A 70663-nucleotide genomic window follows, 5' to 3' on the forward strand; every position below is an offset into this window, starting at 1 on the left:
TTGTAACTTTATTTTTAAGAATTTTATTTTATTTATAATATTGAGTTCTAAAATAGAACGTTTTAAAAATAAATTTATTTTCTTACTTAAGATTAATAAAATTAAATTATTTCAACTATCTTCTTAAATAATGTAAAAGTAATTATTTTTAGTTATATATGACTTAAATTCATATGAAATCTTTGATGCTCGAAAACAAAGGTGATGGTAGAATTCAAAATTTCACCTAGCCTTTTTTTAGGTCCATGACTCCTGCACAAATTTTCAGTATACACAATAGAAATGAAACGTCCACTATTTGCATGTTTCAATTTTCATCACTTTCTTTTTAAACGTTCTCTTAAAAATTGGCAAACAATACTATTTCTTCAATAAACTAAACCAATCATAGTAAATCAAACTTAGCTTACTGCAACAATTCCTATTAAAAAATTTTACAATTGTGATTTTTACGAGTCTTTAAACAAAGAAAACATATCTAACTTAACCTACCCAACGTAGCAAAATTATACAGGTTACAGGGGGTAAACACTACATCAAAACTGCAGAAACATGGCTGCAACACTGAACGCTTCAAATAATACCAAAAATACAAGTAAATCTCACAAAGAACTAAACAGAGAGGCAACATCTAACTTAACATATACATGATAAGCAACAAACACTTGATCAAGCAGCTGGTACCTGGTCCCTTCCCCGGCCACGGCCTCGGCCTCTTCCCCTTCCACGGCCACGGCCTGAAAAATCAACAAACAAAAAATATACTAAGATGTCCACACCATCAAATAAAAATTATATGAACATGTCCGCTCAGGTAGTCTAGGATGAGAACTCTAAAAGGCTGAAGCAAGAAGGAACAAAAGAGAACAGAGGAAATTAAAAAGACCAGAAAAAACTATGAATTCTAATTTTCTTCTGTTTCTTATGTACCCTGATTTAATAGGAAGCCCCATGTAATGCAAATAGCACAGCAAAATATAGGACTTAAAATCACAAATTCAGTCGATATGCTCGAATAACTTGTATTACTCAAAATGTTATCAGGAAAAACAAAAGTTATAATTTAAGCACTAACAATTTATCTTCATCATCATGAAATCTAAATTTTGTAGACTTGCATGCTTACCACGTGGTGGAGGTGGAGCATCATATTCACCATAGTCATAGTAACCAACTGGCTGCACACCATAGCCTCGTCCTCGTCCTCGTCCCCGAAAAGCATGCCCCCTTGCACGACCACGCCCTCTTCCACCATAGCCACGTCCACCATCCCAACCATCACCATATTCCATACCCCCATTGTAAAATCCTAAGAACAGATTTTGTTCTCATAAGCAGCTTTTACATTTTAAAGAAACCACAACAACAACAACAAAAACAAAAGAGTCCAAGAAAGCATTTATGAAAATTCGAAAACTACGATACAGGCATCTACAGTGAATGAGTGAAACAAAGTACTTAGCAATACCTCTACCCCTGCCCCTTCCACGACCACGCCCTCTTCCTCGTATCCTTGGTGAGCCTTCTACATCAGATCAAATTACAGTCAACATGCTACAAAAACCACACAAGACATTCACTCTTGTGAAGTATTAAAAGAAAAACTTATCAACTCACCTCCTTCCTCATCATATTCATTTAAAGGTTTTACTTGATCAACTGGAAGAGGAGGTTGGTATCTGCATGAGAAAAGAAAAATTAAAATCTTGAAACCAGTGAACATAATTAAAAAGAACTCGATCAATCTCAACGGTGGATCTCCCCACTCCCCCCAGGACTAATATCCCAGTTTCACTCCATGTATAAAATACAGGTCTGATTGTCTGCTTAGATAATGTAACAAACTAACTGAAACACAAGAAAAATTATCTTTTGCCAATTTTAACTAGTGATTTAGCTGCTTGTCTCATACATAAATAGGCCAGTTAAAATACAAGTCATCAAACAACTACATGCAGAGATACAGATGTCATACAATATCACACATATTCTTACCCTGTGGATGACATATCCAATTCTTTCTTTGACAAGGTAATTGTGATCATTGAAACATGGCGAGTAGTCTCCAAACTGGGCAAGTACAACACAAAACCAAAACAATCACTCCCAAACACAGAAATTTAGTATTTGATAAGGTTGCATAGAAGAAACAAAAATCCATACGGAAGAAGGCCTTCTTCTAGTGGTTCCCATGTGTCAGTTATATCAGTTGATCCAATTTGGGTGTTTTGATGCAGACCAACAATCCTTCTCTGAAACAAGGAACAGAACCATCACAACACATGAACATAAGATGAACAAATGCAGGCCAACATATTCCATAAAGATATTGATCCTCCCACCTTGATCAGTTCAGCAATCATTACAGTCTTATTTATTGCACGTCCCATTGCTTTGAGAACAATTTCACTAGATCCTTTCTCCTGTAGAGCAAGATAAAATGTTAAAAAATAGTAAAATATCAGTTGATTCTAGATAAATTGATACTTGAATGGATGGATCATACTAAAAACAAAAGGGAGAAATCCTACCACCAGCAGAAAATCAATGTAAATGATGAAGTACACAAAGAATATAAATATAGAGATAGGCCAAAGCAACAATAAGGAATGAAGATGATTACCCTGACAATATGATAACTTACAGAATATAATTTCTTTTTTCAGAGTCTATGTGAAATGAAAAGTTATCAAGCATCACAAACAAAGTAAAGGATTATCATATTGAGGATTAGTTTGGTATAATCTTAAAAACAGGTGAAAATATTTCTACAGAGATTTGTACATAGCTCTTTTGTTTTATCTCTTACACATCATTCAACGTTCCTGGTGGGTAGTTGGTTTATTTTGGTCACGTTATTATCCTTCTTGGTGGGTACAGTATATAACATTTATAGACGTTGAGTTTGTTTGGGCTGGTTATTTCTTATTTTTGACAAAGGTAGTAAAAAATAAGCTCTAACCAATCCATTAGCTACAACAGGGGTGAGTTCTCTCTTTATCTTCTGTTGTTGTTCCTTCTCAACTGTTGTTACTGTAGGTATCATCTCTTGTACCTTTTATTTTATATATATATATATATATATTGTTTTTCAGACCAAAAAAAAATATACCAGAAAATTTCCTTCACTGATTTTGCAAATTCTTGGTTTTAGTCGTGGTTTTCTACAATTGGTTTGATTGCCATTTGCCAAAAGTTCAACCCCCACCCCTTCTGTTATCATCAGATTCTTTACCTGATAATTGATTGCCAATTCACTGCCGTTTTGGTTTATGATTTTCTCATATTTTCTTATAATCACGTTTCAATTACCTTGTTTCAGATACACATTTGAGTGATCTAGCCACTCCATTCTGTGACACGTGTGTGTGAGAGAAGAGAGAGAGAGAGAAGAGAGAGAGATTTTATTTGTGAACCAAGCGCATCTAATACTAAGGGTTCATTAAAACTTAAATGTTAAAAATCACTGCTCGTTACAATTAATATTCCAAATAAATTTTCAATCCACTAACACACAGCATTAATCCGATTGGACCTACCCTAAGAAAAACGTATCGACATGGAGGCAATAAAATAAACGGCGAGTTTTGGGTTAGACAAAAACATGAAGAGTTATTATTATGTGAAAAAAATGCACGGTAACCTGAAGGAGAGTGGTGGCGTAGGTGATGTAATTCCTCGTCCTTCCTTGAGAAGTAACGCGTATCTCGTTCTCGTTTATAGGGCTCTCTGCCTTGGGCTTCTCTACCCTCTGATACCTATCCATCTAAAATAAAACACAAATTTCAGAAACAGAGAAAAATGAAATCCGAGTATGCTAGGGTTTAGAGAATAATCTCATCTCACATACAACAGTTGTTTTGTCTGGATAAGATGTGATATGATATGGTATGAGCCACTCTCACAGATGACAGAGGCAGGTTTTGGGGATATGGGTGGGAGAGAGAAAGAGGGCGTAACTGCTGTGTTTGTTTTTGCACTCTCTGTGTGGAATAGTATATCTTCATGTTGCGCTCGTATCGCCAAATTAAACCTTCTTCTTTCCCAAAACACAATGGGCTTTTTCCCTTGGGCCTGCCTTTCAATTTGTAACTTACTCTTCAAATTATAATTATGGTATTAGTCTTGGTGGCCTGCACCTAAAGACACTAGCTAATTTCAATAACTTAAGAATCAAATATTAAATTACGTATTTCTAACTCCTAATATAAAAAAAAGCTAACAAAAAAAATCTTTTATTTCCTCAATCAATATCCAATAGGAACTTATTAGTATTTTTAGTCATCCACTGATTAGTATTTGTTTCATGTTATTTAATTACGTAGTCAGTTAACTACATTAAAGATTTTTACAAAAAAAATCGTTTTCTCAAAAAACACAATGAAAATGACAATGACTACTTTATAAATACCTTTACACTTTCGTGCTACCTGAAAGCTATTTTTTTTTTCCTGTATATGAACTAGAAAAATGACAGCATACAGTTGACTGCTAACTCAGATCAAATTTGATTTCTCATGCATCTGTATCTCGAACAAAATCATTTTTTTATACCATTTGTCTTTTAGATGGAAACCACTCCATCCTCAACATCCTTGTTCATATTTAATCTTTCCAGGATCTTTTCAATCATTAAATAATGTTTTAAAACTCAAACCGATAATTAATTAATAAAAGTACTGTTTCACAGATTATTAGTTTAACTACAGTTGAAGCATAGTCATGCTAGTAATAGTTAAATTTATGGTTTTAATGTTATACGCATATTTTAATTGATAAAATCATAAAAAAAATTATGTAAAAAATGCAACGAATTAGAATTTTTATCAATTTTCATCAATTTTAACCGATTCTAGATTAATTCAACATGCTCTTTAACAATTCTCACCAGTTCCGAAATGAGCAATTTTTTCAAAATTAACTGACCGGTTTAACCAGCCAGTCAAATTTGGTTTTTAAAACTATACCAAACACAGTTAATAGCTGAATTCGTATCGTACAGTTCGCTATACTACTTACATTCCCCAGCACAGTTTAGAGTTCATCAGTCCAACAATAGCACTCACCAAGAAATGAACAAGATAAAAAGAGGAGGCACTATGGTAAAATAAAATCATTGAGATGGGAAATAATTACTGATCATGAATATCACACCACCTGGATAGTAAAATTTCGGTAAGCATACATCTAATAATCAAAATTTATAAACTAAACTCAATTTCTGAAACTAATGTGAGAAAAATAAGTAGATTGTCTTCTCTGACATAAACACTTCTTCAAGTGTCACATTTTGTTGGAAATAATTTAAGTTCCACATCGGTTAAAAATAATCCTACATTAGAATATACAAATAAGGGGTAACCCCCCTCATCCCTTAGCTAACTTTTGGAGTTGAGTTAAGTTTCTCACATTATTCATTCTCATATGATATCAAAACTAGTTTTGATCTTAATTAAACTTGTAAATTAATAAGTGAACACACGCTGTCTGTGATTTAAAATATTTTGCGTAGCGTACATATTTATAAACCCAAGTAATATATATATATATTTAACCATTTAAAATATTTACTTGTAAATTAGAAAATATTAGTTTGACTATAGTTTATAAGTAATGTTAATTGAAGAAATTCAAGTATTGATTTAAAATATTAAACAATCAATTAGATAACTTATTTAATATAAAAATATTATGTTAATTTATTATCAAAATTCAAAAATATATGTACCATAATAAAAGTTTGTATGAAAAATAAAATACAAACATAAATTTTTCTTTACATATTAGGATTTTTTACTATTTCATGTTAATAATAACATCCCAGCCAATTTGAACATATATGCATTATATTGGTACTTGATAGTTCTTCTGTCAGCCAGAGGTTGGGACTTGAGTGGAAAGGACATGTAGAACAAAACCAAGGGTATACTGGGTTACAAGTTTACAACTACAGCGTTACAAGGTATATCACTCTCTCATTTGAACATCGAACACTGTAAAGAACTTAATATTGAACAACAAATTTCTGTATAAAAATACATATTCCATTACAAGGAGGTTTAGACTGTAATATTTTCCAACACCCGCATGATCCGCAGGAATAATCCCTTATCCAATTCTGTTCAAAGAGACTCTTTCATTCGGTCGAGTGTCCCTTTCCACTGGAGATATCAACTGTGGCATAGTCATTCCTCCGGAAACAATGATTTCTGCATCAGCATCAAAAGACATGTACACCATAAAATTAGAAGAAATGAAAATAATATTTTAAGAATTTCAACATGCAGAAGCCAAACGACAAAGTTCTAATTTGCATTCATTGAGGATAAACGAATATCATATAGATACAATATCTCTCCATATACATTGTTAACGAGCATAATAGGAGATACATAAACAAGGTACTTGGCAATGAATCAACCGAAAGAGAACCTACCAATGCCTTCTCGAATGGAAAGATTTGGTCTTATAATATCTTTGGAATTAACCAAAAATATATCACCAATATATAGATGATTCGTAGGGACAAAAACACTACAAAGCTCTTCATCTTCATTATCTTTCTGAAATGGAGGAAAAAAGATATAATCAATGGTTAAATATATCAAACAAAGAAGAGAAATTAGTAGTTACTCAGTAGGAGGGGAAAAAAACAACAAAATTCAATGGAGGATACACAATATATTGCGAGATTATACACTAAGTTGCATTGAGATGAACATGAGACAAAATGACAAATAAAAGTCCCCTAATGTTTTACAATAAATTAACTATAAAAAAACACTTCAGTAAAACCATCATTAACAAGGGATGTACTATATGAACTCAATGCAAAACTTGTTAGACTTATACGCTGCTTCAAATCTCAGAGACATAAATAAAAGCATGGGGCATAGAGTAGATACTTGTGTGTTTGGGTAGGAAGTATGGATATCAAATATTAGAACCATATTTTACAGAACTATATTCCCCTCTCTTCAAATGTTACTTTTATGATTACTTAACAGTGATCTAATGAAGGCGAATTAATGTCAAAATGGCAGACATCATAATGTATGTGATATTGATATATGCGTGCATTCCAATTTCCAACTCCATAGATATATTACATTTCATGGCAGTTAATGTGTTATAAATAATAGAAATAGAATCTGATGAACTTTGTCTTATCAAAATAAAGAGAACTGTTGGAATATAAGTGTGAGGTGAAGTCTCATGTTGAATAGGAATAGAAAGGTTGAGCATCATATATGTGAAGATAAGACCCATAAACCTGAACCTTAAGGTTTTAGAATAAAGTGTGATGTCAAGTTCTCTTATGTGGTTGCTCATCACACATATTTAATCAATATAAATAAGAGGTTGGTAAACAAATTTATAGTGACACTACACAGTACCTGTAGAATAACAGTTGATGTAATAAAGCCAAATGCATATTCACCAACACGCGGGTGACGGATAATTGCTACCTCTTTAAAGGCAGTGGTATTTTGATCTGAAAAGGAGATTGTAAAAAAATCATGACAAATGGTTACATCCTTGGTACCAATATTTGAAAATCGTCAATCTATCAAGTATCAACAATAACTCACTGATTGGCAAGACACTCTGGCTTAAAAACAAGGCTGACAGGTAAAATTATGAGGAAAAACAATTTGAAGCATGCCTTCAATCTATATATGAATAGCCTAATCAACCTTATTCAGACCAAATGAGTAACATGACAAAGCTAATGAGTAATAACTAAATTCAATTTATGTACCCAATTCAGTTTAGTGAATTTGCATCAACATATTATCAATACTACCAATTTTTCTACAATCACCATCACCAATTCACCTTAACATTATCACATAACTATTACAAATTCCCAACCAGTACAACACACTCATGATGCCATCATTGCCACAACTATCATCCTTTTAACCTCATTGGCTATAAAACTGGAGAATGCCATAACTGACCTGGGTTTGTTAATTCTTATAGTACATGCTATTTTCCATCATCATAATCATATATTGCTTAAACTGAACAATAAACAGAGGACATTCCGCACTTTGCCATAATTTCATTGGATGCCCCTGAAGGGACCACTTTGCCATAAAAGCTACTTGAAAAGAAGTTATTTTTCCTATTGTTACATCACTATCTACCCAACCTACATGTGGCTTACTGCTCATCCATATGAATTCAGAACCCACCATCAAACTCTTTTATGGCTAAATTCTAATTGGACTATGCAGTTATGTAGAGCATACCTGGAGATATTGCAGCACTGATCTGCTTGGATGCAGAGTATATATGCCTAACAAGGGGCATTCGCTTTATGAACCATTCTCCAATCCAGAAAACAGTGGCTCCCATCCACGACGAAACAAAAACACCAATAAGAAATACAAAAGCTAATGATGTAATAAAACCAAGTCCTGCACCAAAAACGAAGAGCCTTCTCATTTTATACATCACATTCAAAAGAAAGAGTAAGGTCAAGTACCAAGATCCAGATCATCCATTGGAGAGATTAAAATATAAAAGAAGGAAGGAATATAGAAGAGGTTTAGCACCACCAATACTATTTGTGTGTGTTGATAGGGAAAAAAAATAAAGAAAGCAGAGAAGTACAAGAATGAGGGCAATAAGATATCTTCTAAACCATTTAGAGCATAATTGAAATGAGTCCTTCCAGATTAGCCACTAAATTCTGATAACAATAATGCCTTCCTGCTTAATTGGTAAAACCATAGAGTAGTCTATAATCTTTGAACTCTCAAGTTTATGCACTATACAGTAGAACAAAAAAAAAAATCCCTATTTGTAACTTTTGAGGAGGGAAAATATAATTATCAAAGCTGTGTTAATTAAAGGCAAATTAAATTACTCACCAAATACATCTATCCCGAGCCTGGAGTATATTGGACTAAAGAAACCATCAACAAACTGAATAAACCACCATGTAATGAAGAAGGTAACAGCAACTGGAAAAAGAACTACGCTGCAGATTCAAAACTAAATGAATAAGCACACCAACAATGATGATAAAATTTAATCATCTCAATAAGTAGTTTTGTTCATTACCATCCAGTCATAAATTTCTTAGAGACCCAACTCTGGAGAACAAAGCAGCAAGCCTGAAACAAGTGCACAGAATGAGTTAATAGCAAGACAAAAATAGATTTTCTCTTGAAAAAATATGAAACTTTGTAATCTATATATATCACACCAAACAGAAGCACATTAGGAAATCATTGAATTATTGTAAACTTTGACTTCATCATTTAGAACTCCTTATCATAAAAAGGAAGGTTATCATTTTTGTTTGCAAAAAGGCTCACACTAAATCGGACTAGAATTCCAACATCCAGCAGTCATGTGTTCTTTACTCCTTTTCAGGAGGCATCTATAACGCAGGGAAGTGTTATGATCACGTTTCAATTTTTATTTATTTTTTACTTCATATTATAGGTAAGGACATTTTAGGACAACAAAGCAAGGAGCAAATCTTGCCCCTCAGGGCAAATAGCAAGCAAAACCCGCAACACCTTACCAAATAAATTAGAAAATCAACTTCAAGACCCTTATCAGTTAGAACTTTACAGAGACTATTGTTACTGTATTGGTCTCATTCAATTTTGTAAAATAAAAAAAGAAATCAACTTCACGAGAGGTAATGCAAAACAAAATAAAAATTGGACCAAACTCTCCTGCTTAATATTGCTGGAAATTTCTCAAAGCTAAAATTTAAACAAAATCCATTGCTCGTCAAGAGCTGCAAATGCAGATCCCTCGCGTAGTCAACATGATTAATTACAAAACATAAGATTCTTGGTTCAAACGGTTTTTCTACTTTCATTAAGATTACGAGCAAAATGGTCTCAACCCATCATAGCCGTAAAAAACAACAATTTCTCAGCCCATAAAAATATGTTTCTTTCGGAGTTCAATTGACGAGGCTCTTGGTTGACTAGTCGTCTATCGATGTCCACCGAAAACCGAATAAATATATAAAGAAAAAATAAAACGATACCAAGAAGCAAGATCCAACAACCTAGCCCTAATTTAAAGGGGGGGAAAACAATGTAGGAGTTTTGAAAATAAAAAAAAGATAGAAATTAAGTGAAAAAGAAAATGAATTGGACCTTGCGAGTGGAGGAGTTGGGCGAGCTTGGTGGAGACTTGGCTGGGTCTTCGGGATCGTCGCGAGATGCATTTTCCCCTTGACTAAGAGGAATTGACGTTGATTCTTTTTCTTCGGCCATCTTCACTCTTCACACTTTCAGATTCTAACGATAACGATAAAAAAAAATAGTATCAAAAACTTGGCAGATAAAATAGAATAGAATGAGACTGTATTGTCTTGGATACTAAGCAACACTCACTTGCACTGGATAAGTCATAATAAATTGATAAATCTCATTACCTACCAGGTGACGTGGTTTTCGAGGACGTGTCCCTTTTCTCTACGGTTTATTATTATTTTCCTTAATATTTTTTTTTTAATTTTCTAGTCTACATGTAGGCTTTTACTTCCTGTACCCCCTTAAAGACCCTAGTGGACACAAACACCGACCATAACCCCTGCACCACCACTACTGCAACCTTTCTTTTCCCTTCCTCACACCCTCACAAAACAATCCTTTGGAACTAATGATTCTATTCCCAAGCTTAGAAGATAATTTGAAGAAAGAAAGGAAAACCAACAATAGGAAAGATAAAACTGAGTTAATGATTCAATCGTAAGTAAAGTCTCACCTAGTGCCTGCCACATGAGATTTAAATTTAATTTGAACTAAAAAAACCCCACAAAATGCAAAGAGTACCGAAGAAGTTAACACCAGAAAAGAAAAGTGCCTAAGAAGGCTTATCTAACAGCCGTCCAAATATTAAAGTCCATCCATCCAACGATCGTAGCGAACCCAAGCCGCGCCAAGACAGAGATGGCGCCTAGTTTCGCACGTATTAGCATTTGGATCGTTAATTTAAAGTTTAAACACCAAGAGTTAATTGTTATTGTCACGACAGGTTTGATACTTCAATTTTTTAATTAAGATTTAGGATTTAATTCTCGTCTTAAACATTTGCAACTTAAAAATATTATTTTACTCTAAAATAAATTGATTGAATAAAAAATATTAATTGAGTGTCACATAAAAAAAATCTAAATATCTCTTGTTAAAAAAAAATTACGAACCATAATATATAGCAGTGGGTCCCACAGCCAGCTCCTCTCTCAATTACCCGCCACCCAGTTCACAAGTCGCAACCTGTTTGAAATAAATAGAGGGAAATATTCAAAATCAAACCCTAATTTGAAACCCCCTTTCCATCCGCTATATATTGACGCCATTGTCCCTTATCTTACACGCGCCAAACCTGTCTGTTTCACTTCCCATTTCAAAACCCACCAATCCATCACCAGATAACACACAAAAAAAAAAAAAAATGTACGTGGTAAAGAGGGACGGGCGGCAAGAGGCGGTTCACTTCGACAAAATAACCGCGCGCCTCAAGAAGCTTAGTTATGGCCTCAGCGCAGATCACTGCGACGCCGTTTTGGTCTCCCAGAAAGTCTGCGCCGGCGTCTACAAAGGCGTCACCACCAGCCAACTCGACGAGTTGGCCGCCGAAACCGCCGCCGCCATGACCACCAACCATCCCGACTACGCTTGCGTTAGTTCCCTCAAATTTCTATTCCATTTGATGAAATTGTGTGTCTTGGATGGATGGATTATTGTAAGTGATTTTGTTTGTTGTTGCAGTTGGCTGCTAGGATTGCCGTTTCGAATCTGCACAAGAACACCAAGAAATCCTTCTCCGAGACGTGAGTGTGAATGGAAATGATAATTGCGTTTTCTTAATTTGTTTTTGTTAGCGTTGTTTTGTGAGGCTTAAACTTGAAATTGTGGTGGATTCAGGATCAAGATCATGTACTATCATTTTAGTGAGAGATCTGGGCTGAAGGCTCCTCTGATCGCCGATGATGTTTATGAAATGATTATGAAGGTACCTCTTGTGCATTTTAGGGATAAGTTGTTATATGTTCCTCTACTACTATGTGTCCACGGTTCCAATTAATTTTTACGAGAAATAGTTAATAAAATTTGATTATGTGATGTTTATATTGTTTGAGATCACGGTAGTTTGAAACCTTGAAATAATTTCTCGCATTGTAGGTATTCGTTAGGATGTTCAACAGGATTCGTAATTATAAAGAAAGTGTGGGCATTGAGTGTAGATCAGTCTATTAGATGGTCGTTTTTTATTTTTGGTTTAATTACTTATTTTGTCCCCATAGTTACAAAATATTTCCCTTTTAGTCTCTATACTTAAAAATATTTCATTTCAGTTTCTATTATAGGGACTAGAAGAGAGTTTTTGCAGCTATAGGGACAAACAAGTAGTTAAATCTTAATTTTTGTGATTTATTTATGCTTTCAAATGCTTGAAGTTTTTGTTTGGCTGTTGTTTTTTCGTATGTGATGAAATAATCTTTTATTATTATTATTTTTTGTTTGGTTGTAGAATGCTGCTCGTCTAGACAGTGAGATAATCTATGACAGAGACTTTGACTATGATTATTTTGGATTCAAAACCCTTGAGAGGTCTTACCTCTTGAAGGTTCAAGGGAAGGTTGTGGAAAGGCCTCAACACATGTTGATGAGGGTTGCTGTTGGGATTCACAAGGATGACATAGATTCTGCCATCAAAACATACCACATGATGTCTCAACGATGGTTTACTCATGCATCTCCGACACTTTTCAATGCTGGAACACCTAGGCCTCAAGTATGATTACATTTTACCATACCCTTTTGAAATTATTATGTTTTCTGTGTTTTATTTTTGTAATAATGCATTAGCGAATTGATCATTGATGATCTGGGGTCTTATTTAAGCGAGTGTTCATGTGAATTTGCAGCTGAGTAGTTGCTTCCTTGTGTGTATGAAAGATGATAGTATAGAGGGGATATACGAAACTTTGAAGGAGTGTGCTATCATCAGCAAATCAGCTGGAGGAATTGGTGTCTCCATTCATGACATTCGTGCTACAGGCAGTTATATTCGTGGGACAAATGGGACGTCCAATGGCATTGTTCCAATGTTGCGTGTGTTCAATGATACTGCCCGCTATGTTGATCAGGGGGGAGGCAAGAGGAAAGGTAGATTATTTATAAGCAATTCAAATGTTTCATGGCTCCTTGTAAGTTTCTTTTCTTACCTGTATGTATGATTATGCTCTTCTTTTAGGTGCATTTGCTGTGTACTTGGAGCCATGGCATGCTGATATGTTTGAATTCTTGGATTTAAGGAAAAATCATGGGAAGGTATGATTGGCTGGGCTTAATGGTGTGGTAACAATGTACTTTGACTGTCATCAGTGAGTTGTTTTAGCATTATTTGTTCTTATTACCGTGTATTGGTGTTATGTAGGAAGAGCATCGTGCTCGAGATCTGTTTTATGCTCTTTGGGTGCCTGATCTCTTTATGGAAAGAGTTCAGAGCAATGGCCAATGGTCTTTGTTTTGTCCCAGTGAAGCACCAGGTTTGGCTGATTGTTGGGGTGAGAAATTTGAGGAGCTTTATCATCGATATGAAAGAGAAGTAAGTTTGATCTTCACATGCAAATATTGTTGGTCTTTCTTGAAGTGCTTTTACTTGCTAATTATTAGTGCTTTGTTTTTACAAAATATGTCTTATAACATGTAGGGAAAAGCAAAGAAGGTTGTCCAGGCACAGAACCTCTGGTTTGAAATTCTGAAGTCACAGATAGAAACTGGAACCCCTTACATGCTTTTTAAGGTGGAACACTTAGATGTCTTTTACTTTCCCCATGAGATTTTGTATTTATTGTTTTCACCTGTTGAATAAATCCAACATTTTTATTTACACTACTAGGATACTTGCAATAGGAAAAGCAACCAACAGAATCTGGGTACAATTAAATCATCAAACTTGTGTACTGAGATAATTGAGTATTCAAGTCCAACTGAAACTGCTGTGTGCAATCTGGCATCAATTGCACTACCACGATATGTAAGAGAAAAGGTATGAAATCTCTTAGATGCTCCATGTATTGGGCTCACATTATTTGGTTTTGGACCAATTTTTTTTTCCTGATCTAAATATTTTTCTCCTTACTGCAGGGTGTCCCGATGGAGTCTCATCCATCCAAGCTTGTTGGAAGCACAGGCTCTGGAAATCGGTATTTTGACTTTGATAAACTAGCAGAGGTATGGTTCTAGTTAACAAGCAGATATTCTGTGTTTAAACGTATGTCCTTTATCTAATTGACATTATTGTATATAGCCAGACTTGTGATGGTTTTATGCTTGTTTTTCTTTATTATTAATGACAGATTACTGCACTGGTCACAACAAACCTGAACAAAGTAATTGATGTTAATTACTACCCAGTTGAAAATGCAAAACGGTCAAACTTACGGCACAGACCAATTGGTATAGGAGTACAGGGTCTTGCTGATACTTTCATACTACTTGGCATGGCATTTGATTCACCAGAGGTAAATCTACTTCTGAGGCTGCTGTTATATTCGTTGTATTTGTGCTTCAGTCTAATAGTTCACTTGGATATTAATGCAGGCTCAGCAGTTAAACCAGGAGATATTTGAGACTATATACTATCATGCTCTAAAAACTTCATGTGATTTGGCTGCAAAAGAAGGTCCCTATGAGACATATAGTGGTAGTCCTTTAAGCAAGGTATATAAACTTAAGTGTCTTTCACTGCCCTCGGATTGAATTCCTGAGCACAAGTATAATTATACAGCATATATTTTATCTAATGTAGTGTGGAACTCGTATGCACATGCAACTTAAATTTCAAGGTCTATAGTTAGTATACATGAAGATAATTTCTACTTGCTTAGGTGTTTTTTGTATTTCTCAGGGAATTCTTCAGCCAGACATGTGGGGTGTGACTCCCTCTAATCGTTGGGATTGGGATGCACTTCGGGAGATGATATCAAGTAATGGTGCAAGAAATTCACTTCTCGTGGCCCCTATGCCAACTGCATCCACTAGCCAGATTCTTGGAAATAATGAGTGTTTTGAACCATATACTTCAAATATCTACAGTCGTAGAGTTTTAAGGTTTGCTTTTTCGCCCGTGTTATTCTGTCTTGGTGTATTATTTTCCCATGATCCTATCTTATTGGGCAACTGTTTGTTTCTAGTGGTGAATTTGTTGTTGTGAACAAGCATCTTCTTCATGACTTGACTGAAATGGGACTGTGGTCTCCTACATTAAAGAATAAGATTATCTATGAAGATGGCTCTGTTCAGAAAATTCCAGAAATGCCTGCTGTACTGAAGAGTATATACAAGTATGAGATTTATGATTTCTTAATTAACCCGAATTTTTCTTCAATGTATTCACTCTAACTAAATTTTGTTTGAACAGAACTGTTTGGGAGATTAAACAAAGGACATTGGTAGATATGGCTGCTGATCGAGGATGCTACATAGATCAGAGCCAAAGTTTAAATATTCACATGGATCAACCCAACTTTGGAAAGCTGACTTCCTTGCATTTCTATGCATGGTCCAAGGTAGCAACACAGTGCTTTTGCTTGTGTGTGTGAAGCAAGATAAATTTATGTAGGATGTACAAATATATAGTTGGGTTTAAATGTTATATGTTGTCTATTTTGTTTCCTTGGTGATTTACATTATTCTTTACACAGTTGGGGAATTTTAGGCCAAATGTTTGCTGATCAATTTTATGCTTTTTGTTTGGTCATGAAAGGGTCTAAAGACTGGAATGTATTATCTTCGATCGCGAGCTGCAGCCGATGCTATTAAGTTCACCGTTGACACCTCTGCTCTCAAAGTAATAAGAATTCATTATTACGAGATTTTGCTTTCATGTGATTTGCACATTTTTTATGTGAAATATTTTTTTGCTGTGGATGCAGGAAAAATCCAATGTAGAGTATGATGATAATACAAAAATGGCACAGATGGTGTGCTCTTTAACAAACCGTGAAGAGTGCTTAGCTTGTGGGAGTTGAAATGTTTCAAAAGTAATGCTTCTTTAGAGATGGCAAAGATAAATGTTTCAAGATAAATCACGTGTTAATCTATAACTTTCTGAACGATTTCAAAGCTTTGTACATATTTGTCATTAATATCATTTGTATCTTTGCTTATCCTTGTATCAGTTTTATTTACTCACTAATATGTTTTTTATTGTCGATTTTTTTTTAGTGTTTTTTACATTACCATATTTTACATGGTGATATTTTGTTAAATATTTTTATTTGTCAAAATTGCCTTCAAAATTATTGATTGTTTTTACAAATTAACACAATATTTTTTTAACTATTTTTACTCATGTTTTTTGAGAACTTTCTGAAAAAGTTATTCGTTCCATAATCAATCTTGGGATAAATAATATCAATTAATTTTTTAAAATCATTTTAAATTTTATAGTTTTATATTTATATATTTTTTAGATTCCTCTCATTTGATGATTAAATTAACTTTAATCCAAACATGTATTCATATTTAAAGTGTATACAAAATACAGGTATTGGGTTGTGTAGGGCTGTGCAGATTTATTTGAACTGACCTGTAATTGAAGAGGCGGACGGTCAAAGATGGTCAAAGATAACAGCACCGTTGGTTTGGCTTAATGGAAGGGTTTGTAACCCGTAGCCGAGTAATGTGTAACCCCAACAAATATGGAGAAAAAAAATGTCAAATTTGTTAATATTTTGAGAATATGAAAATAATGTTTTAAAAAATTCAATAATTTGCATTTATATTAATTGTATTTAAAAAATCATTCAAAAAACTCATTAAAATTTTTATCTTCATGTAAGTTGATAAAATATGAATAGAATTCTTTAAAAAAAAAAAGCAAAATATGAATATGAAAACAAATACTATAATATTCTACAAATGTCCAAATTGCCATAGAAGGCAAAAGTCGTCCTACATACCAACCAAATAGCTGCAATCGACAAACTCTTCACTTGTAGCCACACCAGACCACCACTTGCTCCTTTCAATCTTTTGACTTTTTATATCAAAACTCAAAATTGTTTTATTCGAATCTTAAGTCAAATTGATTTGGGACGCAAAATCATAGAATGATGTGAGCGTCCAAGAAAATTTATTGGTTAATTAAAAAGAGAAATCTTCATATTTATCTATCTACCAAATTCAAAATTAAAACATTACTTAAAAGAATTTTTTTTAATTGAATTCAATATCATTTAGAATTAAGACATTGTCTTATTGCACATCATATATCATATTTTAACTTAAATATTAAAAAAACCATGATAAGAGATATTGATTTTAATTTATTTATAAAATAATATAAGACTCCTTTTGCCGTAGGCCGTTGTTCCCTATGGCATAGGCTCAAGAATCAAGATTAGTCTTATTTACATTTTAGGGAACAACTATACTATTGCTCCCTACCTAGGCTTGAATTGACCATTCTTCCCCCTAATTCAAAAGTCCACACCCCTCCCCCATTCTTCCTCTCACGTTCTCCTCCTCCCCAACCCAATCCTTCCCTTCCCTTCTTTGCAAACCCAACCCTTCCCTTTTCCACTTCTTTCCTTCCGTTCTATTCTTATGTAACAAAATCATTATTCTTATGATAAAGGGGGCAAAATCTGGTGCACTACAATCATAATTTCATGGAAACGATATTTTTCGAAGAAAAAAGTTCCAACTCTTTGATAAGGGTCAAGTACAATTTTAATGTGATGAATAGTAACTCCCTACATTTTAAGGTGCATTTTTTTAAGTGTTAAATATTATTTTGTATAATAACTTTAAAAAAAAGGCGGTTAAGAAGTGGTCACAAAATGTCTTTTTTTGGTTGAAATTCACATTCTTATATAGCGCTCGTCAGCGAATTGGTCACCCAAATGGCATTGCTTTTCTCAAATTTTTCGAAGGCACGGTGCGGTCTACTTGAGTTACTGCACCCGAGGCATAGAAAAAATTAAAAACAAAAACTTAGGTTGACGTATATTGAATTAAATGATTTGCAGTCGCATATTTTTTCAGATCTGCTGGAGCAATCGAAGGCCATAATTGGTTGTCAAATTCATAATAAAGTATAATTGTATAAATCAATTTGCAAACTTTCCTTTGCACTTGTGCATTGACCTTGAATCGTGCTTATTTATTTATTTGAGTTATTTCAAACAAGCCAAAAACCACGTGCAAGTTGAGCGAAAAGGTGTTCGGCTGTCCAAATTTCAACCACATTTTGTTGTTTTGAGAAAACGCTATATCTTGGTTTGGTAGCATCATACCTGCATTTGATGGACTCGAATGTAGAAACTACACAACTTGCGGGGGCTCTTCCATGGTTAAAAAGTAACGAGACTGATTTTTATTTTTTTTATAATGTACAGTGATGTAATTTAATCTGTATATGAGATGTATGTTATAAGAATGTTTCTTTAAGTGAGAATGAAAATATTTAATTATAAATGAGTGATTAAGATTTTTTTTTTCTTTTTAATTTTGACCATTCATGATTGAAAAGTGATAACTTAGGGTGAAGAGCGATCACATATTTAAATATGTCTACCAACATTTTTAACAAAACTTGACATTTGTGATGTTTTTAGGTCATTGGCTCAATTCTTGGGTGTACCATTTTTTTTGTATTTTCATTAAATTTTATATATATTTTTATAAAAATTAATATTGATTCAATCAAGGCATTCACTAATTCAATCGGATCTAATCAATGATTTAATCTAAAACCAATCATGTTGATTTGGGTTAAACTGGATTAATTACACAATCAATCTAATATAAGAGACTCGGATTGATTAAACCACCAATTCTCAATTCAATCAATTAAATCATGATCAGTCAATTAAAATAATACATAAAACTTTTAAGTATTTTTTTTTGTCTTTTTCTCAAACTACACCTTCTCTCTCCTATCTTTTCTCAACCTGTGTTTTTTTGTAAAATTTCTCAATATACATCATTTTCATGCTCCATTAGAAGGTCGGGTTTGGTCACCCTTACTTCCACATGGGCTTTTTTTAAAAATTAATTTGTATGTTTAAATTTTTATTTTTATTTAAATTATTAAAATAATACAAATATTATATTATATAAATATATTTTTAATTGATTTTTAAAATACTTTTTTAATAAAATAATTTTTTAATAAGAAAATAATATTATTAAATATAATTACTTGTCTTGAATTATTTAATTTATATAAGACATTTTGTAGGTGAACATTTTTTTTTCAATCTGAATTTTGTCTAATAATACATTTGCTTTAGTAAAAAAATTAAAAATTTTAATATTATTATGTTACTAAATATAATTTATTTGTTTATGTAATTAGATTTTTTTAAAAATCATAATACTTTTTGTTTAACAATTTACTTATAGAAAAAAATTATAGTACATTATAAATAAAATACATAAATAATTACATTTGGGTAAGGATAAACTTAAGGCATGTTGGGACAATTATTTTTGTTATGGTTATGTGTACGGGCAAATTTCATTTTTTTTTATTTTCCCGTTAATTTTCAATAACAAATATTATTTTAATAATATTAAATTTTTAAATTTTAATAGAAAAATATTATTTTAATAATATTAAAAGTTTTAAAATTTTTACTAAAGTAAATATATTATTAGAAAAAATTCAAATTAAAAAAATATTCACCTATAAAATGTCTTATATAAATTAAATAATATAAGATAAGTAATTATATTTAATAATATTATTTTCTTATTAAAAAAATATTTTAATAAAAAAATATTTTTAAAATTAATTAGAAATATATTTATATAATATAATATTTGCATTATTTTAATAATTTAAATTAAAATACAAATTTAAATATACAAATTAATTAAAAAAAGTCCCTGGTCGAGGTTTCTAATGTAGCATGGAAATGGTGTATATTGAGAAAATTTTCAAAAAATATGTGTTGAGAAAAAAATAGGAAAGAAAATGTGTAATTTGAAGAAAAAACCTTTTTTTTTTTTTGCTAGAGTATTAATTTATTATGTTACTTTCTATTAAAACAACATACGGTTCTTCTGTTAAAACAATTTTACTCTTTTGAGGACTTGGTTTGTTATACCTCTATCATCTTTATTTATATTTAAATATTACATTATCGTGTTTGATTATAATATATAAGTTAAAATATATATTTTTTATAAATATGATTTCACTTTGTTTTACTCCTTTAATTTATTTTTCTAGTTTTGATTTTGATAAATTTTTAAAAAAACTCTCCAAATCTCCATCACCCATTTAGGAATGATATAGCAGCTTAATCCATAATGGATTAGTATGTTGAGTGTTGATTTATTTAATTAAATTTAAGATTTAATTATTCATTTTATTTCTATAGTTATAAAAAATTTATTTTTTAATTTTTATACTTAAAAATATTTCATTTAAATTTCTATACATATTATTTTTAATTTCTTTTACTTCTTGCTGCATAGATATTTTTTTAAGGATAACCGCAGAGGCTAAAAGGATATCTATAGGAATTAAAAGATATTAAAAATAATACGCGTACAGATTAAAATAGACTAAAAATGATATGTGTAGGCATTAAAATTGATTGTTATAAGTATAAAAACTATAAGGTAAACATTTTACATCTTTTTTGGTTAATAAATATTTTATTATTCTAGATATTAAACGAGTAAATAAACATAATTTTAAACTACGGATAAAATAACACAGTTTAAAAGTTTTAAAATATTTAAATAAAGGTTCCTTTAACATTTTAAAATACTATTACATTTTTGTAATTCAATCGAATGATGAAAAAAAAAATGACGGGAAGAGATCGATATATCAATTTAGGGTGGATTTAAAATCTTAGGTCAAGTCAGAATAAATTATAAAAAATAAAATTAATGAGTTTAATTATATAAATATAAATAAAATAAAATATAAAAATATAATATTTTATTTATAAATTTAATAAATTTTAAAAAATAAGACGATATAAGGACATATTTTCACAGCCATGTAGGTTCGTCATTGTAATAATCAACCTATGAACAGTGCTAGAGGTACTTCAGCTGTGTGATAACTGGTACTTTGATTTGATTTGAACACAGTAAAGTGACGTACTTTTCACTATCATTTGCATGTATCGTTTTTGAGTGGAACGTGACTTTCCTTCCTTCCGTTGTCTAGTGAAACATGATTTATTTTGGGTACAAAAGTAGAACGTGGTTGAAGTCAACAATCCTTTCCTTGACTTTTTACAACATGCTATTATAAAAAAGACTAAATTTCATTAAATTTCTTTCCATATATACCCCTCGTGAAATGTATTCCCTTAGGTTATTCTCATAAGATGTATCCTCAACCATGATATATCATGAGATGTATTACCATCAGTTATTTTCATACATTTATGCTGCTGTACTGGCAGTTGCCCATGATTTAGCCGAATAAAATCATCCAATATATTCCTAAAAAAGAAGAGGAAAAGAAGCTGATTTTTAAAAATTATTAATTTTCTTAATAGAAGTTATTAGCAAGATTAAGTTTCTCATGTATAGATAAGTGTACCTGTTACATTTGTTTTAGCATCTTGGGTAGCGATAAATGTGTAAAAGAAAGAGTGTATTAATAAAGATATTTTTTCCAAAATCAAAAGAGCGATTAGGTTGAAAAAAAAATAAAGGATTTCTAACTAGCTTGTTATCCTAGAACAAAAATTAGGTGGAAAAGCCATTAGAGAGAGTCCGTTGATGATTCTAACTAGCTTTGTTTGACTAAATAGACTTCTTTAATTTTAAATGGAGGAATCTCGAGCATATTTAGAACTCCATAGATCTCGACACCAGGACACCCTATACCCTCTTTTTTTCCAGGAATCTATTTACGGACTAGCTTGTGGTCATGGGTCCATTTTTGTAGAAAATGTCGGTTATAACAATAAATTTAGTTTACTAATTGTAAAACGTTTAATTACTCGAATGTATCAACAGATTCATTTCATCATTTTTTGCTAACGATTCTAACAAAAATCCTTTTATGGGTTATAACAATCATTTTTATTCTCAAATAATATTAGAAGGTTTTGTTGTCGTCGTGGAGATTCTATTTTCCCTACAATTTTGTATATCTTCCTTAAGGGAATTCGAAATCGTAAAATCTTATAATAATTTACGATCAATTCATTCCATTTCCCCCTTTTTCGAAGATAAACTAATATATTTAAATCATGAGTGATATACGAATACCCTATCCTATCCACATGGAAATCTTGGTTCAAATCCTTCGATATTGGATAAAAGATGTCTCTTTCTTTCATTTTTTAAGTTTTTTTTTTCTTATTATTATAATTGGAATAGTATTTTTACTCCAAAAAAATGGATTTCTACTTTTTTTTCAAAAAGTAATACAAGATTTTTTTTGTTCCTATATAATTTATATTCAAAAGAAGTTGTTTTATTGCACTCATATAACTATCTGATTAAATTCTTCAATCTGAATGCGAAAAATAAAAAAAAAAAAAATTCAATAGATATATTCAATTTATTTTCCTACTTTACTACAAAGTACTATAAAGAGAGGGGTATAGCAAATAGTATCAAAAAATTTCTGTCTCAACGAATCGCACTTAGAGATATTGATAACACACATAGAGTTAATGGATATAGGTCTTCTTGTATTAGGGGGACTTTTGATTTTTTCTAGGTTGTGGGATGTGTCCCGTTTATTGTTGTATCATTTTGGATTTAATATAATTTACATTTTTCCAAAAAAAAAGAAGAGGAAAAGAAAATGATCATTATGAAAGTTACGTGAATTATTGAAAAAAAAAAAAAGAAAAAATTTTCAGTATAGCATGTACATATGTACTCATTGTACAATTAAGATAGTTAACATCCCTTTAAAGTGACTTTCACGTTTTATGTTTTTTCAGGTGAATATGTTAAATAAATTACGATAAATTAAAAAAAGATGCTAGGATTCTACGTTAATTATCTAAGTATTATTGAATAATTTTTATAAGAAAAAACCAAGAAACGGTAAATTTTCCATGGTTAAAACTTAAAAAAGAGAGAAGTACTTCTCAAATTATATTGACTTCTCAACTGCTTGAATTCAAATGTACCTATTATTCAGCATAAAAAGAAAATGTCATAGATTGTCATATAAGATGTAAATTGTAAACACCAGGATCTTCTTCATTAGAAGACAAGGCAAAACCGAAAACGTTCAACTTTTTTTTTTCTTCCCTTTTTCGAAAGCATTGTTTTATTGTTTCTAGAAACAGAACTGAATCCGTCAAGGGCGTTTAGGCTGGCAGAGGGCAAACGCAGTTTTACTCATCCATCACCATTTTAACGTTTAACGGCGTGCGGCAGTATCGTTTGACTGGATGAACCGTTGACTATATGTTCCTAAAAAGCTATCCAAACGTTGCAAGTATTAGCAAATATTAATTATTAGTTTTATTAATCTTTTTAGTAAAAAAATTGAATTCGTGTTCGTGGATTTTTATTTATTTATTATTTTTTTAAATCATCTAAACAACTTTATTAGTCCCCTTATTAACAAATGACACATTTTTATGGACATTTCAAACATTTATATAATTCATCTAATTTTTTTAATTTATAACAATAAAAATAGAATTATCATAATGATTAAATTAACATGAAACGTTTTTATTTTATTTAAATGATTAATGCTCTTGTTTGATTTAAGAATTATGTTTTATGTTAATTTATATTTAATGTTGTTGTTTTATTTAAAAACAAATTATCATATTTCTTCACTTTGTTATATTATATTTGTATCTTTCTTTAGTGTTGTATCTTTATTTTATAGTGCATCAGTAATAATGTTTATAGTTAAATATTTGTTCGAGCCATATATAAGATCATTACGGTTACAACAAAATTCTTTTTTTTTTTCCTTTGAAAATTTAACAGTTACATATATACCTAAAACTCAATCTGATTAATATTATGAATTAAGTTATAGAATAACCCTATGTTTGATTTTGTTCTAAAAAAATGTATTTTTTATTTATAGAAATATATTATATAGATTGATATTTATCTATAAAAAAATATGTTTGAGCATTTTTTATAAAAGAATACACAGCTTAGTTGTGAGTTTAGTTAAACGACAAAGAAATCAAGTCGCTCACCTTGCTAGAACATCTAAATTTTAAAGGAGAAATTTAAGAAAGTTATTCTATACTTGTGCATTGTCCCAAACAGGTACACATAACTCTCAATTTTTTCAATGGGTTGAAGAAAAAAATTAAGTTTCTAATCCTTCTTCTGTCACAAGAGAATCAATAATAGTGACTGATTTGAACCTACAAATTGAAGCATTGTAGAAGAAAATGAGAGATTTAACAACCAACGAATGCTGACAAACGTTAGTTACTGGCGGAGGGAGGGGTTGATGATGAGACCGACGAAGACCATGAATGAAAAATGAAGGAAATACAAAGAGACGTTCTTGAACCACAGTGAAAAAACCCAATGCAATAGCAATCTAAGGCAATAAAACCATTTTGGAAAAAATGAGTTTACTTAATTTTTAATGGTTTTTATCCTAACTTATCATAATTTTTCAATTCAATCCAAAGACTTGTCACATAGATATATGACTAACGACGTTACTTTCAAATTTAATGGTAAGAACTATTTTGCAAAACGTATGTAAAGATAGAGACTATTTTTTACATTTTAAAAAGATAGAGATTAATTTATAAAATGAATAAAAAATTAGGGACCAAAATGTCTATTTATTTACTTTTTGTGTGTTTAATAAGAATATTAAGATTCGAATCTAGAATTTTATGGAAATTATCTAAAACATTATACAAGATTTTATTTGATAAAATATAATATTAAAAATATTAAATAATACGTCATAAACTTTCTTCTTTGACAAGATATTCTTAACTAAAAGTCTTAAATAAATATATGTACCAAAAACAACATTAGTGATGCAAGATCATACATTATTTGTATCTTTGACCAGTAATTACATAGACTGATGAATAATAAAAAAAAATATTTACCTATCAATTGAATAAAAACATGTCACACAATTATTGGTTGAAATTATAAATGAAATGATGATCTAAAACTCAACCAATAATTTTTCCAAAAACAAAAAACACTTCATGTCTATATAAAATTTCTCTTACTTTTATTCTATCGATGTCATGTCGGCTCTTACATGTATCTCCTTTTTTTCTGCCCTTTTGCCGACAAGCACGAAAGAGTTGCCAAACCGCCACAATGGAGGTTCTCTCCACACACACACACACGACACTTGCGCCGGCAAGTTTATGCATTCACATCTACATTCCTTACACCGTAGTACTTCTTAAAATAAAATATAGTAAAATCTTATTTTTGCTTCCCTAACTTATTGCCACATTACATCATTTAATTAATTTATCCACCATTAATTATGTTACACATAAAAGTCAGGGAAATTAATGATCAAGTTTAGAGAAAAATCAAAAAAGAAAATTTCAAACAGCTTATATATTAATAGTAGTACTATTAAATTAATTACATTTTGTCTGATTATTTCAGTGACTTAGTAAATAAGGAGAGGTTCTAGTTCTACAGCTGCGAGAGCTGTTCAAATAAATCACCACCGACTGACTCGATCTTACTATATGGCGGCGCCTGCAAACATTTTGAACCTTTCCATTTCCATCGTTCCTTATATATATGAAACAACTCACATATGGGGTTGTTTAGATTGAAGGGGTAGTATTTTTGCTTTTGCATGCATCAATCAGAAACGAGGGATTCGATCTAGTAGCTAACTAAAACAAGCTTTTTGATTGCGTTTACACGTGTTTGTTAAAGGTGGCAAATCCTAAAGAGAAGAAGGGAAACGAGGTTGACAATATATTATTCCATGAAGGGATGATGAACAACCCTGCATTATTGTCAAGGCTGTTTCCGGGTATCAATAGGGAGAGGGAGATGTCTGCCATGGTCTCAGCTTTGACCCACGTTGTCTCCGGAGAGGTTCCAACCGGTGATTCTTCTTCAGTTCTTCATCATCAACCTCATGATGATGATGCTGTTACTGTTAAACCAAACATGCCTTCTACAACACCCTTTTCATCTACTTATGTTGTTGCCACCTCTTCTCTCAAGAGAAGTAGACAACATGATACATATACACCATCCTTCTCACATCCACCTTCATCATTCCCTGCTATGCCAACAAGTAAGCACCATATTCAATTCTTTACAATCATACAGTATTTTTCTTTCGTTTTCTCCCATGATTATTAAGCAGTCCATGTTTGAAACATATTAGGAATTAGTAAATACTAATAAATAAATGTTTTCTTTAATTATATATTGTAATATAGAATAGAAAAGTTGAACCTTCAAGATTGCAGTCTAATACCTTGGATTATATTATATATTATATATATACTAATAAAAAATGCTTTCTTTAATTGTATATTGATAAATAGAATAAGAAAACAAGATATACCTATGGGATTTAATTGAATGTATAAACACAGGTGCAGAATGTTCAAAGAGTGGAATGGGAAATGCTGTGTACGAATACAGAACAAGAGGAACAGAGAATGTAAAGAAGGAGGAGGGAAGGAGAAAATATAGAGGGGTGAGGCAGAGGCCGTGGGGAAAATGGGCAGCGGAGATAAGAGACCCATTCAAAGCAGCAAGAGTATGGTTAGGAACATTTGAGACGGCAGAGGCAGCAGCTAGAGCCTACGATGAAGCTGCCCTTCGTTTTAGGGGCAGCAAGGCCAAACTCAACTTCCCCGAGAATGTCACTCTCCGACAACCTCAATTCACTGTTTCCACATCAACAGACCCATTTCAACTCTCGGGTACCAACCTTTATGATCATAGGATGTTTCTGACTTCTAATACCATGGCTTCTCATCATCTTCAATCTTCTTTGCCGCTGCCACCAGCAACCTCCTCTTCTCTAACTTCTCCTCCTCAGAACATCACTTCACTTTCTTCCTTGTATTCTGCCCAGTTGCCCCCATGGTCGGCCTCTGCCTCTGGTCATAGCTCTTCTTCCTCCCCATGATCCTTTTTTGTTTCTTTGTTTTTATTGAGTCTATATTTTCCGTCTTTTATCGTATCTCTCCATTTTTTTCAAACACTAATTAATAATAATAATAATAATTATTCCTCTGTTATTGGTAATTGCATGACGAGAATGCCAATCCATTTGTGAATTGCAATTCATCATAAAAATCTTTATTTCTTAAAAAGAATTATAAAATTTACTCGATATATAGTTAAACAGAAGTCCAACTTCACTAACAAAATTCTAAAATGATGTTTATGATTTAAAACCTTCATAATCCAAAATCTATTTAGTATTTACCCTGGCACTAGAAAAGAAAATAAATTCAATTTATTTACCTTAACTTCAAAACCTAAATAAGGAAGTTCTCAAACCTTCTTTGATTCATTTTATTTCGTCCTTATCATATATGCTTCTTGAAAAAAATTTGTTTAACCAAGACTTAAAAGTAAAGTTGAACCAATTCATAATGATAGATTTTTTTCTCTCCACTGGATTATAAGAAAAGTTTACTTTATTTTACCACTAGGAATAATATGCATTAACGAATCCCTACGCTAAATTTGAAATTATAAATTAATTCTTAATTATATCAATTTTTTTATTTTAATTTGTGATTTTGCAAATCGTCATTTATTTAAGTTCTTTTTCAATTTTTCCACTAAAACTAAAGATTATAGTGAATGATGTCTTTCTTAAAAAGGAATTAAGCAAATGACGTTTTAAATATGCCAAATACAAGGTGAAGTTTTTATGAGGTTAAGAACTAAAACACACTTGGAATCTTACTAAAATCAAGTAAATTATAATTTACAATCATAACCAATGGCCAAGTCCACGTTCGTTCTATAGCTCTTGTAATTTTAACACTCTTTTCTGACATTGCATGTTAGTAACGTGGCCAGAGAAAAATGCCTTTGACAATTTGTTCCACCGAACGGTTTAATGTTTTGTTTTGAATTTCTTACTAGGAAGGTAAACATCTTCCTCTCACAAATTCTTTTCTTCCTTTTTATTATCCAAAAAAGTCCTTATCACAACTTGAAATTCAAACATTCATTCGGCGCATTATTATTATATTGAATTGCATCTTGTTGAACTTCTAGTCTTCATTCAAACCTCCAGGTGAAGTCCAAATGCCTCCTTTAAACACTCATTTAAGTTAAGGTAAACAAGGTACCATAAACTAAAATTTAAAGGAGCAACCCAAGAATTTGACTGCAACGAACCTAAAATTGACTACCATGCGGATATATTCAATGTTGCTCGACTACGTAAGCAACAATTCGTTCGCAAAAGATTCACAAAGAGAATACTAACATATGTACACACACGAGAGGATCATTATAAAACATAAGAAAACAAATGAAGTGTGGACTAAGGTTCGCAGAGCCTTACATTATAATTCTTCCTTGCGTCTGAGCAACGAAATGCGAAAAAAAAAACATTTTAAAGCGCTTTCTTTTGATCTTCACACGTAAGATCTCAGTGGCGTGTAAAAACCCGAAAACAATGTTAATGTTGTGCAAGTAACACAGTCGTTCAAGCAATAATAACTTTTATACAAGACCATTGACTCAATCGTTTATTAAGAAGTTTAAATATTATTTGAAAAAATGGCACTTGCGTTTATGAAGAGTAATTGCGTAGTCATATTTTGACCTTTTTAAGTTATTTTCCATAATGACATTTGATTTGCTTTTAAGATAAAATTTCATTATAATCTTGTACTCCAGCAGTACTCGTCGCACGAATCACCCCATTCCCATTAGTCCAAAGCCGGGAGCCAAGTCCCAATCAGAGTAAAGAAAAAGCTCATGCTCCTCCATATGTTTAGTTTAGTGATAGAAAACAGAATGAAATGAATCAAAATAAATGAAATTGGATAGATTAGAATGGAATGAATAAATATGACAATCCGTTGTTTAAATATTTTTATAATGGAACATCATTCCATAGTTCAGAAAAATGATGGAACAAATGTGTGATAACTTTTTAATTCCTTTATCATCCTTATTTTAAATTTAAATATATTATACTTAAAAAGCTGATAATTAGGTTAAATTTGCAAGGATAAAATTGTCATTTTATAATATAATAACTTTATTCCATCAAATGCACCCTAAAATAGATCGTATTCATCCTTTTCCATTATGTTTCATTCCTATGTTTTAGGAACCAAATAATAGAACAACTTCCCCACTTTCACTTATCTCTCTCTGCTCCATCCTTTACCACCACCAATCCAAACATAGTCCAAAGAAACTCCGAATTTTTGTAATCAAAAGCAGAAAATGCAGCTTGCAAAACGTAATGGGGGAGAATGAAAAGACACCCGCATCCGAAATGCACAAGACACTGGAATAATGAGCCCAATAAATACGGAAAAATTAATCAGACAAAGAATATCAGAGCACTCGATTTCTTCCCACTGAGCTACAAACAAGACCGTTTAGGATCCTGTCATAAGTCGGTGGTAACAGGTAAGGTATTCACCATTAGTATACAACGCTAAAAAGCATATACCATCTCTACCCTAATTGCATCATTGACAGTATCTAAAATGGAAAAAGAAAGCATCGTCTTTTAATCCAATACCTCACCAATCTAATCAGCAATAATTCAAATTAACATCCTTTTACGGCACCTTCAGTCCAAAATCACATCTATATTGGGGTTCACCTGCAGTTACCAGATAGAAGCATTAAGATCGGGCATAAAGGAAAAGTTCAGAAATGAACCATTATCATCATCATGATACTTCCACATATTACAAAATTTACTTCTCGTCGGCGATTCCCTCTTCAAAAATAAAAAAAAACTTCGTACCCCATTGCCCAGAGGCTCTTCGCTATGCAAAGGTATGGGGGAGGGATATTGTACGCAGTCTTACCCTTGCATATGCAAAGAGGCTGTTTCCGGATTCGAACCCATGACCAACAAGTCACCAAGGCACAACTTTACCGCTGCACCAGGGCTCGCCCTCCCTCTTCAAAAATAATTCATAAGAAAATTTAAGATGAAAAGGACAAGCTGTACCTGTAACTTTTAACAGTGATATGGAGCTTCTTAAACCTTCAAGGCAGCTTTATGCACCATGGTTTCCTTGTGTATTTGATGGCAGCTCTTCTCCACAAGATCAAGCAGCCTCTCCAAGTTTGCTGCCCATGAGTTAAGAACGTCATTGCTATCCTTAGCTCTTTGGAAACAAACTATTCCCATGGGTCTATCAATCTTCGCCACCAATGCCTTAGACACAACCATATCTGAAAGATGCTTCTCAGCTTTCTGAAATTTTACAAGGAGAATTAGTTAGGATCTTCAAATTAAAAGACAAACATTTGAACACTTTGCAACATCTATTTTCATATGCAGCTCATTAAGAACCAGCAAAATAACCAGTTTGAGATGGCAAATGAACTAAAACCACCAAAGATCGAGAAATTTTAAGCTGTGGGGCAAAACATAAATGAAATCTGCGCAGACAACATACGGGGATTTATAAAAAATATTAAGGGAAAAAAAAACTTTGTTGAGGCAGTTGCCCTGAAAAGCTTATATGTAGGTTCATTCCTGAATAAAGCAGATATAACCAGGCACTCTTCTTTCCCACTGGTTATTGTGAGAGAACCAGGCTATTTATCTGAAACACTAGAGGCTTGCCAAAACACATTAAAAACAATTACTATTTACTACAGAAAAACTTTCAACACATACTCATAACTAGCATTACAAACCTGAACACTGAGACACAAAAGCTCCGCAAGTCTCTTCAAAGTAATCTTTCCATAGTATTTTGATATAACAATAATATTCTGATAAGGTAACAAGAATACACCACATTAATGCTCACATCCTAAATCAAGAATTGTGAAAACTGAAAAATAAGTCATATCCACAAAATACCTCCCAAGCAAATTGGAGGGAGGAAGGGGGCAAAAGAAATATAACAATGTAAGGGAATTACATGTTCAATTACTCTTTCCCTCAGATCTTCAGCTGCTTTTTCACCCAAATTCTTTCCTAAGTTACTCTCATTCTCAAATTCATCCTTGTATGAATCCCAAAGAGTTGTCCACTGGATAACCTCCATAGTGACCAACTGTTTCAACAGTAACCTATGGCATGATAAATAACAGGGGCATCAAATGAGAAGGAAAGCATAACTAAAACATCTAACAAGACACGCAACTTCAAGATTAGGAAGACGTACTTAAAGTTTGGAATCTCAGACAGATTCTTATCCTCCAAGGTAGAATTGAGAAGGCTTGACTGCATTGGATCATGCGGTGATAGAACCAAATACCAACATATTTTCCTCAGGATCTACATGAAAAGAAAATATTCAGAGAAAAAAGAAACACAATCTGACAACAGATAAACAAAATAAAGAGTGGGGAAAGCCTACTGGAATCCACTCGGCAGGATTTTCTTTGACAGATGGAATCTCATATATTGCCTTGTAGCATCGGCAAATTTCAAGATAATCATTTTTATGGGAATAATACCTTCAAGGATAAAGAGAAACCATCATAAGACAACAAAAAATTAGGATCAGCACACAAACATCATCAGGAAGTAGGCATCAAAAGAATGCAGCACCAAGGCAAATCAAACAACATTCATAAATAGCAGGTTACTGAAATTGATTTTGAAGAATAGCACCAAATTCAAAAAGCTGTGGCCTGTGGGTACTGGGTATCTTGTTTACAAGAATTGAACAGAGTATCAATTTGGATAATGACACAAAATAAAAGTCATTTGATGACACTCACTAAATGAAAATTTGATAATGGAGTTTTGAAAAAGGATCTCAACTTCAGAGATCACAGCATAACATATTTATAGAGTGATAGTCATTCTCAAAACAAAAATCAAGAGTAAAAAAGGCATCTTTACGTTTGTAAGGTAAGGAGAAGTATAACCAGCATGTCTGTTGACTTCAAAAATCATTCCTAATATTTCTAAGGTCAATTAATTCATGACATTTTGATCATCTTTCATACAATTCCAAGTGAAAGACACAGTTTACATCATAACAGGACTGTTAGGACTGACAGTTAACATGACAAACACTATGGTTGCTAAGTTGGTTTAAAGATGGTCAAAAGTGGGATATGCTTTTGATAAGAACACTACCACTATACCCCATAAAAAAATGCAAATTGATTGGTTAAAAAGAAACACAACAACAACAACAAAGCCTTATCCCACTCGGTTAGTTAGACTTTTATGGCTCGTTCAGCGTTGTTAAATAGTGGCCATGGCGCCACCATGGCATGGCATGGCGTTTTTCTTGTCAACCACCATAGGCAATTTGTGAAGGGAGGCCTGCCATGGAAGCGCCATAAGTTGCAATGGCACATTTATATGGCAGAATTTCGGCCTTCCGCCATCCACCATTGATAACATTGCTCATTTGATGGGAGATGATTTTATACGTGGGAGCCACAAAAAATTCCTTCTTTTTTTATTTCTGCTCTCAAACAAATTGTGGAAATTTGGTATTTCCATTCTATCTTCCTCTTCATTTCCTTCCTCTCTGTTTACACTCAAACAAACATAATGTCAAGGAAAAGAGAAGCCTCAAAACTGGTCCAAACATTTAGTGTCCCACAGAAAGTGAAGAGCTTTAAATATATTCTGTACCCTCCACAGTTGTATATCTAGAAAGAGGCACTCTTCAATGCTTCAGCAAATTCCTTTCATTTCTAGACCATCAAACCAAGTACAACAAAGAAATAAACACTTTGGCAAAAGCAATGAAAGCCGGAGATTCCAATTCGTTTTTTTTTATCTATAATAGAGTATCCAGATCCCCATTCCCCAGATCAACCAATGAATTAAGTTCCCTAGATCTAGTTAAAAAGATTGATAAAGAAAGATCAAAACCACTTATTCCAAATATTATGTGGAAGCAAAACTGAAAAAATGAGCAAGCAAGATGGAAAAGTTCTTCTAAAGTAAGTTGGTCTTTAAAGTGCACAAACTAGTGGGTTTATTGGGTTTCAATTGCAGCAGTGGGGCTATTCACTTCTACGGATAACTGTTTGTAACAGAACAACATCCACATTTTAACACCCCTGCCAGGAAGCAGATTGAACAAGCAAAACAAGATAACAAGTAGGGAATTGGTTACCGAATCATTAGTTCATAGTAGATTCGCTTCAACTCCGGTAGAGATGGTATATCAACAGGAGCTTCTTCAACAACATTATCACCTTCTTTAGGCTTTTTCTTTTCCTTTGAAACATCAGCATCAAACACTCTCGTACTAATCTTTCTTGAGAGTATTTGTGCACGAACATAATCCTGGCGGTCTAGACACAAACGAACCTGCACAATTAAATGAAAGAGATTTTCAAATCAGCAACTAAATTGTAACATGAAATTAGTGGCCAATAATTAATGTCATAACTTAAGGAAAAAGTAGAATGCCTAGTACTTGTTCAAGAATGAATGCGATTTTCTCAGTTTTAGCCATGGCACCAAAAGTTTCCACCTGTTAAGGAAATCAATCATGTAAGTCAACAAACAGCTAATTTCACTAACTAGTGACATACAAAAACCAAAGGTGCATAATAAAATCCATCACACGTTTAAAATTCACACTGACCGCAATTTCTTGCATCAAATCAGCAGCTTCAGCTATAAGTCCTTGTTCTTCCTTGATTTTTGCAAGTTTCTTGATCAACCGAGCTCTCTCAATCTCAACGTATATCTAGCAAATGATACAACATATATTAAACATGCATCGATAGACTACATTGGAGGATAATAAAAAGGAATGAAGAGTGAAAACATCATATGCTCACCTTTCCTGCAGATACACTGTTCAAGATTTTGATGAGTTCTATACGAGTTTCAAGATCTGGTGTCTCATCAATATATTGCATAGCCTGCTGGACCATTGCTGTCACAGCCTGTGTACAAAGAATAGGCTTATGATGAAGGATCATATCATGTTTCTTGTACCAATTGCAAGACAAATAGATAAAATCTTAACTCTAAGCAGTTAGATTTTAACCTGTCAAATGCAAAGGTGAAAAATTCTTGCATCAGTTTATAGCTAATAGGGGTAAAAGTAAAACAGTGTGCATAGAACAAGTACCAGATCAATTTTATTAGCAACACTGCATTGCAAACTGAACCAAACTTCTTTTAACCTACCGAACCAACCTCTAAAGGTAAGGGAACTAATACTCTTGTGTTCCAGCATGCCAGTCAAGCATTCATTTTCCAAACAAACCATATGAAATGAAATTATAAGTGGTGAAAGACACATGTTCTAGAGAATGTCTACTGTAACTTTCTAATATGAATCTACAAGGCATATTGATATTTGGAACAAAATTTCCATAGACATTGGTCAACACTCAAGACCCAATACATAGCGAGTAACAAAACACTATAGATTCTGAAGTAGACTAGACGATAACCAATTTTAAAGCAAAAAATAAAAAATAAAAAATCATGGCAACAGCTACTAAAGCCCTAACTAACCTAACACAAAATACACCCACACATTTTATCAAAATAAGATAAGCAAAACTAGATAGGTCATTGTTCCGCATTAAAAACAAAGAGCCATTACCTGCTTAAGCTGGCCACGGCGTTTGGACAAGAGAACAATCTGGTCATTGAGGGTTTTCCAGGCACGCGCTTCGAAGCACATCCGTAAAATTTCAGTGACGGCGTTTCTGGTGGCGGCGACGTCGCCGGCGAGCCTCGCTTGCTTCTCCGCATTCAGCAATTGTTCTATGGCCGCTTCTAAATTCCCGGCGTTCTCCTGAAAATCCAGAAGAATCGTCAACTCCGTCCATCACTCAAAATCCAAATTCAATCATTCTATTTTTCCTTCAATTTTTATTTTTTAAACCTACGCCGAGCTGCTTCATTGGCAGGTACAAATAAAAGTAGAAACACAAAATCACATTCAGTAGTAACAGTGGAAGCATATAAAGAAGTGTTGCGATCTGGAGTGTGAGTAACATTTGGGAAATTCTGTACAGAAAAGCGGGGGCGTACCATAGCCATAACCAGGGAAGTTTGCTACTTTGCGTGCAGGAGGGGAGAAGAGAGGAACTTCTGTAGTACTCTATTGGAAAGAAACCATATAGCAATGAAATATTTTCATGGGCCTAACTATTTCACACCCTGCTAGGCCTGTTCTTGTCATTGGGGTTTTTGGCCCAATTCCTATCTATAGTATGACAAATATACCACCAAATTTATTAAGTGTACCTCCCTTTTTATTTTTTTCTCCCAAAAATATCATTTGGCAACCAAACCCATCACCAGCAACATTGACCATCCTTGTGCACTGGAGGCATGTGCCATGAATATGAGTCACGAAACAACACCCAAAACCAATAGAATACAATTACATATTTGCTGTCAGATTCATCTGGATTTCTCGCAAGTCACTGCCAGGTGAAGAGGGTTTGAGACTAATTTGTCTGCACAAGCACTTGCCTCACGGTAAATGTGAACCCAGGAATTACATTAGTTTGGAATACTACAAGTTCTTGATGATTTGCTTAGATTTTAATTAAAGATAAAATTGGGTTCTTGTCCCTCATTTGTTCAAATGCATCTTAATTGAATGAACAAAGGACATTGCACATTGCTTTGAGGCGTTTTTCCTTTCAAATGGGAATTTGGGTGAACTGTGAGTTCCAGGTTTCAGCATTTCTCATTTTTTCTCAAGAATACTGAAATGTTTGATGATTATTTGCTTGCAAATTTTGTGAATTCAGTTGAAAAGAGTCCATATGAACGACTTAGGAGAAATATTCCAATCTTTGACTGATTAAATTTTCATTTCTCAATACCTTAATGCCTCAATTTTCTGTTAGCACCTTGTCCCTCCCCCTTTGAGGAATCCCTATGACCTAAATGGGTTGGAAATGTACTTGACTAGTATTTGAAGTCTGCAGAACTTCTCGAAGAGAACATTAGTAATGATAGAATAGCATACAAATATGCTTTTTAATTTCATATACCAATTTTTTGTCATGATGATGGTGCTATAGGGACATTTACCATTGATTTTGGATATCATACCATTCATAATAACTAGGGTGGGAGAGGACAAAACCGGACATTAAAGCAACAATGGGACAGAAGAAGTTCTCTGCCAAACCATCATAATCTATTAATCTATAATAGAGAGAGGAATATTGAAATTGAGTGACATTTATGGAACAGCAGAACAGGTGCATTCAGATGATGATGGATTTCATTTCTCTACTGAAATGCAGACAGATGACATTGTGGTTCCTTGTTTCATAAAGCATTCAGTCAAACACACATACAATGCAATTCATTCACAAGGTTGGCATTATTTTCTTGGGATACATTGATGCATGCGCTATGGTTCAATGCATCCTTTGACTTTTATGTTTCAGATTTTAGTGCATCCTGTTACAGAGGAAGATGTTTTGTGCAGAGGCAAAGTTGCTTTTCTATGAGATAAAAAGAAAAAGAAAACTAAAAACCAGATCAGTGTTGTTTTGGGGAAGTTTACCTTTATGGGTTCAGGAAGTTCAGGGCATTATCTGATCTGAGTCACTAGCTCAGAAAGACAGTTCGATGATCCAACGAATTTGTCGTATGGCATTCAACCACCTGCAAATAATGATACCAGGACACAGGAATGTTGTTCCAAAACGCTAGCTAGTCAATAACAATACCTTAAAAAAATTGGACATCTAAACTGCAGTAGTTGCAGCAGAAAGCATCAAAATTTTGTGTTGCAAATTGAATATGAAATTTACATTAGCAAAAGGATATATGGTTTTCGGTATTGGAGTTATATTGCTAGCGATGCTTCTTTATACGTAGAATTGTTCTCACAATGCATTAGATAAGAAATACGATCTTATTTCTATGGGTATATTAATATCTCTTTTAATCCATTATTTTTAACATTTTTTATTTAATTAAAATTCATTGAAAATTATGAAATTATACGAGACTCTTAAATAAGAAATAAGATCTTATCATATGGTGAGTTTCAATTAATTTTAACTAATAAAAAATATATTCAGAAAGAGTAGTATTACATAGCATATTGTTACCATGTAAATACTATGCATGCCTTAGTGTTACATCTACCACTTTCTTTGTTCAGGTTGTATGGATTCCAGACTCAACTATAAGGTGCTTAAACACACAGTAGTGGACGACTGCTTGTATTGTATAGCTAACATGCCCCGGAATCTGTCACATACTATGACATATGCTGACCCTTAAAAGTCCAACATGAAACTTACAGAATTAAAAAAAAATGTCCCGTTGATTTTTCTTAAACGAATTTACATAATTAATTTTCTAAAAAATATTATGATTTTATGCTTTGCTCAATTATCCGTATAGTTTTAACAATTATCATTGTTTTTATTTTATAACTTATTTTCTCACTATATTACTACTTTGAGATAGATATAGGCTTTATTCATAGGGATGTGACCAAGTTCAGCAAATTGAGTACTTATATAAATGGAATTTGAATGTTGAACTCTTTTAACTTATTGATTTTTTTTTCCTTTACCAAATTTTCCTATTCAATAGTTTTTTTAAAATTCTTTTTTGATAATTTTATATTTGACAAATATCTTTATTAGTAAAAAAAATAAAGTATATGATTTTCTATTAATAAAGATGACATAAGGGTAAAGGATACAATTTTGATGACCGAGATAAAGAAATTTTATTTAAGAAGGATAATCCATAATTAATTTAAAATTTGAACTCTTAAAATTAGAAATAGGTAAGTGATAAATATAAAATAACAAAAAGCAAAGTTACAGCTCACCAATTAAATATATAAATAACTCTTTACATGACACGGGTATACCAGTAATGAATTATGAATTTCAAGCCAACAAAGTATGGATTTTACTTATTTACATGATTGAGTCCAATTTCAACCTCGATAATTTGATAGTTAAATTAAAAAGTTTGATCAAATATTTAATAAACTAAATTCAAATAATTCATGAATAACTCAGATGATTTATACTTGGATATGTTAATCTGAATTTTTTTTAATATTATGCGGCAGGGATCTCAACTTCCACAATTAAATTCCATGCTTATACACACTAATTTCTAAGAGATTTCAAAATTAGTGTTAATATACTATTCATGAGAAACTTTTATCGAATAGTATATTAACATGAAGGGGCCTAATTTGGTGTAGTGGAAAACATGAAGGCATGGTCTAAGGGGAAAAAAAGAGGAAAGATCGAGGAAGAAAAACCAATACACATGCAGACATGAACCTATTGCTAAGCAACAACATATAGGACTCAATAAATAATTAATACAGTATAAAGCGCATGGCGAACAGGATTGCTAAGTTGAAACAAACTTCCAGCTTATATATTAAAATATATAATTGAATCTAGAAAGGACATCAAAACAATATACAAAGATGATTTAACTGTTCCAGTCAAAAAAGATGAATTAATTGTTGCTTATACATTAGTCATGTATGTGCCAAGATATACTTATACAATAAAAGAATGATTTTTAGCACCCTTTATAACATTTAACATTTAATTAAAAATTTAAACTTGTGAATGCATTTGTTATTGCTGTAATCAATGGAAGATTAATAGAGCATGTGGATTTGGAAGATTAAACTTTTGAATGCCTTCGAGGAAACCACCTATATATATATATATATATATATATATATATATATATATATATATAGTTTCAAACATTACATCTATATTTCATTTTCTTTTCCTGATATCAAGTCTTCATGTTGTTGAAAGTTGAATTAGGCCAAAAACCCAAATTAAGATATGTTTAAGCAGAATTTTATATTCTTGTATCCATATAAACTTCTTGTCTTCTTCAGGGATACGTTTTAGTTTATTCATATTCAAAACTAGCTATCTAAGTTTATCATGGTTAAAAATCTTAGTCGGGTATATATGAAGGTTATTGATATATCACGAAGGGATTTTGTTTTTCATAATTGATATGTAACAATTGTTCCCGGCCAGCAAAGAAAGATGACATATGGACAAAAGATAAAATTAATAAAGTTGCAATTACTATCTTATGCAGTACACTGTACACATGCAATGTCTGTAGACGAGTTAATGATTATTTAGTTTTCATGAGGGTTTGGTCATTGGTGTTTTCATGGACAAAAATTTAGCAATAAATATTCTATGTAGTTAATTCTTCATAAACATTACCTTTATTTTTTTGTTGTTTTAACTTTTTAGTGATCTTTAACATAAAGAAATATAGAACAAACTGAAGATCTTTCAATCACGTAGTTGAGACTTGAGACCGAGAGTTTCATTGCAGCCAAAAGAACTGATATACTTTATTACCTTAATTTATGTTCTAGATCTAGGAACCTTTGTACAAAAAAAGCACAAATTATTAATTCTTGAATATTAGTACAATTTTTCTAAACTATCTACTTTCTTTTACCAAAAATTGCGAACTATTTAATTGTGAATCGGTGGTTTCCTCGAAGCTGGAGTGTAATCCATGGAAAACACATCACCACCAACGTTAACATCCTCATCTTTGGGCTTAAATACCTTAGCAATCGCTTCCTTATTATGTTGAACTGTGTTGACATCCCCGCTAGTTAGGTTACTTTTTTCTTTCAATGTTCGTGCAGCTGCATATATATACAAAAATTGCAAAAAGAACATATTAATAAAACTTTGCGAGAAACGGGGTATTAAAACATAGGAATATTTAATTTTGAACCCAATGTTCTGATCTATTTGAGCAATAATTAAGAAGTACCTATAGTTTGGGAGGAGAAGAGGCAGAGGATGACGAAAGCCACAAATAGAATGCGCTTGTTTTGTGAAGAAGCCATCTTAGAAAGAAAAAAAAAACAATTAGACTTGTGTTGTTTTGTGCTCTATAATTTCTTAATTCGCTCTTTAGCTGAATATTGCATAAGCTATGCTATTTCACTCCTATATATAGACGCAGGACATGCTAGTTAACTGTCACATGCCACTAAGATTATTAATTAGGTACCAATACAAAGACAACAGTGGTAATTACTAATTTGTACATGAGTGATGAGCGAGCCTAGCTAATGGTCTACGAGGGTGTCACATCAGTGTCTGGCTTGAAATAGATGGCTATGGGTGCTTTGGGGGAAAAAGATTTAAACGAGAAAAACAGAAATCTATCATTTCCATATGAAACTCAAACTACACTGTATACGTGTATTTTGGGTCGTCTTGGTTTTCTTTTCATGGCCATCTGATTCCTATACATCTATATATTAATATTGTTCCCCAACTGTTCCATGCATATTCGTTAGTGATAGCTTCTGTCCCTATATCTAGAACAAAAGCTAAGGATTTTATCTTTTCAACCCGTGTTCTGTCACATGCCAGAAACTCCCATATAGGACTCTTGTCTCTGTCTCGGATTCAATTAAAAGTATAAACAAACTAAACCAAAACATTAGTTTCAGCTTTTAAGGTAAAAAAAAGTATAAAAGTGATGATAGAGTTAAATAAATCTCATATCACACGTTAATTTTTAAGATTTAATTTTATGAATTTTATCTTTACGATGTTTAATATTTTTTTTTTACTTAATGTAGGACTTCGCTCTTAATATAAGATTTCATCTCATTTATCCTATAACATTTTGAAAATACAAATTGCGACTTATAATCTATGCATGGATGATGTGTGAAAGGAATAAATCATAGCTGCATATATTTTGATTTTGCTGCATATATAATAGTATTATTCTGGAACAATAATAGATGATCAAACCCTAGATGCTGGTCTTTGATTTCTCTAACTTGTATGTGAACTAGTTCTTGGAATTTTGAAGTTACGCTCAATAACTAATCTATAGTTTAAACGATCACATACCTCTAGGCCACTAGAAAATGACATTCATGATTCATGCCGATGGCTTGCTACAGTTTAGGAGAAACTACATGAAAATTTGAGTTGGGCCATTGGATCTGTGTGCCAGAATATGCAGACAAGATAACACATTCAAGCCTACAACATTGATGCGGGGCCATAATTGTCAAGCCTGCAACCTCTTTACCCTGCCACTCTCAAGCATCGTACCTCATCACCTTGTCAATCGCTTAATTTACAATGTGAAAAGATTTTAGTTTAGTGAAACAATTTCTTAGAGTTATGCTTCCACCTGCCAACATTGTGGCCTTCTTAATCAACAATTTCCCCCTCTTTTATTGATTAATAATTGAATGATTTACATTTATATATTTGTCGTGTGTCAATCAGTCTCTATGGCAAGGGCCCTTGTGGAAATTATAATTAATTAATTAATTCTAAGTATCATTCAAATGATTAATATCACACATATTTAGAACTGGGGTATGTATTTTCATGCTAATAATTCTAGCCCTTGATAAAGTCACGAGAACTAAAAAGCATTAAATATGCAATTTTGTTTCCCTGTACGTAGAAGAAGTTAATTAACAAATAAAGTATTCAAGTTCATGCATTATTTGGGGAGCTAGTAGCAATCATTCAAATTAATTTCTTGGGTGATGCCAAGGTTGATTTACTTTAACGTACTGCTATTGCTTAGTCATTAGTCACAGATAATGGTGGTTTTGTTTGTTGTGTGTGTTTTCTTCCCCTCGAGTTAGATTGCGTGAACAGGAGATTTGATTAATTAATCATGGAAAATGCAAAGCATTAATGAATGGAGGGAAAAAACGCGACATTGGTGAGACTAAGATCACTTTCAGATAAGACATTGGACAATGTTTTTCTTCTTTGGAAGAGTAAGACAATAGACAGTGTTCGTATACATCACATGGGACGAGTCCAGCGATTATCTACTTGGTAGGCCTGGCTTGTCGCTTGCAAATTGCGCATGGACCAAACATGATTTTGAGGCCTAATAAAAGCTATGTAATGATCCAAACAATGGAGCAGAATAAGCCACCAAGTAGCTAGCCACGACGCTATGGCCATGTACAAGTTTCACCATACAGTTAGTTCATTCGGCCTAACTTATTACGGAATAAAACAAAAGCCAGAACTTGACCTTTGGTGAATAATTTCGTTCTTCAATTTCAAATTAATGCGATTTGGTGGCGTGGAAGTCCACAACATTTATACAAACTCAATGTGATATAGGGGGTTTAATTTCTCCAGTGATATCAATTTTGAGATGATACATCTTGATCGAGTTAGCTGCATTAATTTATTGGCATCTTTGTCACCTCATTTTTTTTTTATAATTATATGAAAATTTTATTATTTAAACATGCAAATGCTTTAGGTAAATAGGATACTAATACTAATGCTAATACTAAAAATTCACTTATTAATCCCTGATGAACACCCTAATTCAATGTTCTCAAATTTCATCGTGAATTCCAAATCAAATGGGTGCATATTGCATAGCATGGCAAATTCTCTTTTGATGCCTTTTAGTCACAAAGTGTTTATACACATTTTTTATAACATTTTATTACAATTTTCTTTTATTTTTTTTCATTTCATATCTTTTTTTTTTAATAAGAATCGATAACAGTATCATTAAAGAATTTATAATAATTTACACATTGTTGAGCAAGTTAAATCCCCTTACCTTTCTATTTCATAATGTTTATCTTTATGTTTCTTTGTCTTCTTTTTCTTATCTTTCTCTTAATTATATAAATAATTATTTAAAAACAGTTATATAAATAAACATTCTATTCTTTGTCGTAGATTTATTGGCCATGCATAAAGCTGAGATTGAAAGCTGTCTTCAGTGGTTAATTTATACTCTTTTCATAGCATGCTTGAGTATGCGTTTTGATTGGACATAATGTGAATTTTCCAAAGCAAAAATATTAGTTTCTCCGTCAACAGGAGGTTTTGAACCGAAAAGAAAGAATGCATTTGTTGCAAACGCTTTTCCAAACACGCGGTTAATTAATTTGGAAGTACCTAGGCTTAATGTTTTTTCGCTATCGATTTTTCTGTTATTCTGGCTTACTTTTTGCTTTTTGTTACGTAGGTTATTGTAATCTATGTTTATATATAGTTAAGAGAATTTTGCTATTTTTATCTATATAAAAAAGAAGAAGAGATTTTACTGCTTTTTTTATATAATAAGTAGTCTTATATTTTATACTATGAAAACCCTTTCGTCTTCCTTTAATTTGTAATAATCTCATATAATTGGCAATAATTATAAGGCAATATTTTCTTTCTAAATTCAAGCTCCAAAATGTTGACTTGAGTTGGCCCATTAAAAATAAATTCAAAACATTTTAACAATTCTCCACCTTGACTTGAATTTACCAAAAATCAAGAATACTGTCCTACGTGCCAACTCACCCCAAAGCGTGTTAAACTATGCAAACATTCACCAAGTCCAAGTGATGCTTGAATTTCTCATAGACAAAAGGCCTAGCCAACTATTAGCTGGATTGTGTGTTGTGATTATCTTCTTTGTGAAGAACAATTTATCTTCAATCATAACTTAAATGAAATTCAACTTGAAGTCAATGTGTTTTGATCTTTCATGATAGATTGGAGTCTTGGTCAAACTTAAGATACTTTAACTATCAAAATAAAGTATAGATATATCTTGCAATTACATTACCCTCTTTATCTCTTTCTATTAATTTTTTTTATCTACAAATATTAGTTTTGTTAGTAGAGTGAATTAAAGCTATAACTTTTTTTCTTTTTTCTTCTTCCTTAATCATCCAACTCACCTTATATCTTTATTTGCTTATATTTATGACACATACTTTGCTTCTATGGTAGACAAAATAATTATAGGCTAAAGTGTTGCTTACCAACGAATAGCACATCCATAAAGAGTAAAGATATAACAAGTCAATGATCTTCTCATTACAAGATTTCCACCACAGTCAGAATCTTCTAACTTATGGAAAATCAACAAAGCTTACGCAAAATAATCCAGCATTAAATTAAGGTTAACTTTATCAAATTCAATTTTACCCAACTTTAAAATAAATAGACATGTAATCTGGCCATCAGTTGAGTTTAATTATGTGAGTTAATTTGAACAATTATAATTTATCAAATTTCGGGCTTTAAGGCTAATTAATAAGATTATTCATCATAAAGTCGTAAACTCATAGTTTTTACGAGTTAAGGGAGCATGAGAATGGCTGCAATACTTTAAAGAAGATTATGACAGATAATATGTTTTGTGATGGCCAATAGGATTTGATTAGTTAACATGCATTATCCATTCACTCTATTATTTGCGCATTGTAATTTTTTTATTGTTTATATATATAGATAGACCTACGTTTACTTTATCTTAATTGAATCAAAGGGAATTTAGTATTATATATTTGATTCTTATAGTTGTTCTTTTTTCCTTCTTATCAACACACATCAAAGAACAGTTGGCTGGGAATGATTCAATAATATAAGATGTGAAATAATGAAATAAACTGATATGTTTGGAATCTTTGGCATGCTCCATAATTTTGTTTCTCCGTTCTCACCAATGCACCAATCTTTTTTACCGCTATGTTTTTTCCCCTCAATTCATATATTCTCTAATTATTATTTCCTTAACAATATTGAATTATGGGCTTATAGTAATTCTTCGTCGATTACCTGTTAGCTAATCAGTATATATTCATGAATTCATCTTGCTATAAATCGTCAATTTTCATCCATATATATTAATTTTTATTCTTACCAATAATTAAGCATACAAATTAAAAAGTTTGGCTGGAGGTGGTTTCTTGTGAGTGATTACTGTTTATACTTCTCCCTTCTTTGACTCCTGTTTAACATCTATCACTGAGCGTTGTTCTACGAGTGTGTATGATTAGGTAAATGATTGATATAGCTTCAAAATGTACTTTCTAGGGTGTAGTAGCATGAAATCATGGGAACCTAATTAAAACTTCAAATGTAAATGCCATATACACGGAGTATAAAATTATTCTTCAAATATATCATTAAAATATGTTTTTTTTTATAAATATCAAAATATTTGAAATTTATTCCTATAAAAAAAATTTATATATTTTTTTATTAATATAAAATAAAGATTTCAATGATGTTCGATTATATTTAAACCTATGCAACTAATAATTATGTAAATAAATTATCCATTAGTGAATATACCAATAGAAAAATTATTTGTATTTTTAAAAAAAAATTCTTCTCTTTCTTTTCTAAGTTTTCTTCCTAAGGATAATATTTATGTTAATTCATTTTTCTTTTTATAGGAATAGAAAAAATTCATTTTTCTTCCTAAAAAAAAACTATTTAAAAAAATTTCCTTAAAATTATTTTTCTTTTTGCTTATATTATATTGTTAATTCATGTTTTCTTATACTCTAGAGTTACTTTATTATTATTAATTTGTTATTTAGTCGGAGGTGGCGACATGGAGAATCTCCGTCAAGTTGTGGATGCCGGAGAAGTCAAGCGGCTCAGCAACGAGTCTGGCGGCGGAGGTCTGGTCGTGGAGCCTCTGGCTGTCGTGGTGGATGCGACCGGCGGGCAAGCGGGCGTTGAGGACGTGGAGAATCTCCTCACCATCTTGTCTCTGCGCCGCTGCCACCACACCTTTGGCAGTGCCAATAGATTTTCTCTCTCCCAAATTCTAAAACCCATTAATTCCTTATTGTATATAAATAATTAAATATCTATCATTTTAATTGCTAAACTCTGCTGTGATAAAATTTCTCTTCTTATTTTCTTTTTCGATGACATTGAAAAATCTTGATTTTGCAGATTGATGGAAGAAAAAGGGAACTTAACTCATTACAAAATTAGGTCTTTGCCAACTCTATTTTATGTTCCTGACTTCATCACAAACAGTGACCAAATCCTTCTTCTCAAGAACGTAGTACTCACCCTCATTCTGCTTCCCTTTGTTCGTCGGAATTAGTAAGTTGTTACTGTGTTGTTCGCCGGAATCGCGAAGCCATCGAAACCGGTGGTGGAGGCGCGTGCCGGCGGAGGTGGAGACATCGTCATCGAAAGAGGAAAAAGCTTGTTGTTGTTGTTGTTGTTGTTCAAATCCCCAATTATTCGTTTTCTATTTGATAAATTTCCTTGTTGCTTAACTTCTTCTCCCTCTCAATCGTGTTTATAGTTAATTACTGAATTCATGCAATTTGATTGTTCTATTGTAGTAACACAATTTTTGAATTTCGAATACCGTGATTAGCGTTTATGTGGGTGGAGAAGAGTGGTTAAACTGATAGAAAAAGGAGTAGAGAGAACATCTGCGGATTTTTGAAATTTTTTATATCGGTTGATATGAACAAAAAAAGTATGTAGACAATAATAATTTTGATTTTACAAAGAAAAAAAAACCGAGAATTTTTTTTTACAGAATTTTAAATATTTTGATATTTATAAGAATAAAAAATATATTTTAACTAATATACCGTTACATTTGTAGACATTGCTAATTGTCTTCATGTGTATTACTATCGTGCATAATTTAAATATAATGGCTGTGACGACTGGTCCACTCATTTGTGTATGTATATATATAACTATTTCATTTACCTTCATGCATTTCTACAGCTTCGAAGCATTCCAAGATGTTAATTAGAACTACAAAAAAACTTATATTGATTAAAGCTTCAAGTTGATTAATTCTCCACCGTGGCTACTAGCTAGTCTTTCAAAAATGTTTATAGCAACTGATCATATATCTTCTTTAATTACATATGCTTCAAGAATATTAACTCCAGTTACTTGAGATGTACTCCATATAGCTAGGTAAATATAATGAGATTCTGGGGAAGAAATAGATGTGAGAAAGGATATATATGATAGGGATAAATATATATTATTCATCTGTTTCTTTGTGACTGGCACATATATATGTCTACAAATTCTATAAACTCTTCTCAGTAATAATATGCCCCCTAACATTCGCTTAGCTCAAAAACTATTTACATATAAGTTCTAACTAAATTTCTAAATTTATATATGATTATGCGCGCTGCAGCTAGCACGTGTGGAACTTCCTAGTTTCGAAGTCCAGAATTCCAGAAAAAGCACCATCCAGTGCTTTTTCTAACAAAAATGAAAATAAAAAAAAGCTAAGAATTAATTATGAATTGGAGGATTCTTTTTTGCAGGAGTGTAGTCCATTGTAGCCAAGTCACCAATATCTTGTTCCCCTCCTTGGTTTGGCATAAATTGATTTTCATGGCTCTTCTCGGTCGAAACTGGAGCTAATTCACCCTTAGTCTCTCTTAAAATTCTGGCTGTAAGAAACACCACAGAACACATAAATTATAAACTAATTATAATTTGAAGAGTAAAATATGTTTTTACTCTTATGATTTAATTAGTGTAGTTTTAATTTTCTCCTTTTTTTAAAAAATTTTGGTATTCATAAATTTCAATTTTTTAAAAATAATTGTTGTTACCCGTTAATGATAACGGGATATGTTATGTTACCACTAAATCGGACAAAAAAAATTCAAAACTTTTATAAGGATTAAAATTAACAAAAATATTTTAAAAAAATCTAACCTCAATAAAGTTAAATTTATAAGCACAAAATAATACTTTTAAGCCTAATTTGGCAAGACACAAGCAAGCTCACCTGTAGCATTAATAGAAAGGAAGCAAAGCAAGAGAAAAGCAACCAGAAGGAAGCGTTTGCTTGGTGACACAGCCATCTTACTTGAATTTATGGTATTACTGAGAAACCTTGATCTTGCTTCAAAATCTTCTAGTTACCCTCTTTTTATAGGCAGAAAGAGAACTAGCTAGTTGCCAATAGGATATGAGGACATGTGGTGCAATGCACTCACTCTTCAAGGACAAGAAAAACAATGGCTACAATTGTGGTTCAAATCAATGTCTCCTGCTCTGTCCTGCCTGAAAATGACACCCTTTTGCTTGGAAAAGAGGATCAAAGCTAAGAACAGGAGTGGCTTCATTCCCTTCATGTAACCAAACACTTTCGCATTCTGTCATTCGTGAATCAGCAAAATCTGCAACCAAAAATATATGGTGCCTAAATAAAAGAAATAAAATAATTTAGAGTTGCGGACTAAAATAATAAACAAAAGAAATATATTATAATCTAGAATTAATTAAGGACTAAAAGAAGAGGCAGACTCCAATTCCTCTTTTCTAGAATACCCTCCGTACGTACAAGTACAAGGGACTTGTGAGTTGTAAGGCTGTATTTACAATAGTGAAAAGAGAATCATCTGGGTGATTGGGTTTTTAGTCCCCAGTGACGAATTAAAGGTTTGAATTCTTAGTATGTTTGGGAATCAATTAGGAATTTCGTTTTGGACTTTCCAAAGCAATTATTCACTTTTTCATTCATTAAATGTGACTAAAAAATTGTTATTTCTCCATTGGCCAGGATGCATCGTTTATATAAACATAACCTTAGTGAAAGCAGTGTTTTCATGTGACAGCGGCAGACTATATCTTAAACAAAATTACTTGTAAAGAAAGATACCGTTAGGAAAAAAATGAAAAGAAAATTGAAGCTATCACTTGTTTACTTTCCTAATATCTTTCAAGAATACAATGTGGTGAATTTCAATTTTCCCTACATATGTATACCGTCAGCCTGACGCAACTTATGAAACTTCTCTTTCTTTCATTTGATGTATATATAAAGACACATTATATATAAAGAAACTTTATATATATCTCCATCATATTTTAGTACTTGCTACTATGTAAAATTAGCTGTTGGAAGTATCTCAAGAAACATTTAATTTATTGAACCAAGCATTAACCATTCATCTACATTTGAGTTCTAAAATAAATCTTAAATGATGTGGAGGAAGGGAAATTGTTAATTATTTCCCTCTTCTCCTACATGGATATACCTGAAACATGCAATGGATGGATTAGATTTTAACATTTGCAGCCTGAGAAGTTCACTGACTTTCCTCCAGCTATTTTATGTGTGCCCGCCACCATTTATAGCTCATGATTGTAGCTGAACTGCAAAAACTGCATCGATTGCAAACTGAAATTGAGAATCTCTTTTCAACTTTATATGCTGATTGATGCATGCTGAGCATGCATGCTATACTAGTACTCGAAGTTCCTATATGTAGACTTTGTTACTGCCTAATATACTTTGTGTTTGTTCTCAAGTTCTTATTTTATTTCATATTTTTTCCTATAAAAGGTTAATGGCTCTATAAAGGTTGAGTGACATATATATACTATAAAGGTTCTTCCTCTCTCTCCGGTTTGTGTGTGAGTGAAAATTTCTCTTCTCCATTTATTCACTTCACAGTATAATCTTGCACCTTTTCAAAATTAGAAATTGTGAAAATTAAATTTCACACAAATATGTATACATGCACAATATGGAGATGATACAGACACAAAGTGCCTATGCACATATAGCTAATTTACATTTAATTTGGAGATGTTAGTGTGATCCCCATCACTATGTAATTGACCATATAAAAGTGAGTTTCTCACTCAGCACAAAACCTGATATTGGGCATTTCACCCAGACTTGGCAGCCAGAACAACACTTTCTTCCAAGCACACGGCACTTTCCCTACCACATGCATAGAAATTGGATAGGAAATTAGGAAGAGCTGCATCCTGCTGTGTAGGCACCCTCTTAATTATCTAATTGATTATGTCCTTTTACAATATCATTTCCATTAATCATGCGCAGTTCTTGACTAAACAAGAGAGGAAACCACATAACGAACCACAATAGATAACCGACATTAATTGATGGTTCGTTCATTTTCAAATAAGGCGACCAACAATGCTATGTCTAGAAAAAAATCACGTGGGAAGGAGTGCTGATATATCCAATTGTGGGGCTGCATTGTCCCTTAATTTCCTATAAGTTGAACATCAACTTATATTAATGACAAGTATTAAAGACAAATATTGATGGAAAAGAATGATTAGGAATAAATAAATTAATAAAGAAAGAGATATACCCTTTACCTAAGCAATCACCAAGAAACTAAATAATACGGTAGTTTTGGACTAGAGCATCTCAAAGTACTCTTACAAAACAAAAATACTTCCATATCTATCCTCTAAAATAACTAGAAAAGAGAACAGTACATTGACAAACAATCACATTATTTTTTTTATATCAGAAAATTAAGACAAAATATATTAATTAGAGGTACAAAACCCAAACTCATACAAATGCATATTTCTTATATAGCTTTTAAATAGTATATTAGATTCATTGACCATTTATAATATGAAAATGAAAATCCCTCCACCAACCATGATAAGATCTAAATTTTATTAAAGTCAACCAGTTCTCAGCATCTGCTGACTCGTTTAGGCGGCTAGTTAGCTATTTAGTACCTAACCCAATTAATATTGTTTTACAAAAAAAAAAAACAGTAGTTTATGTATATCACCCTAGAGGATTATGATTGTTAATGCTTTCCCATGTAGCATCACTTGTGGTAGGAATTCTCGCATTGGATATTAATTAATTATATTGATATATATGCCCCATTGATCAGTCTAAATATTTAATACTATTTGCCAAAATTTTAACAGCAAATGACCATACATGGCACCTAATTCTCTTTAATTCAACAAAAAAAAATTATATTCCAACTATATTTTGTTGGAATTTTTTATTTAAATAATTAATGTGGACTAATATTATAAGATAATTATATTAGTTATTTATCATTAGTGGATTTTATTTTATGTGATCAAATTAAGTAAACATAGGTTAGTGCTGGTCCATCAGGGGATAATGAAAATTCTATTAGGTTAATACGCTATAAGAAGGCTATGGTCTCAATACACCGAGTCGTCACACATAGTTTCTCTTCTTTTCACCTGAAGAGTTAGCTACGAAAGTCCTATTAAGGATAAAGAAGCTCCGACTGAGGAAGAAACATGAAGTCACGATTACCTACGGATTCAGATTTTACTGCGTTTGTTTGATCAATCATTATCGATTCAGGTATTCGTAAAACTCTTCTTAATAATCTAATATTATGTTCATAATGATTATATTGGTATTTTATAAGGATCCTCTAAAAATTTTAACATATTTTTCTATGTTTTTCTGAGTTGATGTGAGTATTCTAGAAGGAGCTGATTTTTCAGAATAAGGTCAACCAATGTTTAAATTCTTGCTGAAAGAAGTACCTAAATTTATTACTTAACAATAACTTGCATAATTGCTTTTGAAGGAGCATTGCCAAAAAACAATCCATTCGTCTGAAAAGTTGAGACCTAAAATATTCAAGGTAAAAAAGCTCTATGACAAGTAACAATTAAAAACTCATTACCTGCAATCCTTTAGTTCAACAACATATCTCCTTGATTAGATATACTGAAATTGATACTTCAAAACATGTGGAAAGATCAGGTTAGTGATCCAAATAAGATCAATATAGTAATTAATTCAATGTTTAAAATATTTTAATTTAAACACTCAAAGGTGAACAAATTGGTGCTCAAAATTTTAGGAAAACAATAATATCCTACGTATTTCAAAAATGTATTTGAATAATATTTATTATGACTTATGAGACATTTGTAATGTTATATATTTTATGATATCTTCTTATTAGTCTTCTTCATACCTATAATTAAAGGAAATATAAAATAAAAAGCAATAAATATATTTAATATGTTTGAAATATATAAAAAAATATTTAACACTTGGTTATCTATTTAATAAGTGGATTTGAAAGAAAATATTATGCTAGAATTTAGAATTATTCATTTATTATTTGTCAATTTAGTGCTCAATGACATACAAAGTTATAACTAATTAATATTGCATAAAATAGTGACAACCTACCAAGTGACATAAAGTACATGCTTTGAACTTTGAAGAAAATCCAATTAAAAGAAATTGAACATATTAATTATTATTACTGTATTTCCTTTAATTAATTGCTTCAAAGATAAGAACTGAATGTACGTTAAAGTCAACTTCTCCTTTTCGCCTATACCCCTATCAAGAAGATTTCCTCATCATTTAATTTACAATTCGGGATTATTAATTACCATGCCTTTAGAAGAATTTTCTTTTGTTTAGTTATTTGTGCTGTTAATGATGTTTAATAAACTAGAGAGGACACCACCCAAACGGTTGTACAATTCAACTTGTACATTTCCAATCGGAATGGTTGTCATGTTAGGCACAAATAACAATCCAAGGAAGGTGTTGTGATTAGGAAGAAAACCCAAGAAAGGGAAAGGGGTAACTTAATTAATTGAGGAACGACTTGTTGGACTAGAGTGTGACCATGTCTCAAACCATTGTGCATTAAGATTTAGGGGATGGGGGCAGTGGGGTCACATCCTTTGGTCCAATCGAAATGCGTCGACTCGAGCCACGTCGTGACCGTGGTCACATGCATACAAAAGGTCATGCATGGTTTAATTTGTTTGAAAAAAAAGTGGTCCCAACTCTTATTTTGGACCTATGACCCCGCATGAGGCTCACTTTTGGTCCATCACGTGATGGCATGCGATATTAATAAAATGCAACTTTGCATATATTGCATGTTAGCATGTGGCTTAGAGAATTAGGAGAATTATAATTCAAGCTTTGGTTTCGGATTTTGCTTGAGTCATGAATGGTGAATGAGACTAATTGCTTTAACTTGTCTTTGCGTAGTTGGACAAAGGAGTAGGGATCGAGGGCACAAACTCACGTGCTTTTGTTGCTCCTCTACGCTAGCTAGCTTAACAGTGTCCCTTCGCATATATAACTCACAAGTATTAGCCTCGTCCTTTCCCTCCCTTCTACTTTCTACCATGCATGCTTCCTTTCATTAACATATTATACAAGTGAAGGATGCACAATATCTTAAAATATCCAATTTGATTCAATTTTAAGTCATTTAAACTTCTTTCAATTGTAGCTTGCCAAAAAAATAAAAAAATAATTCCTTTAATTATTAGTTTACCGACAGAACTACGTAGGAGAAAGGCTGATTATACAGATTATTTTTTTTGGATGACAGGCTGTTTATACAGAGATACATCACTGATGGTCATCAAATAATCGGTTAGATAATATATATGTTATGGCATCCTTCAATTATTAGTTTACGAACAGAACTACTATTAATTAAGAACCCTGTTTTAAATGGGGTCTTGGTGTGGGTTGATATTGTAACAAAACTTTGTACTAGCTATACTTCAGTACATCTTTTGCAGGGTTTGGCTATCAATTAATGATATTTTTTGCTTATACGTACAACAAAATATATGGAGGAAAAGGTTCAAATAACACGAGGGGTCAATTTTTTATTTTATTTTTTTGAGAAAAAGGCTTCAATTTTGTTACTGACACCAAATCTTGTCAATTAATTTTATTTCAATCCAAAGATCAAGATTGATTGATTGATTAAATCACATTAATTACTTAATAATTATTTTCTTCTTCCAACTTGTGCGTAACTGCGTACAACCACAACACCCCGAATGTCGCTATGCTGCATATATATATTGTCGTGAAATGCAAGCTTGCTAAGAAATTAATTTCTGCCATCACGAGAATAGCAACTGGGAAAAATGCATTCAGGACAATTACCTAAGATTGTATTTCTACTTTCTTGATAGTGCAACACTGACTGGGACTTTCTAGATGCTAAGCGAGAGTTGGAAGAAGAAAATAATTTATAGGTCATGTGATTGAGTTGATAAACTATATAATCTTAACTTTCGAATCAAAATAAAATTTAGGAATAGGATCTGATGTCAATATATAAAGAGAAAATCAAGTTTATTATTTTGTAATTCTGGTTTGGAATCGGCACTTCTTGTGCTCTCTATCTACACAATTGTTCAATGAATTTTTTGCCTTTAAAAAAATGAAAGACTTTGATTAGATAAGATTGGATAAAAGGGGTGGATAAGAGTAAAGGATACGAGTATGACAAATTTTATACTATGCTTAATGCTTTTGGTAGAATTAATTCTCTCCAATTTCTCAATGACTCTTTTGGTATTATTCAATAATGCTTAATGATGTAATTGTTGAAATAAAAGATTTTATTAAGTAGATCATGTTTACAATTTTTTATAAAATTTTAAAACTATTAAATCATTCATTAAATAAAATCAATTTAATGTATAGTTATATTTTAAAATATTTTAAGACTATTAAATCATTCATTTAATATGTTTATATACTTTGAATTCAAACTCAAAATTACATCATAACTATATGTTGATTATAAGATTATCAAACTCTACAAACATTTGATTATCAAAAAGTTAGGTGTGAACACGATCATTAGGATAATATCAAAATAGCCAATAGTTGAATTATAGAAATTTAATGTATACAAGAATTATTGTGTGAAGTAACTCTATTGAGACTTATCCTTAAACTTAATCTCCCCCTCTTCCCCCACAGGAAAAAATCTCCATCGTGCAATTCATATAAATGAGAGGTAAAAAATGATTTGACAGAGAGAGACATTCACAAAATCAAAAAATGTTGTACAAACTATAGTATAAGTTGTTTTATAAATAGCAAGTCTCTTTGGTTATTATGAGAAATGAGAATTATACATAAAATCATTAAATTATATTTAAATGATTAAAACGAAAAAAAATTACACATTACTTTTGTAAGTGGTTAATGTCACCACCAACTAATTAACTTATAATATTAATATTATTGATCATTTATATATAATGGTATGATGCAAATTTATTTACTGTTTTCTGCTCTCAGAATAATCAAGTATTATCACAAGTTTCTATCACATCAGTTATTATTATTTTTTTCTTAGTTGCAAGATTTGTTATATGAATAACACTTCTCAAATATTATTGAAATATTTGGTATAATTGACCATTTATCTAATTATTCGTGAAATTCTGTTCTGAATCCGCACGATAATACTGGATGGGCATTGCTTGTAGGGGCTTCAAGGTCAGCATTCCTAAAATTTTGAACTTTTTTGTTTTTTTAATATTTAATGACTCTAATCAATGTTTAGGCCGTTAGCATGATGGATTTTTTTTTTTGGAGTTGAGAAAAAATCCATTTTGGGCTTACTTTTAGTCCTTAATAGACTTCTTCTTATGAGAATTCACAAAAAAAATTCAACGAGACTACAACAAATACTAGGTTTTATATAGGTTTTATTTTGGGCTTACAAGTGGGGGATGACTATATTGCTTCTGTAAGAGGCACTTGGCATTTCCACCGGCGTTTGTAGACCCTCACCAGTCACCACCAACTTTGTTTGCCTCTGTCGTGCATCATGACTGGCCCCTCACTCATTGTCAATTTTATATATACCTCTCTCTCTTCTATCTTTTTTTTTTTTATGAAAATAAATTAACGATAGTTTTTTTTACAGTAAAAATTAACAATAGTTAGACCCTTATTATTATTATTATTATGTGCTTCTATTTTAATTGATATTGTCTTCGCCATCTAGTCACCATTATCACCTTAAACCACCACCACTATTATTTCTATCATATAATGTTACTATCATCCCACCAATATTTCCTATTTAATCGTTGTCAGTACTGCTATAATGCACTTATCACCATTTTTTTCACAACTATCAATATCAGTATATCACCATTGTGTTGCATTCACAACCAACATTATAGAGACAACTATGGATACAAAGACTATATATATTGGCACTTTTTATTTGTCTATTTATACCTATCATTAATCATTTATAATTTTAATTTTTAAATTATTTAAATAGCATCATACAATTTAGTTTTAATTAATTATATTATTATTTGATTTACACACTTTTTTTTTAATTTTAATTACCGTTACATTCTATTATAACCCAAAGCTCTCAATTTGTATATGAAAAAAAAAATACAAAGTTATCAAATACTAAAGTTAAAGAACGGTTGACCTTCGTCTTTTTTATTCAAAACTGGAGAGGGATTTCTCTTTCTCTCTTCTTTTCTTTAAATGTATATTTTACGTACCATTTGCTTAACTAGCCAAAAGCTTTCTCTACCAACCATATTAAAGTACTCTTATTTTATTTTTCTCTTTTATATCTTTATCTCTATACTAAACTGCAATATTTTTATAAAAATTTTAACAATTAAAAATAAATTTATATCATAATTTAAATTATTAATATGATTCATAATAAATTTTAATTATAATACAATTTATATATTTAAATATTTATTCTGTTATAAATTTTAATAATGTAAAAAACAAACATTTATCCCCTAGAATGGCTGGATAAGCAACCTTTTAGTATCTACATTTTCATGCAGATACTAACAGGATTTGTGTGCATTAACATATAATGTCACAACTCACTCATTTCAATCTTGGAAAAGCTTGCTCACTCGTGCCCCCATGCTCCACTATATCATATTGGGCAAGAATGGTGATAATTCAAATACATACAGACCGCACTGTTTTTATTTTTTTTTGCTGGGTACCGCACTAATTAAGTAACCATCAAAGAAATATATACCCCAACCCCTCAAAATAACAATAATAATTAAAAAAATCAGAGGGCAAATCCAATTAATTAAATCGTTGCCCATTTAAATTGGAAATCATTTTTCTATATGTGCAATGTCTTAATTGTCTCATTTTTTGTGCATGAACATGGAGAAAAGCGAATCCTTCTCTTCCTATTGTTCCAGTTCCTATCACGACTTCAGGGCTGGGTTGGAGGATCAATTCACATCTTACAGCTTCAACAGTGGTCCAAGAAGCAGCAAGAGAGATGTTCTGGCCACTAATGGTAACCCAGAGCTCAAAAGGAGGAAAAGGGTAGCATCCTATAACATGTACACCATGGAAGCTAAGCTCAAAACCTCCTTTCGCAGCTTTAAATGGATCAAAAACAAGCTTTGTAGACGACTAATACCACTGTGAGTGAAGTACTAAACCATACTTTGCTTCAATTTAATTTCTTATGTTTGATGATTTGTCGTTTGGAATACTTGTTAGATTGTGCGTAGAAGAAGCATGCGATAATAAAAGAATTGTTGTTTTACCGAAAAACAATTGCGCGTAAGACAATACGAAGTTCATTCTAACAAGTGAAAGGTTTGAGTACATGGCTGACCTAAGGTCTAATGATATATAAAACAATTAAAACTTCAATTTTAAATCCCATTGATAAAAAACTTTTTCTTATTAGTTTTTTAAAACAAAAAACCAACATATATTAGTAAACAAACACAGCATATAGTTCTCTTATTTAAAATAAAATCTCTTACATTTTACTTTAAATTTCATTTATTTTCATATTTGCTTTGTTTGACTACTCGGATCTCTTGATCAATAATTATTCAAGATTTAAATTGTGACTCATGTATAAAGAAAATCTATTTGGAAGGAAATGTATCTACTTGTGAATGCAAACAAATCCCCAAAGATTAAAAATTTCAATTCCTTTGCAATTACATATAAAAAAGACTTAATTATTATTTTGGTATTTTAATTTGATAAAATTGTATTTTTGGTCCCTCAGTTTATCTCTAATTTTAGATTTGGTCCCCCGATAATTTAATTCACGAATTTGGTCCTCCTAATTTGTAAAATCGTGCAATGTTGGTCCCCTAGACCACAATTGGACGTTGACCGTTAACAAGTGATGTTGACTGTCACGTGTCACATTCTTATTGGATGATGACTGTCACGTGTCATGTTCTGATTGGTCAATGAGAACAACAATGCATTTCATTTTTCATGGAGTTGACATCCAATCAGAACATGACACTTGACAATCATCATCCAATAAGAACGTGACACGTGACAGTCAACATCACTTGTTAACGGTCAACGACTAATTGTGATCTAAGAGACCAACATTACACGATTTTACAAAATAAGAGAACCAAATTCGTGAATTAAATTACTGGGGAACCAAATCTAAAATTGGACATAAATTAGGGGACTAAATTTGCAATTTTTCCTTTTAATTTATTTTTTAATTTAATTTGATCCTCTTATGTTTTTAAAATATCAATTAAGTTTCTTAATTTATTTATTAGGTTAAATTTTATCCTTTATTTTTAAAGTTTTAATTAAGCCTTTTATATTTTAGAATGAAATCAATTTGGTTCCATTTAAAACCAAAATTGATTCTATTTTTTGAAAATGCTAGGAACTCATGGAACAAAAATGAGATTGAATCCATTATAAAACTAGCCAGACAACTTTAAAAATAATAGCCATCTCAAAATCAATATCGTTCTGTAAATATACTTTATCTTCTAAAATAACTCCCATTATTTTAAAGAAATCAAATCCTTGCCTTTAAAATTGTTTTGTTTTTAATTCCTAAAATCTTCAAATCCCACTTGAAATATTTTCCTTGATTATATAGTAGATGCCGTGCCACAGCTTCAATCATAAAAAGCAAAGAATTCACGATAAAGAAAAGATTTCCATACATTGGATGCAAACGAAAATACAATCACAGTATCTTTTAATTTTAGCATGTCTCAGAACGGATATCCTATACTATTTATTTCACTCTAGAAAATTATTTCTGTAGAACTGCTAAGTCGCAACGTGTCCAGAATAGGGACTCGTTTATTTACCACAACTTTAGACAAGAAAGTGCAACTCAAATAAATATAAACGCTAGAAGCACTCAAATCACCCTAAGCAGATAATCAAGTTCCACGGCCCAGCTTATTATTTAGAGTTTAATTTTGATCCAAATTCTAATGTTTTTTACATTAACATTTAATCATCTCACATCACATTAATTAAAAGATTTCGACTAGTCAAACTCTTTTAATGATGTGAGGATCATAATTAAAGGATAATGGAAAAAAAGTCATGTTTAAAATTGATCAAAATTAAATATGTTTATTATGTAAGGCATAGAGATTTGATAATAGCTTGTCAGAATCAAGTCGAAAATCCAACGCGGAGAAGGATTTACGAAGCTGAGGGAATTCTTTGCCTTCATTGCGGTTGATCATATCAATTATAGAGGCCTGTTGTAAGAGAGCACTATAGTTCATTATGTTCTTAAGAGCATTAGGGTGGCCCTCAGTTTTGGGGGATTTTCTGACACTACCACTAGAGAGAAAAACTGGGGACATAGATGCATTCATGCTCCCTTCGGTCATCATGAAGAGTCTTGAACCGGATGATGTGCTGCTGGCACTATGCCCCGTTTCTTGACCCTGCTTGTGTTGTTCCATATTATTCTGCCAAAGCCAAAAATGTACATAATTTATTATCTTTATTGTCACTTAACGCCTTATGGTAAGTATTAAGACTTTTATCACCATTGAACAGTACAAGTTTGGCATGGTCTACTTGACAATCGAAAACTAAAAATCATTATAATAAAATATATTTTTCATCCATAATAATAAAAAAATATTTATTATTAGTCTTTTTCAAAGAATTAATAACAAATGAAAATTAATTATCAAGAAATAAATATAAAATTTATTAATTTATCATATATTAAAAAAGTGTCAACAACCACAAATAAAATTTTTGTTTTATCAGAAAACAAAAATAAAAAAAATAATAGATATAGAACAAACATAAAATTTAAATATTTATTAAGGAATACAAATATATTTTAGCCAATGCATTATCATTGAATGTTAATGAGATATTCTTTTAGACACATTTTTTATTATTGATGAGAATTTATTAAAAATTACAAAATTTCTGTATATCTTATTTCTTGATTAATTTCAATAAATTTTAAATAATAATAGAGGATTTGCTACAATAAATATATTAGAAATATGTTACCTACCCTCCTCTTAAAATCACATAATGCATATAGCACAAGGTTGTTTTAACTTTTAAAGGATTTTAGTAAGTGTGATCACCTCTTTTGACGATTCTGTGTCTTCACGGGGTTGTTCAGCAATTTGGTTCTTTTCTGACTGACTAGCATCACTTCTACTTGTTTGAGATGATTGCTCTCTTTTAGAAACCCTTTGCCTACATGATGAAAAGCAACAAACACTTCAATATTTGAAAGGCAATTCTTCATTCAGTTGCTACCCAAAAAACGAATGATTTAGTCCATATGGCGTTCAATGGCTCATAATGTAGAAATATCACATTTAGAAATCCCCTTGTACTGAATTTTGTCCTCTACTTTCAACTCTTCACAAGTAGTCCAAATGTCCAATTAATGAAAGAAAAAAAAAACTTATTTCCAGTCTTGAGGTAATTAATAGCATACCTTTTGCCTCTCTTAGTTTGTAAGCGTTCATCCTCGTCTTTGGGGATTACTGGCAAAGCTGAAGGGTCACATGCTAATGGACTACATTTGAAGAACTGGAAGCAGTAATTAAAAAGTTAAGATATTGCAATTTGAGAGCAATATACATTGTTAGTGCACATAATATTTCATACAATTTGTTGGGAAATTATGAGTTCCAAGATCAGCAATATTCTGTTTGCTGGATTAAAATTAACCTTCAAAAACACCTTTGCAAGATTCATTTTTAGTATTCAATTGCTTGCTGTCCATGGTCACACAAGGTACTTTAATGGTACAAAACGGTGATCAATCTTGCTCCATGTTGTTTCTGCTCCTCCATTCCAAGCTTCATTATTACAAGAAACTTGATTTCTTGTTTATTGAAATGTTCAATTTAGTTTTCTAATTGGCAAAATATATACAATGTGGTCTTTTTTGGGTCAATTTACTACTGCCACATAGACCTGGGTTAACTCGCCAGTGAAAAAATAAATAAAAAGGGTGATGCATATATTTTAGCTACTAGAAAGATGACATTGAATATTTTATTAATTTTTTTATAGATAATATATATATATATATATATATATATATATATATGCGCACACAAGAATGAGCAGAGTCAGAATCAAATACAGAAAAGAATAATTTAAAAAAAAATAAAAGAATCAAAAGAATAATTTAACCTATTAATTAAGGCACAGTAAAAGAAAGAAAGATCATCAATCAAAATAAAATGAAGTTAACAAAAAAGCAAGATGCATAATTAGCAAAAAAAAAACTCACATCACTTTGGAGAGCAGAGGCAGCATTACCACGATGGGCAGGGTTGAGATCAAGAAATGTAGCCAAGAGACCCAGGGAAGAGGAAGGAAACTTCTGGAAGTTTTCATGGAAACTAGGTTTGTAATGTTGTGTAGGCCGGTAGCTTGTTGTTAGCTTCAGTTTTTTAAAATAATCCGGTGAAGGAGAACCACACAGTTTGAATATCATGTGAATCTGTTCAACCTATACACATCAAATGCTTAGTAGAATCAGCATTTCAAAGCTACTATTAGCTGCAAACAAGATATAAGTTTTTCCCTACGGCGATGAAAAAAATAAGGTGGATAAGTTTTCAATATAATTTTACTAATAAAATTAAAACCTATCTGTGAAATTTTCACTTCCATTTTTTCTCCTATATGTAACGATGGCAATGAGAGTGTTTGTAAGGTACATAATTTAGTTTTACCTCATTTAACTAATTCAAATATTTGTTTGAGTAAAATAAAACTATTTGATAAAATAACTTATTTCACTCTTTTAGTCATTTTTTAAAAATGTATTTAGTGAAACAAGCCATTAAATTAGTCAAATAAGGAGGTGTTTGGTTTAACTGTTTTCTGTTTTCATTTTCACTGAAAACAAAAAATGATGATGAAGAAGTGTTTGGTTGGATTTTTGAAAATATTTTCTGTGAAAATGAAAATAGAAAACAACTCGAAAATGAAAACAATAAAATTTCGTTTTCAATGATTTTAGTTAAAAACAAGAACCTCATTTTGGATAAAATGAAAATGCGATAACAAAAAATGTAATTTTAAGCAAATCTAACAATACAAAAAAGATAGGGTATATTTACTCATAGGGATATTTTCATGAAAATGAAATAAATAAATTTAGGTATATAATTATACATAAATAGTTAAAATTTAATATCATTTAAAAGTTAATATAACTTTTTAAAAAACACTCCTTGTTTTAATCTTCACTATTCATGATTTTTTATATATATATACAATAACATGACAATAATGAGGGTCAAATTTAAGTTTTTGGTTATCTATCGTGGTGGAATCCCAACCATTATGCCTTAGTGGATTGAAATATATTAGTTAAATATCATTATTTTTTGAGCACACTAACTTACTTTTTATTTTTTTGAGTCACATAATATGCATAAAACTAAAATCCAAGATCATTAATTAAATTAAAATAATTATATATCAATTACTCTATATGTTTAATAACTTACATTCATTTTTATTAGGGGTCAGCATATATTCTTCTCACTCGCGTAAAAAAAAAAAAAGTCTTCATATACTCTCTCATTAAAATGTCCTATTATATCATTTTACACTTAACTTATCAATTAGTTTAGTAGTTAATTTTAATAAATACTATTACTTCAATTAGTTAATTTATTTGCTTTCACCTAATTTATCTTCCAATTTTACTGAAAACACCACAAAAAAATAGATTCAAAGATGACACAAACAACAACTTGGATCCTCTTGCAACAAAATTTATCGATCTACAGCCACATTCCTGCAAAATCTAGATCATTGATTGGAGTATAATAGTAATTAATAAAGAGAGAATGTGACCAATGACTAAAATTTCTGCTGCAACAGAGGACCTGCATTGCATAAACAATCATGTAAAAGTCCATCAAGAATAAAAAGAGAGAAGGAATAGAATTAAATAAAGACAAGAAAAGAAAACCAAGAATTCCTCTAACATGCATGAGACATGAGCAGACATGAAAACTGTAACCTTCTCTCTCGGAGTCGTACGTAAAAGTAAAGCATCTTCAGCCACAAAAATAGAAAAATAGAACCCAATTTCCTAATTTAAAAATTGGACGGCAAGGTATTTAATTATTTCCTTAAATTATGATGTCCTCTGTAGTTCCTTGTTATTTCCTTTTTGTTTCCACTAACTTTTTCGGCCTTCATCAAATTCTAACAAAAGATCCTTGCAAAATGAAATCAAACACAAGAGGACAATTGATATTTCCGTACAGTATAGAGATTCCAAACATAAGAGAGTTGGACTTTGCAAAATACTATAAAGAGATCTCCGAAATAAATCTTATTTTTCTCAACAAAGTTGTTTTATTACGAAAGTGACCTTTTGCCGGATTTTGTTGGTAAAGACGACAATATCCGCCCGTATGATCGATACGTACAATATATATATATATGCATGGAGTAATATAGTTTAATTTAGTAGACAAGTCACAAGGTTAGATACATAGGACTGGATTCATTTATTTGTCGTATTTTCTTAAAATCAAATTATAGTAAACATCTTTACATTCATGAAATCTTTCATTCAATTCATATGCTCAAACTAACTGTTACCTCTGTCCTGCCAGGCATAATTGGTCTTCCAACAAACATCTCAGCCAACAAGCACCCTGCACTCCAGAGATCAATGCTATATCCATAATCGGTTGAACCCAAAAGAAGTTCTGGTGCCCTATACCAAAGTGTCACCACTCTATTTGTTAGAGGCCCTTCAGCTTCAATGGAAGTTGCAAGCCCAAAATCTGCAATTTTCAGCACCCCATTTCTGTCTATTAACAAGTTAGAAGCCTTAATATCTCGGTGCATTATTCCCTTCTCATGACAGTGCTGCAGGCCAGAAAGTAGCTGCTGCATATAGCACTTGATCTTGTACAAAATAAAAATAATTAAAAAAACTGCATTATATCACCAAAGACAGCAAATCCATAACTTGACATTACAAACTCTTAGAATTTGAGTCCTAAAATTAACTCAATCCATGAGAATTTTCCCTCATTTATATTCACTACTTTAGTTATATTATTTGTTTATGTGGGATCTTTAATATATTCTTTTACATTGACTATCAGATATTTTAAGAGTAAAATTTGTAAGATTGGATAATAAATGATTCGATAAGGATATGATAACTAGTGATTCAATAGGTCCACCAACAATTATCACTAGAATAATATGTTCTAATATTATCTTAAAATTTAAATTTTACACATAATTTAGCTAACTCCAAAAGTTAGTTCATAAATTAATCATATTACCTTCTACTTATATAAACTATTTTAAACATATTACTTCTAACACAAACATCTCAACTTCTAATCTTCTAACTGTGAAAACAAATCAAGTAGAAAGACCCAATTACAAATGATCCAGTAAGCCCAACAACAATCATCATTAACATATTAAAGTTTTAATATTATCATAAATTTGTGCTTGTAAACCTAATTCAACTCCAAAACTTAGCTTATAGATTCACATTTGACAGTTGTTGAACTCAAAAACTATTTGCTTGATCATATCAGTGTTGAGGCGAGATCTCCAATACAAACATCTCAAATTCTAAGGTAATAACTGTTAAGAAAATCAGATAGAAACCCAACCTGTGCTTCGGTGAGTTTCTCCCCGGGTCGCGAGATAATGCGGGTGAGATCAGACTGCATGAAGTCAAAAACTAGATAAAGACTGTATTGCATCCTTGATGTTGCTAGTCCTTTAAGTTTGATCACATTGGGATGATCCAGCATCTGCAGCATCATGATCTCTCTTGCCATAAACTTGATGCTTTCAGAATCCGACGTGTCAAACCTTACCTTCTTCAAAGCAACAATCTTTCTTGTGCCCTTTTCTCTAGCTTTGTACACGTTGCTATATGTTCCACGTCCTATCTGCAACCCAAAATAGAAATCCAATTCGTTTCACGCCAGTGATTAATATAGTCGTTCTCAATGCATGCTACCCAATTACACAAATTCTTCATTATGCAATACAAGTAAGTTAAATAAACCAAATTAAGATAAGCAAAATGAGTAAATCTCAACCAATCACACATATTATAATATATGATCTAGCTATATGATAAGTTTATTGATACCTTAAAACTCAGTTACCGCTACTATAATCTCTGATGGATTGAAATTTGAAAGTATAAAACATTTTTAACTAATAATATATAGAAATTAAATTCAAAATGTGACTAGCTCGGGATGATATTACGTACCTTGGCAAGTTTTTCATAGGAATCAGCACTCTTGGGAACAATATTAGCCAAAACATTTGCAGGGATATTATCGAGCAACCACTTTGGCCACCCTTCCACGAATTCATATCTGGCCATCTTCTCCTCCCTAGCATCCCGATCTTTATAACTCTTATTTTCTTTAGCAATTGGTTTTGCCTTTTCTCCTTCTGCAACACCACCATCATTAACATTCACACTCACTCTCTGTCTCTGAGTCTTCTCCTTCTTCGAATTCACCCCCTCTCCCACATGCTTAGAGGAACGTGTAGTCCTCGAACTTTTGTTGCTCGCAACTCTCTTCACTTGCGGTCTTGGCCTCTCTTCTCGAGGGGGAGAAAACGTGCCACAAACGCAACCCATTGCAACTAGGAATAATAATAGCAGATATTTCTGTTTCGGTAGCAATCAGGTGATGATGTCATACTGTGTTAATGATGGGTGAAAACTAGTATAAACAGAGAGGGGGGGTTGTGATTTGATTTAATTCATCACTGGCAAAAGCATGCATTAAGAAGAAGCTAAATGGAAGCGTCCCTCTAAGCTGTGCTGGCATGACCAAGAATACTGGAAGGATGGTGAGTAGACCAATGCGTTCTGCATCAACGTTGATTGAGCGTGACACTTGAAGTTTAATGATTGGATTATTCATGAGACCAACATGTAACAACTATGGTTGGTACTAACGAACCGGCAGCATGTATGGAAATTGTTTCGCCACAAGCAGGCGTTACATTACACAAAAATTAATTAAGGTTGCTTTATGTAGAGCCCAATAAAATAGAAGGAAAGTAAATTGAGATGATATTTTTGAAATTAAATAGGATGTAAAAATGTGAATTTTATCTCTTTTTTTTTTAATGTTCATTTCACTCCTCTTTAATTCTTTTTCATGCAAATTGATCGTCAAAGAAATTTCTTTCGGTTTCATATGTGAGAAAAAAGAAACTGATTCAGGCTGACTCATAAAAGTTGATTAAACATACATAATTATATCAATCTCAATTAAAAAAAGTAATTTTTTTAACTTATCCTTTTATTGGAACTTGTTAACAAGAATAAAAATAAGTCATTGAAACTAATAACTCAATAAAATGAAGGTATTTTAGATATAATAGCATTAAATAAAATAAAATTAATTAAAAAATTATATTTGAGATAAAGAAAAAAAATGTTTTTTTTATTATATGAGACAGACAGATGTTTAATGGTGTTGGGCATTATTGACTTAGAAAGAAAGAGGAAAAATATTTTATTGGGATGCGCATAAATATATTTCTCTATGATTTTTAATAAAATATTTTTTCTTTTAATTGTGTAATCAATGCGCTCAGACTAATAAGAACACCGGTTAAAAATACCCTAAAAATAAGTATAACTATCCTTTAATTATAAATTATTATATGATAAACTTATTAATTTTTTTAATAATTACTTAATAAAGTTAAATATGATTACTGTCGTTAACAATATAATTTTTTTTATAATATTTCTTATTAAATTACATTTTTTTATTCACATATTACAAGTTAAAACTTGCAGAAATATTACTTACACATTTTTAAAATATATTTTATATCATTAATCAAAATTTATGAAAATTTATAAAATTATGTAGGTCTTAATCTTTATTTAATAAATTTTAAATTATGATTTATATTTATTAAACAAACTAATCAATAATAAATAACCGATGAGGTGTCATAAATGTTAATAGAAGTATATCATTCCTTTACTAAAAGCATGTTTGGAAAATCGGTGAAAGCCCTTCAAACATAATTGTATCTAAAAGTACCAAAGGGATTTTTTGTTTTTCAAATTTAGGTTTGGAGTCTTCAAATGGAGACTCAAACAGGCACTAACGTGATCATACATAATCTTGTTCGTTAACTATATGATTAATATGTAATTCTCAAATATGTGTATATTGAAAAATATTTGTTAAGGAATCTCAACTTTTTAAATAAATCCCAATGCCTTAAGGAAATAGTAATTTATTTTCAGCCTAAAAATATCATGATTTTACCTCACTAATATTCTTCTAAAACGGATAATTACCATTGATCTCATATTAAGTTGATGAATTTAAGGTGAAGTGAATAATTATACTTTTGAAGAGCAATCATTTTCTTCCCGTCACAACCTTCAATTTCGTATGCATAAAATTTTTTGGGGACGTTAGACATGAGATGAACTTCAATAGTGTACTCCTTAATAAGGAATGTTGATGACAAGTACAAAAGCAAAAACAGGGCAAAATGCCTAAAGAGTAGAGTTAGGAGTCCTCGCTCTAAATTTTACACATGATATCTGGCAGTTACTACTGTTAATTATTTTGTTTGCACTCTGCTGCCATTTCTTTGAATGGAACATTTGTGTTTTGGAGGCCGGTGTCCTTCTGTTTTCCATTTTTCTGTTGTCTTTTTCACTATATGTTTCTGTTTATTAATTTGTACAATCTCCACTTCTCCACCTTTTCTAAGTAAGCAACAATCTTCAAAACTCCTCCAATGTATCCATCTGAGCTGCCATCAATTCATCAAACAAATCCAACGATGCTAATAATGTCTTTGCCAATTCAATTCTTAGCTGGCGTGTCAAGATAAAAAAACAATAATTATTTATTTAGATAGCTGGTATACATTCAAAACAGTAATAGGAAAATAAAACACAATGATCATAGGAACAATTTAATTAAAAAAAAAGTGTCCATTTAATTCCTCTTAAGCCCGAAACCTTTTTTATCATAACAATTATGTCGTAGACAAAAATAAGATTAAACAAAAAGAGAATATACACAAGGAATTTACATGGTTGATCACCAATGCAGTGTGATCGATCTAAATTTATGGACAGTCAAAAGATATTAGTACTATTTTTTATGTTAGGATATGAGATGTAGTTATGCCTTTTTTTCTATGAAAGAATATGGTAGAAATGTATGATAGAAATGATGAGAGTAGGAAGAGGATGAGTTTTCAAAAAATTGACACCTTAACTTGAATTGTACTTATTAGCTTCTTTTCTTACATTACATGGTTTGCTACAACTTATGTCTTTATATAGGTTATATAGGTAATTTCTACACACTTCTATACTACTTAGTCCTAGAGTCTTCTAGACTCATCTATCATCTACCATCCATCTCTATAATGTTCTAGGTGTTTCTATAAGATATTTTTCTACATCCATCAAGAAGTTTCTACACACTACAACATCTCCGTTGGTGTAGAGCTCTCTAGATAATGGATCACCAATTATACATCTACACTTTTCTAGATTAATCTTCAACACTCCCCCTTAATCTAGAAAAGTCTTGAACTCCAAGCATGTCTCTGAATTTGATGAACTTCTCTGTTGCAATTGGCTTGGTGAAGATGTCTACTAATTGTTCTTCAGTCTTGCAGAACTCCATTTTGATTTCTTGTGAGTATGAAGATGTCTCTGACTTTGTATCCTTGTGGTTGCTCCACGTAGACTTCTTCTTCAATCTCTCCATTCAAGAAAAATGATTTTACATCTAGCTGGTAAACTTGTAGCTTCAACTGTGCAACTAAGGCTAGTACAGTTCTGATTGTTTCCATGCGCACAACGGGAGCAAATGTCTCATTGAAATCAACTCCTGGCAGTTATGAATAGCCTTTAGCAACAAGTCGTGCTTTGTGTTTCTTGATTGTTCCATCCTCATTATATTTAATTTTGTAAACCAGGCCAATGATCTCCTTGTCTTTTGGTTTTTGCATGAGCTCCCATGTATGATTTTTCTCTATCATTTTGATTTCCTCGTCCATGGCTTTTCTCCAAACTTCTTCTTTCGATGCTTCCTCAAACTTTTGAGGTTCACAGGCAAAAAATCCAACATTTGTGTACTTTGGATTTGGTTTGTGTGGCCTTCCTGATCTTCGAAGTTGTTGTTGTGGGACTTCTTCTACTTCTTCTTGCTAGTGTTGTTGGTCATGTTGTGTTGGTGATGGTGACAGTGTGCACGGGCTTGGATTGGTTACTTCTTGCGTCTCATTGACTTTAGTACTCCATTGCCAACTTGCTCCTTCGTCAAAGATGACATCTCTTGAAATGATCAGCTGCTTTGAATCTGGTTTGAATAATCGGTAACCTTTAGATTGGTCACTATAGCCGACAAAGATGCACTTTTTTCCTTTTTCAGCGAGCTTTTCTCGGTTCTCCTTTGGAATGTACGAATAAGTAACACATCCAAAAACTTTAAAATGATCAACTATTGGTTTTCTGTTGAACCATGCTTCATATGGCATCATATTTAAGACTGCTTTAGTTGGAGAACGGTTGAGGATATATACTGTTGTGCTAACAGCTTCCGCCCATAGATTCTTTGGCAGGTTCTTGTGTTGTAGCATCGATCGAGCCATTTCCACAATGGTTCTATTTTTCCTTTCAGCGACACCATTTTGTTGTGGAGTGTGACGAACAGTCAGCTCCTTCTTGATGCCATGATCATTGCAAAAATTGATGAATATGTGCCCATTGAATTCTCCCTCGCGATCTGTTCTCAAGATTTTGAGGGAATGCCCACTTTGCTTTTCCACTAGGGCCTTGAACTCCTTGAAGCAAGAGAATGCATCGGATTTTTGTTGGATGAAGTATACCCACATCATTTGAGTGTAGTCATCAACGAAGAGGAGAAAATATCTTCTTCCACCAAAGCTGGGGGTACTTGATGGTCCCCAGATATCAGCATGCACCAATTGAAGTGGAGCTTTAACTCTCCAAGATGCTTTTGGAAATGGTAACCTGTGCATCTTGCCATAAATGCAACATTCACAAACTTTAAGGTTAGATGAAATAAAAGAAAGCCCAAGCACCATATTTTTTTGTTTTAATAATTTGAGGCCATTAAAGTTTAGATGACCATACCTCAGGTGCCACAGTATGGACTCATCCATATTCTCACATTTCAATGCATTGTTTTGTCCAAATGGCATAAATAGAGGAAATACTTTATTAGGAGCCATTTTGATAAAAATAATTTGGCCCTTTCTTTTATCAATGATATTACATTTATCATCATCAAAGATGACTTTATAATTTTTATGAATAAGTTGACCAACACTTAGAAGATTTTGAGTAAGACCTGGCACATAAAAAACATCATGGATATATTTTTGGCTATCATTTTGAGTTTTAACAGCAATAGTGTCTTTTCCTTCAATTGTTTGAACATTTCCATCACCAAGTGTAACTTTGGATTTTATTGTCTCATCTAGTTGTGCAAAGCAACTTTTGTTTTTTGTCATGTAATTTGAACAATCACTATCAACATACCATACATCCCTTGATTCTTGAGAAGATAAAGGGAGTACAAAGTATGATTAAGGGAATCTTTATTTTCTAGAAAATTTGCTTCTTCTTTTTGTCGGTAAAAACAATCTTTTTCATAGTGTAGGTGCCTTTTGTACTTTTTGCATTTATACCGACAATCATTTGTATCATGATTATTTTTCTTGCATAATTTGCAATAGGAGCTTGAAGCATTATTACTCCATTGCTTTCCGCTCCTTTTACCACGATTAGTAAATGCTCCTCCTCTTTTTTGAGGAAATTTACCGTGGTTATTTTTCTTAT

The 70663-nt window shown here is 31.8% G+C and overlaps 8 protein-coding genes across 12 annotated transcripts; 3 read left to right on the plus strand and 5 right to left on the minus strand.

The window, feature by feature from the left end:
- Positions 1-388: 388 nt before the first annotated feature.
- On the minus strand, positions 389-4010 carry LOC114410127 (ribonuclease P protein subunit p25-like protein). 3 transcript variants are annotated; one of them, XM_028373917.1, is made up of 9 exons: positions 3851-4010; positions 3644-3766; positions 2343-2423; positions 2164-2252; positions 1996-2070; positions 1618-1679; positions 1469-1522; positions 1127-1309; positions 389-737 (listed from the first exon to the last, which is right to left on the minus strand). In XM_028373917.1, exons 2-9 carry the CDS (start codon positions 3764-3766, stop codon positions 670-672), a joined length of 735 nt encoding a protein of 244 aa, XP_028229718.1. In that variant the 5' UTR covers positions 3851-4010; the 3' UTR covers positions 389-669. The 3 variants fall into 3 exon arrangements, with proteins under 3 accessions (XP_028229718.1, XP_028229716.1, XP_028229717.1); XM_028373915.1 differs by having other exon boundaries at positions 1469-1525; XM_028373916.1 differs by having other exon boundaries at positions 1469-1525; positions 3847-4009.
- A 1808-nt stretch (positions 4011-5818) lies between these two features.
- LOC114410128 (protein LIKE COV 2-like) lies at positions 5819-10370 on the minus strand. Its single transcript, XM_028373918.1, has 7 exons — positions 10137-10370; positions 9076-9128; positions 8883-8992; positions 8259-8426; positions 7398-7495; positions 6437-6563; positions 5819-6209 (listed from the first exon to the last, which is right to left on the minus strand). The coding sequence occupies exons 1-7, from the start codon at positions 10254-10256 to the stop codon at positions 6109-6111; spliced, it is 777 nt and encodes a 258-aa protein (XP_028229719.1). The 5' UTR covers positions 10257-10370; the 3' UTR covers positions 5819-6108.
- A 938-nt stretch (positions 10371-11308) lies between these two features.
- On the plus strand, positions 11309-16767 carry LOC114410129 (ribonucleoside-diphosphate reductase large subunit-like). Of its 2 annotated transcripts, XM_028373921.1 has the most exons (18): positions 11309-11667; positions 11757-11818; positions 11913-12000; positions 12520-12783; positions 12917-13157; positions 13246-13322; positions 13429-13599; positions 13705-13797; positions 13894-14043; positions 14142-14228; positions 14354-14518; positions 14598-14717; positions 14905-15107; positions 15191-15340; positions 15418-15565; positions 15763-15846; positions 15932-16039; positions 16546-16767. In XM_028373921.1, exons 1-17 carry the CDS (start codon positions 11440-11442, stop codon positions 16025-16027), a joined length of 2427 nt encoding a protein of 808 aa, XP_028229722.1. In that variant the 5' UTR covers positions 11309-11439; the 3' UTR covers positions 16028-16039; positions 16546-16767. The 2 variants fall into 2 exon arrangements, with proteins under 2 accessions (XP_028229722.1, XP_028229721.1); XM_028373920.1 differs by lacking the exon at positions 16546-16767 and having other exon boundaries at positions 15932-16216.
- Positions 16768-25571: 8804 nt separating this feature from the next.
- LOC114410130 (ethylene-responsive transcription factor ERF110-like) lies at positions 25572-27147 on the plus strand. The gene is made up of 2 exons (XM_028373922.1): positions 25572-26244; positions 26552-27147. The coding sequence occupies exons 1-2, from the start codon at positions 25935-25937 to the stop codon at positions 27091-27093; spliced, it is 852 nt and encodes a 283-aa protein (XP_028229723.1). The 5' UTR covers positions 25572-25934; the 3' UTR covers positions 27094-27147.
- Positions 27148-29455: 2308 nt separating this feature from the next.
- LOC114410131 (26S proteasome non-ATPase regulatory subunit 12 homolog A-like) lies at positions 29456-35206 on the minus strand. 2 transcript variants are annotated; one of them, XM_028373924.1, is made up of 12 exons: positions 35125-35206; positions 34691-34885; positions 33912-34019; positions 33713-33817; positions 33542-33598; positions 33236-33432; positions 31505-31604; positions 31310-31422; positions 31064-31214; positions 30834-30911; positions 30136-30384; positions 29456-29778 (listed from the first exon to the last, which is right to left on the minus strand). In XM_028373924.1, exons 1-11 carry the CDS (start codon positions 35131-35133, stop codon positions 30166-30168), a joined length of 1332 nt encoding a protein of 443 aa, XP_028229725.1. In that variant the 5' UTR covers positions 35134-35206; the 3' UTR covers positions 29456-29778; positions 30136-30165. The 2 variants fall into 2 exon arrangements, with proteins under 2 accessions (XP_028229725.1, XP_028229724.1); XM_028373923.1 differs by lacking the exon at positions 35125-35206 and adding an exon at positions 34980-35091.
- Positions 35207-45439: 10233 nt separating this feature from the next.
- LOC114408225 lies at positions 45440-46235 on the plus strand. Its single transcript, XM_028371290.1, has 2 exons — positions 45440-45731; positions 45840-46235. The coding sequence occupies exons 1-2, from the start codon at positions 45490-45492 to the stop codon at positions 45994-45996; spliced, it is 399 nt and encodes a 132-aa protein (XP_028227091.1). The 5' UTR covers positions 45440-45489; the 3' UTR covers positions 45997-46235.
- Positions 46236-46888: 653 nt separating this feature from the next.
- On the minus strand, positions 46889-48094 carry LOC114408227. The gene is made up of 2 exons (XM_028371291.1): positions 47680-48094; positions 46889-47335 (listed from the first exon to the last, which is right to left on the minus strand). The coding sequence occupies exons 1-2, from the start codon at positions 47753-47755 to the stop codon at positions 47175-47177; spliced, it is 237 nt and encodes a 78-aa protein (XP_028227092.1). The 5' UTR covers positions 47756-48094; the 3' UTR covers positions 46889-47174.
- A 10339-nt stretch (positions 48095-58433) lies between these two features.
- Positions 58434-65535, minus strand: LOC114410132 (probable serine/threonine-protein kinase At1g54610). Its single transcript, XM_028373925.1, has 7 exons — positions 65048-65535; positions 64431-64715; positions 63388-63699; positions 61046-61267; positions 60239-60333; positions 59877-59991; positions 58434-59231 (listed from the first exon to the last, which is right to left on the minus strand). Exons 1-7 carry the CDS (start codon positions 65426-65428, stop codon positions 58875-58877), a joined length of 1767 nt encoding a protein of 588 aa, XP_028229726.1. The 5' UTR covers positions 65429-65535; the 3' UTR covers positions 58434-58874.
- Positions 65536-70663: the final 5128 nt, after the last annotated feature.

Source organism: Glycine soja, chromosome 4, assembly GCF_004193775.1.
Source record: "Glycine soja cultivar W05 chromosome 4, ASM419377v2, whole genome shotgun sequence".
In the NCBI taxonomy this organism is placed as follows: Eukaryota; Viridiplantae; Streptophyta; class Magnoliopsida; order Fabales; family Fabaceae; genus Glycine; species Glycine soja.

What these genes read in the sequence shown, in the direction of transcription:
- LOC114408227 (XM_028371291.1), bottom strand. Translation starts at nt 47,755, where the DNA reads ATGGCTGTGTCACCAAGCAAACGCTTCCTTCTGGTTGCTTTTCTCTTG. An exon ending in CCTTTCTATTAATGCTACAG is followed by an intron (nt 47,336 to 47,679) that starts GTGAGCTTGCTT and finishes TGTTTCTTACAG; the next exon opens with CCAGAATTTTAAGAGAGACT.
- LOC114408225 (XM_028371290.1), top strand. Translation starts at nt 45,490, where the DNA reads ATGGAGAATCTCCGTCAAGTTGTGGATGCCGGAGAAGTCAAGCGGCTC. An exon ending in AAACCCATTAATTCCTTATT is followed by an intron (nt 45,732 to 45,839) that starts GTATATAAATAA and finishes TTGATTTTGCAG; the next exon opens with ATTGATGGAAGAAAAAGGGA.
- LOC114410128 (XM_028373918.1), bottom strand. Translation starts at nt 10,256, where the DNA reads ATGGCCGAAGAAAAAGAATCAACGTCAATTCCTCTTAGTCAAGGGGAA. An exon ending in AAGAAATTTATGACTGGATG is followed by an intron (nt 8,993 to 9,075) that starts GTAATGAACAAA and finishes TTGAATCTGCAG; the next exon opens with CGTAGTTCTTTTTCCAGTTG. An exon ending in CATCAACTGTTATTCTACAG is followed by an intron (nt 6,564 to 7,397) that starts GTACTGTGTAGT and finishes CCTCCATTTCAG; the next exon opens with AAAGATAATGAAGATGAAGA.
- LOC114410129 (XM_028373921.1), top strand. Translation starts at nt 11,440, where the DNA reads ATGTACGTGGTAAAGAGGGACGGGCGGCAAGAGGCGGTTCACTTCGAC. An exon ending in CTGGAACACCTAGGCCTCAA is followed by an intron (nt 12,784 to 12,916) that starts GTATGATTACAT and finishes GTGAATTTGCAG; the next exon opens with CTGAGTAGTTGCTTCCTTGT. An exon ending in GTGGTAGTCCTTTAAGCAAG is followed by an intron (nt 14,718 to 14,904) that starts GTATATAAACTT and finishes TGTATTTCTCAG; the next exon opens with GGAATTCTTCAGCCAGACAT.
- LOC114410130 (XM_028373922.1), top strand. Translation starts at nt 25,935, where the DNA reads ATGATGAACAACCCTGCATTATTGTCAAGGCTGTTTCCGGGTATCAAT. An exon ending in ATTCCCTGCTATGCCAACAA is followed by an intron (nt 26,245 to 26,551) that starts GTAAGCACCATA and finishes GTATAAACACAG; the next exon opens with GTGCAGAATGTTCAAAGAGT.
- LOC114410132 (XM_028373925.1), bottom strand. Translation starts at nt 65,428, where the DNA reads ATGGGTTGCGTTTGTGGCACGTTTTCTCCCCCTCGAGAAGAGAGGCCA. An exon ending in CCTATGAAAAACTTGCCAAG is followed by an intron (nt 64,716 to 65,047) that starts GTACGTAATATC and finishes TTTGGGTTGCAG; the next exon opens with ATAGGACGTGGAACATATAG. An exon ending in CCTCTGCTCTCCAAAGTGAT is followed by an intron (nt 60,334 to 61,045) that starts GTGAGTTTTTTT and finishes TACTGCTTCCAG; the next exon opens with TTCTTCAAATGTAGTCCATT.
- LOC114410131 (XM_028373923.1), bottom strand. Translation starts at nt 35,090, where the DNA reads ATGTTACTCACACTCCAGATCGCAACACTTCTTTATATGCTTCCACTG. An exon ending in GCCGTGGCCAGCTTAAGCAG is followed by an intron (nt 34,020 to 34,690) that starts GTAATGGCTCTT and finishes CTTTGTACACAG; the next exon opens with GCTGTGACAGCAATGGTCCA. An exon ending in GGGAAAGAGTAATTGAACAT is followed by an intron (nt 30,912 to 31,063) that starts GTAATTCCCTTA and finishes TTACCTTATCAG; the next exon opens with AATATTATTGTTATATCAAA.
- LOC114410127 (XM_028373915.1), bottom strand. Translation starts at nt 3,766, where the DNA reads ATGGATAGGTATCAGAGGGTAGAGAAGCCCAAGGCAGAGAGCCCTATA. An exon ending in ACGCCACCACTCTCCTTCAG is followed by an intron (nt 2,424 to 3,643) that starts GTTACCGTGCAT and finishes CTTGCTCTACAG; the next exon opens with GAGAAAGGATCTAGTGAAAT. An exon ending in TGGAAGGGGCAGGGGTAGAG is followed by an intron (nt 1,310 to 1,468) that starts GTATTGCTAAGT and finishes ATCTGTTCTTAG; the next exon opens with GATTTTACAATGGGGGTATG.